Source organism: Paroedura picta, chromosome 1 (genome assembly GCF_049243985.1).
Source record: "Paroedura picta isolate Pp20150507F chromosome 1, Ppicta_v3.0, whole genome shotgun sequence".
In the NCBI taxonomy this organism is placed as follows: domain Eukaryota; kingdom Metazoa; phylum Chordata; class Lepidosauria; order Squamata; family Gekkonidae; genus Paroedura; species Paroedura picta.
Genome location: NC_135369.1, coordinates 171,833,351 through 171,905,439, shown reverse-complemented (window position 1 = coordinate 171,905,439; position 72,089 = coordinate 171,833,351). Strand labels below are relative to the sequence as shown.

The window sequence follows — 72,089 nt, the reverse complement described above, 5'->3', positions numbered from 1 at the left end:
CTGACCAATGGCATGAAGATCCATTGTTCATTATTGTATATAAATTTAAAACATTATATATAAATTGCCAGGTGCCTTCAGAAGGAGCAGCAACAGTACCTCCCCAGCCAAGCTGCTAACCCTGCCGCAACCCCTGTGAAAGGGTCATTCGACCCCCTGGTTGAGAACCACTGTAGCCTCCAATATCCAAAGAAGGAGAACTCACCACCTCCCAAGGAAGCCAATTCCACTGAGGAACTGATCTGTTTGGCCAAAACGTCTTTCGAATCCATTGGACTATTGGTCATGTTAAATTGGTCTTTGGTGGATTTGGGACAAGTTGGGGATGCCAGCCTGCAGTAGCATTACAAGCTTATTTCCAGCCTAAAGAGATCTGGTCTCCTGGAAAAAATGGATATTTTAGAGCAGGGGTAGTCAAACTGCGGCCCTCCAGATGTCCATGAACTACAATTCCCATGAGCCCCCTGCCAGCGAATGCTGGCAGGGGTCTCATGGGAATTGTAATCCATGGACATCTGGGGGGGCCGTAGTTTGACTACCCCTGTTTTAGAGGGTGGACTTGATGTACCCCATTGAGACCTATGTCCCTTCAGGCGCCAACCTCACATTTTTTGGAGGTTCCCAGCCTGGATTTGGTAACTCTACACTCCATTCCCTACTGACAGGCGGGGGGGGGGGGGCAACCTGGAAACCCTATGGCAAATTGAACTTGTGTTAAGAATGCTTTGTTGTACATTCTGATGGTTTCAGGCCGCAGGAAAGTGTGTTCTGGAGGACCTGTTGAAAGAATCCCCCCCAAGCAGTTGGTGATGCTTGACGCTGTCAGATCATTGGTCTATCAAGGTCTGAACTGTCTGGTCTGACTGGCTCCAGCTCTCTAAGATCTGAGGTGTTTTTCCCGTCACATCCTACCTGATTCTTTTACATGTAGAGTCCAGGGATTGGATTTAGGACCTTCTACACACAAAGCAGATATACCACCACTGAACCACAACCACATGAAATAAGAAGAAATGGAAGTAAGAAGAACAGATATTAATGTATGGTATGTGGGACATTCTCCTTGAGAGTGTACTACTTCCATGACCCCAAGGATCCTCACCTGTCCTTGACCAGGGCCAGGTCCTTTTCAGTTCTGGCCCCTACCTGGTGGAATGAGCTCCCGGAAGAGCTGTGGGGCCTCGGAGAGCTTACCGCTTTCCATAGGGCCTGTAAAACGGAGCTCTTCTGCCAGGTTTATGGTCGGGGCCAGTGCTAGAGCGGGTGGTATGGGTCCTCCTTGGCATTGGTGCCTGAACATCTTGGTGCTGAACATCTTGGTTCCCCACCCCCCCCATGCTGCCCTCGCAAGGGCCTTCCAGTTTAAAGGAGGGCCATGGATTTTTTGCCATCTGTCAAGATTTTTGTGTGTTGTAGTAATTGGGGTTTTATTGGATTTTATTGTATGGATTTTCCTTTTGTGTGACCCGCCGCAAGCCGATTTTCGAGAGCAGTGGGCTATAAATCTTATAGACAGACAGACAATAGGAGCTTGGTTCCAGATTACCATTTCTGTGGCTGCATGGACTTCCACCTGCTGAGTGACTTTCATGGCTCGCCTCCTCTTCCCTGTTACTCCCTTAAATGCTTTTGTGTGGGATCAAGGGCCCAATGTGTTTAGCTATGTTAGCCTTTTGCAGCAAAATTAGATACAGATCCAGTGGCCCCTTAAGAACTAATAAAATGTATCCCAGCATGGTCTTGTGAGTCGGATCTCACCACTGAACTGAGTGCTCACTAGAGTTGCCAACCTCCAGGTGGCACCTGGAGAGTTTCCGCTGTTGCTCTCCAGAGGACCAAGGTCAATTCCCCAGAGAAAATGGCTGCATGGGAGAATGGGCATCATGGCATTATACCCTGCTGAGCTTTCCTCCCCTCCACAAAGCCTAACCTCTCTAGATTCCACCCCTAAAATCTCCAGGTATATCCCAACCCAGAGCTGGCAAGTCCTTGCTCTTGTGCAAGAAAACTTTAACTGGGATATATCCTTAAGGAGATTTTGATGTGTTGGTGGTTTCCAAGGCGCAATCCACCTGGCATATACCCAGAGATTGCACAGCCTTGTAGGCCTGTGTCTACATTTGGGTGGAATCTTGAAGTAGGGTTGTGGTCTCTGGGTTGGGAGACTCCTAAAGATCTGGGGATGGAGACTGGAGGTCGTGAGGGTTGGGGAGGGAAGGGAGCTCAGTGGGGATGTGATCTCATGCAGTCCACCCTCCAAAGCTTCTGCTTCCTTCAGATGAAAGGATCTCTGTAGTCTGGAGACCGACTGCAGCCCTAGGGAATCTCTAGGTCTCACCTGGTGGTTGCTGACCCTGCAATTGACAAATCATTGGACTCCCATATTACTTCCATGCTCAAGGGATCTCTAATGGGGATAGGGGAGCCAGCGTGGTGAAGGGGTTAAGAGTGGCAGCTTCTAATCTGGCAAGCCTGGTTTGGTTCCCTGCCCCTCCACATGCAGCCAGCTGGGTGAACTTGGGTTAGTCACAGTCCTGATGGTGCTGTTCTGCATGAACAATCTTGTCAGAGCTCTCTCGGCCTCATGTACCTCATAGGGTTTCTGTAGTGAGGAGAGGAAGGGAAGCAGCTTGGAGATTTCTTGGGGCAGTGAAAAATGTGATATAAAAACCAACTGTTCTATTTTTTTTTTAATGACCAAGAGTGTCTTGTGAAAAAATCCATCCTTCCCCCCCAAATTGCCACAGTTCTGGAGTTTTTCATGTCCCAGTAAAATCTTATTTTCTTAAGGAGAAGCTTTGGAGAATGAAGGGGAAAAGCTGTGTAAATTCATTTAATAAATCCGAGACCTTTTCTCATGGGGTAGAGCGGATGAATGCACAAAACAAATCCGGTGAATATTAAAGAGACGTAAATGCTTGTATGACACAACATTATTACCCACTCTTTTAATAGTGTGCATTTCACAAAAGAAGGCTGTAGGAGACCGCATACTCATCCCCACAGGCTCTCAGCCATTTAGAAGTAGAATAAAACTCCTATGGAGTGTTACAGATTTCTTGTCATAAGTGGCCTTGCAGAGATTTTATGCTATTCATCCACCTACCCAAGTTCTTTAGTTTCAGTTCTAATCTATGTAATCTTGTCAGTATTTATTATCTTGAATCAAAGCTTCTAAAGCGCTCGAAATGTTCCCAATGCTTTATAGTCCTGATCTCACTCATCCTCACCATACTCTTGTCTAGTTGCCACACAAGCTCATTCATTGACACCCCACCTTTCTCCTCAATGGGGATCCAGAGCAACTCACGAGACAAAAATAGAGTAGAGCCATGCAGATAAAGCAAATGAACAGAAGAAGGGAGGGAGGGGAGGGAAAGATTCTAAATACAGAGCAGATCTTCACCCTTCTTTCTCTTTGCCAGGAGATCTTTCTGCCAGCCCTCAGGTTGACAGCTGAAGACAAAAAGCCTTTGGCTCTTGTTATTTGGCTCATGGCAAAAGGTTTCCAGCCCTGGCCACACCCAAGTCTTAGATACCTGCAACAGGAGACAGTGATAAATGGTGGTGGAAAATGCCATCAAGTCACAGCTGACTCTTGGAATCCCCATTGGTGTCTTTGCTTTTACCTGTATTTGTGTAGCAACCCTGGACTTCCTTGTTGGTCTTCCATCCAGCTACTAACCAGAGCTGATTAGTTGCTGAATTTTTATGAGATTAGGTTAGTCTGGGCTGTCCTAGTCAGGCCAGAGACGAAGACTCAGGTCCAAACTATATGGCTTCCCCAGGCTAGCGTTGCCCAGGCTAGCATTGCCAGCTCTGTGTTGAGAAATACCTGGAGATATTGGAGTGGAGCCTTTAGAGGATGGGGTCGGGGAAGGGAACTCAGCATGGTACAAGGCCACAGAATGCAGAACATTAGAGAACAAATACCTATGCGTTGATGGAAATGGTTATGGGAAAAAGAAATTAAGTTCACAGCCAACCAGATGTTGAAAGCAAATTGGTATCAAATGTTTTTTTCAGATGGTATATTACTCCAAGGGCTATTGAGAAAGTAGACTAAAACTGCAAAGGGAAACACTGAAAATGTCAAAATATAGATGAAACCTTTTGCTATAAGTGGTGGACTTGTAAAAATGCAAAAAAGCTATTGGAAGCAAATACACAGGAAAAATGCAGAATATATTAAAATTTAAATTCTCTATGGAAATTAAGAATATTGCAATTAGGAATATTGCCAAACATATTGCCATAAGTTTGTGAAGAAATATTTGAATATATGGAGACAATAATCTACACAGCAAAAATCAGACATCTGTCCAAGTTTAGAAGAATGGAAAAATAATCTTGCTGATTATGCAGTAATGGTGAAATTAACAATTTATTTGAGAAACAGGTTAATTTTTAAATTTGAGAAGAGATGGAGTGCCTATTATATACAGTTTAAAAATGTATATGAATGTATTGCAATACATATAAATGTATTACAATATAGTAGCAACATGAGAACAAGCATTGAATATACATGTATAAGGAAGTGGATTTAAAACAAAATATCTTTTATTGTTAGCTATAGAATAGACTTTCTTGTAAACTTTGGTATATTAAAAGCTGTAGCTTGTATGAAGAAATGTGCAGTAACAATGAAGTTAATAAAATCAATGCAAAATAGATGCTATGAAATTTGAAAGTGAAAATGTTTAAAGATCTATTGTATTCTATAGAAAATATCTTTAATAGTATAATGAAGGGGAGAAAGATTTTCTATTCAATATACCCTATTTGTTATATATAAATATAAATATAAGTGTTTGTGTGTGTGTGTGTGTTTGTGTGTGTTATTTAATCCTTTCCCATATGTATAACTTTCAAATCATTCTTTGGTGCATTATGAATATTCTACTTCTGTTCCCCTTTTTCCTAATTTATTTATGCCAATAAAGGTATTGCAATTGAAAATATATCATTCTAATGTTTTCAAAAATTACACACACACACACACACACACACACACAAATAACATGTTTGGCCCTGAGTCTGGCCTTTACAATCTGGCAGCCATCTTTGTACAATCCCCCCCCCCTTGTGAACATCAGAAGAGATGACCACTGAACTATGTAGCCCTAGGTGTTAGGATTTTTTTTGGGGGGGGGGGTCTGAATTTAGTTTTTTACATGAATTTATTGTACAGCTCCACAACATTTACATGCAGCATTTCTGTCCATTTTAAAAACATCTTTAAAAAAAATTCTGTCCTAAAAATTAACATTTCCCCCTGCATAGCTGGGGTTGGCAGAGACACCCCCTACCTCCCTCCCTTTGCTCCATGCTCTAGTTTGCCCACGGCCTGTTCTCTATAAGATGTTACGGGTACAGGTCCTATCCTTTAAAGAAAGAAACTTCCACCTGGTGCTCAAGTTTAGCAGTTTTGCTGTTAGCCCAAAGGTGTGTTGGGAAAAAAAAGTTGGAGGAAAATTGGTTCAGCTATTTTCTACTTAGCCAAGTGTTTTTCAGCTGTTAAGAAAATTGGTTCAGCTATTTTGCGCTTGACTAGCTCAGTCTTGTTTAAAATGTCAGGCCCGGTGTGTCTGTAGTGCGGCTGCAGCAGCAACCGGTTGTTATGTCCTTGTGGAAACATGAAAGAGCATTACCTATCAAAGAGGAAGCCCATCCCTTTGCTCATTTGCATACGTTTCTGATGGCACATTTAAATTTTGGTCAAACAAAAGGCTGGCTAATATCTCCAGATGGATGGGAGCGGGGGCGAAATCCACTCAAAATACTTGCATTTGGGATGCAGTTGGATGTAGTTCAACTATTGTGAGCTCTGGGTTAGGGATGGAGCCTGGAGAGAGCAGGTTTTGGGGAGGGGAAGCATCTCTGCAGGATATTTTGCCATGGGGTCTACCTTTCCAAAGTAGCTACTTTCTCTAAGTGACCTGGGCTGATTCTGCACTTACTTGGCTTTTTCCAATGTGGATCCTGCTGAATTCAAATCAATTTGAATTTTGGTCTTCCTCTAAGGTAAAGGTAAAGGTACCCCCTGTGCAAGCACCGAGTAATGTCTGACTCTTGGGGTGACGCCCTCTAGCGTTTTCATGGCAGACTCAATATGGGGTGGTTTGCCAGTGCCTTCCCCAGTCATTACCGTTTACCCCCCAGCAAGCTGGGTACTCGTTTTACCGACCTCGGAAGGATGGAAGGTTGAGTCAACCTTGAACCGGCTGCTGGGATCGAACTCCCAGCCTCATGGGCAAAGCCTTCAGATGGCTGCCTTACCACTCTGCGCCACAAGAGGCTCTTGGTCTTCCTCTATCCCCTCCCCCTAATTGAAACAGAAAGTGTTCTGCACTTGATTGTGGAAGCTCAGAGTGGGGAAGGGAGCCAAGCAAAGCAGGAGTCTCTTTGTTTTCTTGAACAAGGGGGGGGGGGGAGGATTGGAGACAGCAGAGTAGGGGAAAATAAATCCAAGAGACAAATCTCTGCTGAGAGAAGCTGGAGCACAGTCACGTTAAGACAAGCCTTGCAACCAGGAACCAGGAAGTCTTTGAACTGACGCCCTGGCCAATCAGGGAAGACTGCTTTACTATGAGGAAATTAATTCACACAAAAAAGCAGAAATCTGCACACATACTGATACTGATTTTTTAAATATCAAGGTTTATATCCACTTCTGGATATTGTGGGGGAAAGGTAGAATCACTCTGGATCAATCCTGCATGTTGCAGAAGGAAAATTTAAAGGGCCCAAAATCAAAATGGAAATTGAATTCAGTGTAGACAGGAGGGATTTATTCGAACTGGGAGTGGGCAAAAAGCCCTGTGCAGACTACACCCTGATCTCTATTGGCCGGAGATCAGTTGTAACCCCAGGACACCTTCAGCCACCACCTAGGGGTTGGAAATCCTAGTTGAAGGCCCCCAGAGGATAGTCCACACTATCATATAGAAAATGTTATTGGAAGTCTGGGTGAAAGAACATTGGAATATATCATTGTTATTTTTTAGATTTCTAGACTGCTCTTCTGAGACATGAATTTTCCAGATATTGGCAATTTCTGGCTTCTTTCCTTTATGTGTCCTTTCATTTTGTAGAATTTTGAACTGGCTAATGTTGACTGCTATTATCAAATGTGAGCATCCATTTCATATCCACTGTTAAATACTGTGAATGACTGCTGCTATTCAGAACCAGGCTTCAGAAGCCATCCAATAGCAATAGCTCCTCCCTTTCAGTTATAAGAAGATACTGACTGTATCATGTCAGAGTAGCGTGTGTGTTTGTGTGTGTATAGTGCTGTGAAGTTGCAGGTGAAAGCTCCAGCAAGGGAAAGTGAGAAGCAGAACTAATTTGCCCAAGTCTATCCCTGTTGAGTTTTCCTTGCAGAGTCCCCTCTCTGAGTACCATGCAGCCTTTCCTCCCGATCACAGTGGGGTAATGATACTGAATTAGAACTAGAGATGTTGTGAATTTCGTGGCCATCATATTTGGCAGTTGAACCTAACTTGCTCGGCAGCCATGGTCACCTGTGATCTCTGTCTGTCATCTACCTTGAATGGCTATCGGAAAGCTTGTAGCTTCGCTGTACCTGTGGTGGTAGAGTTTCATTTCCTTGCTTTCCAGGGGCTTTTTCCATTTCTACTGTACACAAGATTGATTCTACTCAGGGTCATGGATGGTTGAGTGAAGTCATTAAATGGCACAAGGGGAGACTACATTTCCCATGTGGCTAGGCGAATAACATCGAAAAAAGACCTTAACAGCAAATGAAGATTCAGGTAGGGAGCTGTGTCGGTCTACAGCAGTCAAACAAAGTTGGAGTACAGTGGTATACTGAAGACCCACCAAGTTTTATTCTGGGTATAAGCTTTTGTGTTCCAGCATACTTCTTCAGATGCAGTGAAACAGAAGTCATCAACAGAAGTCATATAGGGAGAGGTAAAGGGAGGCAGATTTTAGTGTTAGTTGCATATTTTTGTCAGGAGTTGCACAAATTCACATTTTAGTTCTTTTAGAACTCTTGGATATATGCCAGCTGGGCCTGGTGATTCCTCAGTTGTTAATTTGACCAATAGTCATAGTGCCTCCTCTCTTCTTATATGCTGCTTTTCTCTACCTGAAGGAGCCTCAAAGCGGCCTTCTCCTTCCTCTCCCCACAATAAACACCCTGTGAGGGAGGTGAGACTGAGAGAGCCCTGATATTACTGAAGAAGAGTTGGTTCTTATATGCCGCTTTTCTCTACCCAAAGGAGTCTCAAAGAGGCTTACAATCGCCTTCCCTTTCCTCTCCCCACAACAGACACCCTGTGACAGAGGTAAGGCTGAGAGAGCCCTGATATTACTGAAGAAGAAGAAGAGTTGGTTCTTATATGCCACTTTTCTCTACCCGAAGGAGTCTCAAAGTGGCTTACAGTCGCCTTCCCTTCCCTCTCCCCACAACAGAGAAGAGTTGGTTCTTATATGCCACTTTTCTCTACCCGAAGGAGTCTCAAAGTGGCTTCCAATCGCCTTCCCTTTCCTCTCCCCACAACAAACACCTTGTGAGAGAGATGAGGCTGAGAGAGCCCTGATATTACTGAAGAAGAGTTGGTTCTTATATGCCACTTTTCAGTGCTGTAGCGAGCCCAAGTTCACCCAACTGGTTGCCAGTGGGAGAGTGAGGAATCAAACCCGACTCGCAAGATTAGAAGTCCGCACTCCTAACCACTACGCCAAGCACCTCCCATCTTCCACAGTGAAGACAAAGACAAAAAATGCATTCAACTTCTCTGCCATTTCCTTATAATCCTTTAGTGATCCTTTTATCTCTTGATACTCCTTTTAAAATTAATGTGGTTATGTTGGTCTTTGGGGGCAACTCCCCATTTACCTAAATGCCAAACCTAACAGCATTAGGATCACTGTTCCCAACTGTCCCTATCACATTTACATCTCTCACCAGGTTGGGAGCGAGCCCAGGATTGACTTCCCCCTTGGTTGGTTTCGTAACCATTTGTTCCATGGCACAGTCATTGAGATTCAGTTTGCTCTTCTTCACCAAAAGAAGCCTTCAGTGAGAGCCTGCAGAAACAGAGCTGGAACAGGCCTATGTTGCACCATTGCAGCCCTAGCAGTTAAAATGAGGTTACTTACCTCTCTGGACTCCAGTCGCCACCATATGTGATGAGCCTCATACAGCAAGGATTTGTATGGCTGGGCCCCTCCCCTTCCCACCCTCTCCAGGCCCATCATTGGGGGGCAGGTGGACATAACTAAATATAGTCATAGCACCAATATATTTTTTTAATTTAAAAATATATTTTAAAAATTAATTAACTTTCACCCAGTTGGCGAAACCTTCTGGGGCTGTTGTGAAACCCCAGGGTTGTCCTGAACCCTGGATTCCTGTCCCGTTTGCTACATGTTTGTGCTTATTTTCCCAGTAGTTCCTGGAACTCCCACCTGGCTCTGGCATCTTGGCTGAGCTCAGGAGCTGTATCCCTCCCTTTGCTCCTCACTTGCATTTCAAAGATCCCATCCCACTTCCGCGGCACTTTGCTATCTCCCCTTCAGTTTGGTGAGAGCCAGTTTGGTGTAGTGGTTAGGAGTGCGGAGCTCTAATCTGGCGTGCCGGGTTCAATTCTGCACTCCCCCACATGCAGCCAGCTGGGTGGCATTGGGCTCGCCACAGCACTGATAAAGCTGTTCTGACCGGGCAGTGATATCAGGGCTCCCTCAGCCTCACCCACATCACAGGGTGTCTGTTGTGGGGAGAGGAAAGGGAAGGCAACTGTAAGCCTCTTTGAGACTCCTTTGGGTAGAGAAAAGCGGCATATAAGAACCAACTCCTCCTCCTCCTCCTCCTCCTCCTCCTCCTCCTCCTCTTCTTCTTCTTCTTCTTCTTCTTCTTCAAGGCTGTCTTTCCCGGATATCCAAAACAACAGATGTGTGAACTGTTTTAACACCTAGCTATATCAAAAAGCAGTGTGATCCTAGTTTCCTGTGTGAATGCCCGATTCTCACCTAATGCCAATCTCTGGTCTTGCCCCCTTTCCCACGGCCCAGGTATATAGGTCCTGCCACCCCCCTACCCCGGTGCCTCTGTCAAAGTTTCCTGTTTGTGAGCATATGCAAAGTATGGACTCTGTTTGCTGACTTTTCCAAATAAAGACTTTCTACTTAAAGCTTCACCCTGATGCCCGAGTGTGAGGTCTGTGGAGTGAGTACGCTGGGGTTCAACTGCTTGGTTCCTGACAAGGGTTTCATAAATCCCTAGTTGAGAAATCCTGCTCTAACCTTTGAATTGGTGGCCAATAACAAACTCCCTAAGGCCCATTATGCACGGCCCCCGAAACGGCGATTTCGGGTCACATGGAAAACGCGGAGGGGGAAGACGCGAAGCACACCGGTTATGCACGGGGCGGGGCGCGACGGCGGCAAAACCCAGAGTAACCGATTATGCACGCGGCGATCCGGGCGCCGCTTCTGGTTGCGCCCCGGTTACCCGGAAGCTGCGCTTTCTTCCACGTTTCACTGACGCGGCTTTTTCGGCGGCATGCACCAAAGCTGCAGCCGGTTGCAGCCGGCTCCATGCGTTATCCGTGATTTTAGTCGCCGCCATTCCACCCCGAATGTGCGCTAAAACCCCCGTGCATAATGGGTCAAAGTGATGCTTCTTTTGGTGGGCCACTATTTCCATTCATAGCTTTTCTGTAAATGAAACTCTTTCTCTTAGGTTCACAGTGTCACTGGACTGTATATCCTCTGACATACAGAGCCACTCCACTCTTCCCTCCCTATCCTTCTCATATAATTTATAGCCAGGAATCACTGTATCCCATTGGTTATCCTCATCTCACCAAGGTTCTGAGATATCCTCAATGTCTATGTTCTCCTCTGATACTAAGCATTCAAACTCCCCCATTTTACCTTGGACACTTCTGGTATTTGCATATAAGCCACTTGAATGTGGAGCTGGCTCTCGTTGTTACCGCCTCCCTGCTGCTGTGAGGGACAGAGGTCAAGGGGACATGTGGTAAGCTCTACAGTGGCCAAAGTCCTGTCCATGTCAACTAGGAAGATTGAAACAGTCCAAAATAGGACCTTGAGAAAGCCAAGGGGGGGTCCAGTAACCGAACCGGTTCAAAATCAAAGGATAAGTCATGGCAGGGCAATAAAAATTTATGTGCAAAAACGCTTGCAAAAACCTCACTATTTATATCCAATTGTTTAATTTTGGATGGTTCTGTAACTAAAGACATCAGAGGTTGACTGGTTTTAAATAATTGTGCTGGGTGTGAGCTAGCGGAGGGAATGGAGTCTGCAAAGTATTCCCTCTTTGTGGCCTTCACTGCCATCTTAAGCATTCATAAGCATTTTATAAGATAGTTTTGGAGCTTCGTCATGAGTTTTCTGCCATACTTCTCGCGGTCTCCGTTCCCATTTCTATTCACACAGCTCTGAGGTGTACCATGGAGCCAGCTGAGGGCGGGAGCATAGTGTTATGTTTCTCCTTGACCCTCATGCTTCTAGACAGCATCAGGGCTCAGCATGAGACACATCCAACAAGTCCCCAAGAATGTTATCTGTGTGCCAAATTGACTGTCTCTTCTTCTCCATGTCAGCCACCTTGGCCTTGTGGATACAAATTTATTCTTGAGAACCAGGAGCTCCTTCAACCAAACATACCCATGACTTCTCTCCAGATGGCCCTGTCCACTTTCCTTTCTCAAAGGCAAGATTTTCCTTCTGTTTTCTCTTCCCTTTAATGACTGAACTATCCTAGTAATGTGCTTTCATCTTTTCTGAAGAACTCTGGCTGCCCTATCCTGTCACAGTGTGTTGTTTTGGCTGCTGGCTCACTTGGGGGCGTGGTTTAACTTAAACAACTTAAACGGCTTAGCCATACCTGTGAACTCACTGTCCTTAGCCTCTGGTATTAGTACATTAATAGGTCTAATAAAGTGTAAAAGTAAAATTAGACTGTAAAATAGTCCTGGGACCTCAGTTTTAACCTTTTGTTGGATCCTTGGTTTAACCCTTCCTGTACAGCAGGATAACAGTAGGCCTGTGTAGAGCGAGTAGCAAAAGAACAGCCTAGAGATGACCGTTAGTTGGATCACCATGTCTAGGTGTTCGGGGCCAGGTAGGGCACCATTAGCTTGGCTTGGCGCAGGTGGAATAATGCCAGCTGAGCTACTCTCATTATCTGTTCCTCTATGGAGAGGGAGTTGTCAAAGATCATGCCCAGGTTCCTGGCTGAATGTGCAACTGATAGTTGCCCCCCATCCAAAGAGGCATCTGGGGAGCCATTAACTGCTGATGTAAACATGCTGGTATCTGCACCCACACCTGTATGTTTCCACAGTGGGCAAATAGTGGCACCCTGAGGCCATTTAACATTTAGGAAATTATGCCTGGGGGGGAAGAAGAGTTGCTTTTTTTATACCCCGCTTTTCACTACCCGAAGGCGTCCCAAAGCAGTTTAAAATCGCCTTCCCTTCCTCTCCCCAAAACAGACACTGTGTGAGGTAGGTAGAGCTGAGAGAGGTCCGACAGAACTGCTCTGTGGGAACAGCTCTAACCGGACTGTGACTAGCCCAAGGTCATCCTGCTGGCCGCATGTGTGGACGAGTGGGGAATCAAACCTGGCTCTCCAGATTAAAAGCCACCATTCTTAACCACTACTCAAACTGAATTGGTGGATTAAGGATTAAACTTTCCTTTCCTTATGCTTCAGTTGTAGCCACCGCTCCCCTGACAGTGAGGTTTTTAAAATGTGGTTATGAAGCTCACTTGGTGATATTGGAACCAATCTCTTTCCCTCTTACCAAACCAAGAAGCTTGTAGTAAAGAGAAATGAAAAGCGGGAGAACCCGGTAGAGTGCCCCTCTGTACTCAGTGGAGGAAGGGTAGATGAAAATATGATCAAGGCAAACCAAATACTGATAAGTTTCTTCACGTTAGCTGTTAAGAACTGTCAAATGTTGATTGTTGTATGTCACATACCGGCTGCAACTACATGCCCGTTGTTGAATATTATCAGTGCTGACTCTACGCATCCGATACAATCAAACATGGAGCACGATGCTATGTCAGCTATCAGATAATGCCTGATATTGACTGACATTCCATGCCAGTTGTCAGATATCATCAGTCATTGAACTGTTGTTGCCAAATCTTTGGATGTTAAGTGAGGACGTGGAATATGAAGCACTCAAGTACTTGTACATTCAAAGAAAATATACTGTAGCAGAATTTTGAGGAAAATAATTTTGAGGCTAATTATTTGGGTCTTGTTTGCTCAACTTCCGTTTGCTCTTCAGAAATTTTGTTAGATAGATAGATAGATAGATAGATAGATAGATAGATAGATAGATAGATAGATAGATAGATAGATAGATAGATAGATAGATAGATAGATTTTGTTGCCCACCCTTCCCATTTGGCTCAGGGTGGGTAACAACAAGTTGTAGAGAAGTCATAAACTTACATTGATAGATAGTTATTAAATGTTTTTAAATTGAAATGTTTAATATATATCAATTAAATTGTATTATTAAACTCCCCCCCCCCCCAAACCTTATAAAAGGGAACTCCATTTCTGATGGGCGGTTGGTGTTTCATGCCCAGGTTCATTGATGTTTGCCAGTTTGGTGTAGTGACTAGGAATGTGGATTTCTAATCTGGCATGCCAGGTTCGATTCTGCACTCCCCCACATGCAGCCAGCTGGGTGACCTTGGGCTCGCCACGGCACTGGTAAAGCTGTTCTGACTGAGCAGACCAAAGATAGATCAAAGGACTGAGGCAGGATCAGGTAATTTCATATGTTCTGTGATTTCACCAGAACCACAAACAAGGCAGAGTAGTGCTGTGCTGGTTCAGCTGCTTCAGACGTTGAGGGTGAAATTTGTATTTTTACCACCATCTTGATTCTAATAATTTTAGGGAGTATTGTTATATTTGGATGTTTTAACTTGTATTGATTTTTTTAGGGGTGTTTTATTCTATGTGTATTGTAAACCGCCGCGAGCCAGGTGTGCTGGGAGCAGCAGTATAAAAAATCAAGAATGAATGAATGAATGAATGAATGAATGAATGAATGAATGAATGAATGAATGAATGAATGAATGGTAGTCAAGCGGACTCCAGAAGTATACGAAATACTGTGTACCAAAAGTAGAGACTCTTATTCAAAACATATAGCGGGTATTAACAAATAGCATCACGTTACATTAACAGCCTTCAATAAAAACTGCAGTGTGTGGACTGAGGCTTTTGGGAGTTATTGTTGAAGGCTGATAATGTAACGAGATGCTATTTGTTAATACCTGCTTTATTTTAAAAAAAATAATATTCACTTTTTGTTCACTGTACTTTCAACAGGCAGTACCCATACAGTTTCTTTCTTTTCCGATTAAAAAAATATATATTGAAATCAATTTGAGGGGGAAAACAATTGAGAAAAACAGACACACATCTTGATAAGGGTAAGAAGGTACAAGGAATAAAGGAATACGAGTACTTGCCTATCTTAAATTCACATAACCAGAGAGGGCTTAAACAGCAAGGGCAGCTCTATCATAGGTTTGCTTGTTTATTATATTTATATATACTGCCCTCCCCTGAGCCTCAGGGCGGTTTACATAACATACATTGTATTGTTTATTGGTTACACAATTATAATGTTATATGTTTACAATTATGTTATTATTGCACCGTTACCCAAATGTTTCATAAGACTGTTCCATGTATTGTTCTTGTGTTATTATGTAAACCGCCCTGAGCCCCCGGTGAGGGCGGTATATAAATATAATTAATAAATAAATAAATAAATAAATAAATAAATAAATAAATAAATAGAGAATTAAGCCACCAACTTTAGTAGGGCTTCATCGCAAGCAAGCACGAACAGTATGTGCAATACAGGCAAAGTAGTTTTATCCAAGGTGAATAATTTATTTGCATTATACGGCCATCCCATTCGTATCCACGCTTATTCTGAAGGAAGTTCAATGGTTCTTCCTCCCGATGGGAAGGAACACACTTATTTGGGAAGAATCTTAATCAGAATCTTAATCAAACTTATGTATGCATGTCCCAGATCTGCTGCTGCAAGCTAGTCTGATCTTGCCAGACCCTGGAAGCAAAGCAGAGCTGGCCTTGGTTTAGATGGGAGAGCACCAAGGAATCCCATGGCTGCTATGCAGAGGCAACAAATCACTTCTGAATGTCTCTTGCCTTGAAAACCCTATAGGGTTGCCATAAATTGGCTGTGACTTGACAGCACTTTCCACCACAAGATCTGCTGCACATTAAAAAAAAATGTGTACATTCATTTCTGGGCCTATGAAGAAGAACTAGTTGTTTATACCCTACTTTTCACTACTTGAAAGAGTCCCAATGGCCATTTATGCACTGGAGGTTTCATGCTGGGCTGCAGGCTGGAAGTTTAGTCATGGCAGGTTGCCCCACGTCTTCCTGCACCCACACGGGGGAGTACTTGGCCCGGTGCACCTTGTCCGCACGGGAGCTGGGGCAGTGAAGTTCCCAGGGCATAAACGGTCAATGTGGCTTACAAATACCTTTCCCTTCCTCTTTCCCCAACAGACATCTGATGGAGTAGGTGGGGCTCAGCGAGGCCTGACAGAACTGTTCTGTGAGAACAACTCTTACAGGACTGGGTCTAGCCCAAGGTCACCCAGCTGGCTGCCTACTGAGGCATGGGAATCAAACCTCTAGATTGGAGGCTGCTGTTCTCAACCACTGCACCTTGTCTCTAACAGCCATCCCATTTCAGCCCCCAGCCTCAGGAAAACACTTTGAACTAGAACTTTAAAAGGTTTCATACCCCTTGCCCCCGAGTTTAGCCCCTAGATCAGGCTTTCTCAACCTGGGTTTTATGAAACTCAGGGGTTTCTTGATGACCCTAGAACGGTTTCCTGGAATGAGTGGGAATTTTTAATGTATTTGAAAAAATTGTTAAACATTTGTTGGGTGATATAACCATATATAAAGAGCCTCTTGTGGCGCAGAGTGGTAAGGCAGCAGAAATGCAGCCTGAAAGCTCTGCCCATGAGGGTGGGAGTTCAATCCCAGCAGCCGGCTCAAGATTGACTCAGCCTTCCATCCTCCCGAGGTCGGTAAAATGAGTACCCAGCTTGCTGGGGGGTAAACGGTAATGACTGGGGAAGGCACTGGCAAACCACCCCGTATTGAGTCTGCCATGAAAACGCTGGAGGGCGTCACCCCAAGGGTCAGACATGACTCGGTGCTTGCACAGGGGATACCTTTACCTTTATAACCATATATGGTCATGTTGAGCTGCCCTCCCCCCCATGGCCAATGATGGGCCTGGAGGGGTTGGGAAGGGGAGGAGCCCCGGGTAGGCGTGTTCCCAGCTATGCTTCCCAACCATATTCTGCATGATTGCACCACTTCTGAGGTTTCTCGAAGCCTGAAGAAAGTTTTAGGTGTTTCTTAACTGTAAAAAAAAAAAACATTTGAGAGAGGCTGATCTAGATTATGCATCCCTTCCTTAGGAACTTCCCTGAAACTACTTTGTGGAGTATAGATCACACACTTGCAGGCCTGTTGACAGCTGAGCCAGGTGAGAAACCACTTTCACCTTCCCTGCCACCTGGATTACTTTCTATTGACCCAAACCGTCCAAGAGCGCTTTTGCCTATGGCTGTAGGTTCTGCTGAGGCAGCGGTCTGCACAAATGAGGCAGGGAAGTTGTTGAAGCAAGAAACGTATTTAACAATGCCTGAAATAAAGTGGAACATATTTTTGAGCCCAATTATCTAATCCCGTGTTCCCACTATGATGAGGGCTGCTTTATAACTCCTTTTCGGGGCAAATTGCTCCATTTGAGTCAGGAATTAGCTGGTTGCAAGTTGACACGGGATTGTGTGTGAAAGTTTTTCATGCCAATTAGTATATGGACTGCCTGCCATCCATGTATTACCTCTGGATGGCAGGTTCCTGCTCCTACAACCCCCCCCCAAAAAAAAAACAACCGTTAAATACCAGTAATGCAAATTAGCAGACCCTCCCCTGTTTGTGCTGCACTAAAAAGACCAATTAAATATGAAAATGGCGTTTCACTCTTAGGTGCACAGGTAGCTTGCGCAGCCCTATGCTTGCGTATGGTGATTCTCAGGTACCTTTTGTTTTTTTTGCAGAAGCACACTTGAGATTTCTGCCTTTTCAACACTAGCATTTGCCGTGGCTGATCTAAAACGCTAGCCTTTTTATACCAGACATATTGCTGCAAACTCATTTGCCCAATTTTAACCTAGGTCATCAGCCGGTGTCAAAGCATTAATTCACATGACTGGTTTGCTCTGGTTTTTTTAATTATTATTAGATTAACATCCTGTTGAGGAAAGGACATGACCTTAATCCTGAAATAGTATTTATTATCTGCTTGTTGCCGTGGGTTGACAAATAAGTTTTAGAATATTCCTGAGTCCATTAGCCTTCTGTTTGGTATAACTAGTTAATTCTCCCCCTTCTTCTGACATTTCCCACCCTGACATTTTACTTAGATTAGATCAGGCTTTCTCAACCAGGGTTTGTGAAACCCCAGGGTTTCTTGACGTCCCTAGAAGGGTTTCCTGAATGGGTTAGAGTTAATTAATTTTAATATATTTTTAAAAATTGTTAAACATTTATTGTGATATGACCATATATGGTCATGTTGGTTTACCCATTCACTCCCAAAATGGCCAGTGATGGTCCTGGAGGGGATGGGAAGGGGCAGGGGCCCTGGTGGGCATGTACACAGCTATGCTTCCAAACCGTATTCTGTATGATCACGCCATTTCTGGGGTTTCATGATGCCCAAGGAATGTTTCAGGGCTTTCTCAATGACAAAACGCTGAGAAAGGCTGGACAAGATGATCGGTATTATAGAGACATTTCTCTTTTCACATGACGTGAAAAACATGCCTTGGGCATTTGCCAACTCAGGAATCAATCTTGAAAATTCTGTGGCCCCACTACCTTTTTTAGCCTGTGCGACTTTAAACATTAAAACATTTGCATTATGCTTTCAGGATTGATTCACCATAGAGTTTTGAATCTGTCTGGAAAAATTGTTTGTTTCTATGGTTCTCCTTTCAAAGTACTGCCCTACTATTTCTTTCAGGAAGCTTGGAATGGAAACTCCAGAGCTTGGGGAAAGTCCTTATCTTTTAAACCAGTGGTCCCCAACCTGCGGGCTGCGGCCCGGTGCCGGGCCGCGAAGGCCATGGCGCCGGGCCGCAGCTCCCTCTCCCCACCCCTACCCCCCGCAGTAAAAAACTTCCCAGGCTGCAAACTTGCGGCCCGGGAAGCTTCTTACTGCGGGAGGGCGGGGAGAAGGAATCGGGGCCAATGTGTGGGCACGCACCCCAATGCCCTGCCGGTCCCCAACCTCAGAAAGGTTGGGGACCACTGTTTTAAACTGTGTAATTCAGATTGATGTTTGCAACAGTTGATACACAGGTTAAGTGTTCATGCCAGATAATGCCTCACAACTGGAAACTGAGAAACCTGAGAAGGTGAGGGCAGCCAAAGTAGGACCTCAGAAAATGACCACAGTGGTCAGGTAGGTTCATGAAGGAGTTGATGGTTCTTCGGGTATATTGGTCCCAAACCATATGGAGATTTAAAGGCCACCTTGAATTGTACTCAGAATCATACTGGGAGCCATTGAAGTTAGGCCAAGACCATACTGATATAGTCCCTATGTCCCACTCTAGTCCACACTCTTGCATTCTGCACTAATTAACATTTCTTAAGACTTTCTAAGGGCAGCCCCATATACAACACTTTGCAGTAATCTAATCTAGATGTAACTAAGGCATGGTTCAATTTTTGTTCAAACTCAATGCATGGTTCTTTATATTTATACCATTTTCTGTTATCTTGCACTGAATAATAATTCCATATAAAAATTAAGAACTAAACCCCCATCTGCCTAAAGAATGAAACTCCCTCTGAGACTTAAATTTAATCAGGCAGATGTATGTAAAAAGTGTAGAATTATTTAACTGCTTAAACTAACTTAATTGAATATGAGCTTTTAACCTTATTTATGTCTGTACCAGTTTCCTGGCGGCAGTGTTGGGGGTCAAAAGTTGGACTATAGATAGGGCTTACTTACAGAGGTAGGTCATTTCAAAGCTGTCACTAATATTCACAGTGTCAATCTGGGGAGACAGCTTGGGGGGCTCTGTGAACTAGGACAATGCAGAAATAAAAGCTGCATCTTCCTGGGATTGTTGTAGAGGAAATAATTCCCCTATCTGAATGTTGCCGGGGAGCGTCACGGGAATGTTGAATTGGAAAAATAAAATTGTTTTTGTAGTTATTGTTGTTATTATTATTACAATAGAACGAACCCACAAAACCAACGGCAAAAAGCAGAGAAGTGAAACCAATGACAAAAAATATGAACAGCTATTAAAAAGAAATGTAATAGAGAACATTGTCTCATTCCTAGTCCTGAACAGGATACTTTAGTGATGAGACTTGCCCTCTCACTGTCTCATTTAGTACTCTATTAATATAGTAATAACATATGATTGTTCTAGGCCTGGAAGGCTGTAACCTGGACAGGCCAGACTAACCTAATCTCATAAGAATTCAGAAGCTAAGGAGAGTTGGAACTGGTTCGCATATGGATGGGAGATTTCCAAGGAAAACCAGGGTCATGATGTGGAGGCAGGCAATGACAAAACCACCTCTGAATATCTTATGGCTTGAAAACACTGCAGGGTCACCGTGGATCAGCTGTGAGTTGATGGCATGAAAAGAAAAAAGATCCTAAAGACATCTGAAAGAATTTGAATTGGACTAGTTTCAGAGATCAGGAGGGCTACCATGTTTCTATCATTCCATAGAATTTCTAAATATAGGATTCTCAGGAGTAAGAGGAACTGTATTTTGCTGTAAGAGGAACTGCATTTATTGTACGTATTATGTAGCTTCTATCACGTTATTTTCTAAATATGTAATCCAGTTTTATTGAATTGTGTATTGTATGTCTTATATAATTCAGTGTTTGTGAATTTGGTAACCCACCTTGAATCTCAGTGAAAGTAGAAGAAGCCGATGAAGACCCCAAAACCTGAAGAATTGGTGGAAAAGCTAATATTAGTAAATTAAATGCAACAATTTGAGAAAAGTATTCAGAAAAACATTGAGGATCCGGAGGAACAGTCAAGAATCTGAGGGTGGAACATAGAAGAACATTCAAGAAGCATATTAAGAACTATTGGCCAAACTGTAGTTAATGTGAAACTACAAGTCCAAACACAAGAAATTTTAAGTATTAAAAAGAAGTAAAAAGAAAATGATATTTATCTAGAAAGACAAGATTCCCAAAATGAGAAAGTAGAACAAAGAACTGAAATCTTGGACACCCAATAAAGATCTACTAATATCTGTTTTAGAGGCATACCAAAAATATTTTAGGAGGCTAAACTTTGAAGAGAGATTTCAGGAATTGCTCTATGATTATTTGAAGAAATGAGATTTTTCCAACATTGTCCAGATATTTAGAGTGAATTCAAGATTTGCATTCAAGAATAAGCTACCTTAAGATATACTGATTTATTTCACTCATAAGAAGATATGAGACACAATATTAAAGAAGCAAAGAGAATTCCCTTTTAAAGTAGCAGAAAAAGAAGTGCAGATTTTTCAGGATCTATTAAAAAGTGACTTAGAAAAAGGAAAGATTTTGACTTTTTGAGATATTCTACAATTTTTTTTTTGATTTTTTTTTTAATTCAGTTTTTATTGTTATTTGTTCTTATAAAAAGCATTTACAGAAAAGCAGAAAACAAAAACAGAAAAGCAAAAGACAAAAAAAAAAAAGCGACCAGCTGATAAGTGTCATCAATACACGTATATCATACTTGATGTAGTCTGATATTATCTCAAGAGATATATAGTCAGTTCCCATTACATATTGGTCCTAATCTAACAGTTACTGCTGTCTTTCTTAAGAAAGTCCAAATAATCACTCCACTGTTCATCATATTCTTCCGGAGATCTCTTCTTAACCATGTTGGTGAGTCTTGCCATTTTTGCTAAGTCCGCTAATTTATCAAGCCATGTAGAAATAGTTGGAGTCTCAGTCGCCTTCCAGTGCTTCGCCCACACCAACCGTGCCGCCGTAGTTGCATGGAAGAAGAAGATTCTAGGAGATATTCTACAATTTTATTGTAGTTTTTGTGAATTTGGTTACTTACCTTGAGTCCCAGTATGAATGGCAGACTATAATGTAAATAAATCAATATTACTGTGGCAGTATCTTGTGCATCAGAACATGTAAGAAAAATTTAGCCTACTTTATAGTTTGATATAAATAAATAATAACCAAACTTTATATCCCGGCCTTCTTGTGGAATTCAGGATGTGTAACAATACAATAATACAACAGTAAAAGAATTAAAATGCAGCAGAAGGATTTAAATGCATCACGGAAGTAGTTTCTATGACGACTCCTTCTCCCAAACAACACAAATAGAGTTGTAATGGTAGAAAAATACCAGTGTTTTTGGGATAGACCTCCCATTTAACCTAACAGGTTTTTAATTCTCCACCCCTACCACCAATTTCCAATCTCAGTAGAACTGAGGAGTGGAAGAAAAAAAATGGCCTCCACAGAGGGAGTTTCTATAGACTCTGTCACAAATACAATCGAGATTAGGGCAGGGATCCTACATTGTCACGGGTGACATCACATCTTTCTCAAACTGTATGATTCCCAGGCATCACCACCCAGCATTTGAATACATGATCTCCTCAAAGTCCACACTCCTCAGACCCTTCCTATTGCAGAAGAGCAGTGCCTCAAAAATACTCAAGAATCCTTGTGTTGCAAGGGCCCGTAACGTAACCAACCAACGAACTAGTTAATGTAACCAACCAGTTCTGCATCACTTTACCAAGTTTTATGTGGAGTCTCGGCTCAAAGTATCCATGTTCTCCTTTCTCAATGAGTGTCTCAGCTTTTTGCAATGGACTCCGCCTGAAGATTCGCAATGGACTCCTGCCTGGATTTTAGATAGATTGTACAAGGGTATTTATAAAGGTACCTTGGTAATTCCCATGTGTATCAGGATGAGTTCAGGATGAGATTTCTGGAGTTGTTGATATTTTGGCTCTACTAATTCCAGGAGGCATTTAATTGTTTTGACCTGTTTGTTTTAATCCATTTACTTATTTTTTCAGTTAGTCCTGAGATATCTGCTTATTTTCTGGTTTTACTTGACTGCAATTCTAGTTATTGATTTTTTTTTTACCTTTTTCTGAACTGTGTTTCCATTTTTAGTTCTTGCTGACTTGCTATTTTTACTAACTTTTATTATTTTATCGGTTTTGTTGTCAGTGTAAAGCAAATGTAAAATATGTTTTTGATGACAATACACTATAGGGAGACAACGAAACAGCTGCAAGCGCATATCTGTTTAATAAATGTATGGTCATATGTGATTCTGAACCACCATTCTGGCAATGCTCCTGGAATTGTCTTCCATATATATAGCTCAGGGCAGAAGTTATAATATATTGGACACTTGACAATGCATTCAAAATAAGTGCTAAGGAAGTTTTATACAATTACCTCTCCATATATAATGATGATAGTTCAGACACCCACAGTTTATTAGCTAGATGTGACAGCAGGGCCTAATACAAACTTGTAACATAGTCCCCCTCCTCAGCCCCCATCCCATATACTCTCTTGTGTCAGAAAAGAAATATGTGTATTTTATTTCCTAACATCAATAATAGCAATTGGTACCAATTCACTAGATAGGCAGAGACTCTTCTTATTTGATTCCATAAGCTTCTGTTCTGAAGGTCAAAAGTACAAGGTTGGATTGGAACAACATTTTTTTTATCCATCATTAATGAGCTAATTCATTCTTCTGAATAGGTTTGTCAACTCCTGGCTGGGAAATTCCTGGAGATTTAGAGGCAGGCCTTGGGGAGGGTGGGTTTGGAGAGGAAGAAACTTCAGCAGGGGTCTCAATGCCATAGAGTTCAGCCATTTCTCTTCAAGGGAACTGATCTCAGTGGTCTTGAGATCAGTTGTAATTCTGAGAGGTCTCCAGGCCCCACCTGGAGGGAGAACCCAGATGGATTTTCTTGATATGATGTCCCCCTCCCCAATGTTTGAGCCCTGCTTCACAGTAAAATACAAATCCGTCCTGAGACCCGTTTTAACAGAGGCCATCTCTGTTCACAGCCTGGATTCGATTCCGGCTGGTGTGAATTGGCCCAGCTAGGAACTTGTGGAAGAATTTGTTGGGCAAGAACTGATAGCTAGCAATCAGTTATTATTTCATCTACACTGACCAATGCCTAGAACAGGGGGGGATGGTTATATTAGGTTATTGCCACTTGCCATATATGTGTGAACTGTTTTTAATTGTTTTATCGGGATTTTAATTTGTATGGATGTTTCTATTGAGTCAACTGCTGCGAGCTAGTTATGGGAGTGGTGGCATAAAAATTAATTAAATGAATAAATAATAATAATAAATAAAAATTAAATTAAAATATGGCCAATGTGTGAGTTCAAAGGAAGGAACCGGATTTGGAAAAAATGTCCACAGATATCCCCACAGATATATAAACAGGAATAATGAAACAAAGGCCTACACACAATAGATAATGCACTTTCAATGCACTTTAGAAGTAGATTTTCCTGTTCCGCACAGGAAAATCCAGCTGCCAAAGCACATTGCAAGTGCAGTATCCTATGTGTGCGGAATGGGCTAAACTGTGTATTTATTTTAAAAAGCGTCTTTCCTTTTACACTTGCTGAAGCAAAACTTGCCTAATCCAACTGAAACTTGTGTCGGAATGAAAACTGAATTAGCCACACATTCCTTTCGATCATTTTGAGTCCATCTGTTTAATTTCCCTCCCTGCTTCTACTGTAACGTGCAGGCTTGGTAGGATAGTTGGCTTCAGAGTATACTGCCCTCCCCCGCCCCATTTCCTTCAAATCAATATAAATTACAGCCATAAAGCGGGTTGCTGAAAGCACTCACTCCAGAGCACACAGGTGGGAGCACTCCATTTGTAAGTGGTTTTAGGCCTGTAGCCACGGTGATTATTCATTGGCCTTGCCACAGGAACACAGTGGCATTAATTATTACCATGCTAGAAATCATGCATGACACTTCCAGTGCTCTTGCCAAAAAAGTGTACTTTCTGAGGAGTTTATGGCAACTGCGCATCTTATCTTGTGCTTCCTGTACCAATTAGTAACTGCTGGGTTTACTGCTGGTTCGTCTATTGCAACACATTAGCGACTGCAAGCATTTCATCAGCAGTAAGTGAAAAGTGGCACAGAAATGATCCTGGCTCCCTTTTCAACTGTGGCTGAGAAATGAGGAACCAGCTTTGGAAACTGCGTTCCATTATGAAAATTTTCCTTCCACTTTCTTCTTAAACTGCTTTGGAGTCATAAACCTTGCTGAGGTCACTCCCCTCACCAAACCCTATATTCTCTGGGATCTACTGCCTGAATCCACAAAACTCCACAAAACTTTAGTACCAGTAACCTTATCTGTTAATTTCCAATCTTTCCAATTTCCAATGACAAATCAATGGGAACCCTGAGCTTGTTTCTCTGCAACGAGATAGTCCCATCTGGGAGTGATGGGAGACAGTGACACCCGAAGTGTGTTGTAAAGGGCCGGGGGGGATGAAGTAAAGGGCTGGGGGAGGGGAGAAGGTGTCCTTCGGGGCCCACCTCCAATTAGTCGACGGACCACATGTGGCCCGCTGCCCAAAGGCTGGGGATCGCTAATGTAAAGGAATGTTTGAGAGGTATCAGCAACCACCTCTATACTTGAGACTGTTCATGTTTGGATAATACTGTGGAGACAACATCCCATATTCTGTTACATTGCACGCTGTAGAAGGATGAAAGGAACAAACTAATAATCCCTGTTCTTTCTTGCTTTAAGCCCTTGGAGAGTATCGGAAATATGTGGAGGAGCTTCTTGTAAGGTTTCTACAGGGTGACAGGGTTAAGTCGGTCTCAAACGATGTAGCAAAATATCGCTTTTTGTCCCTAGGAAAAGGAAAGTTCTATCTAAACTATTTAGCTAATTGTATTAGATTGCTGTACCCTATTACATCATCATCACTGTTTGCTTCTTCAGTTGGTGATCAATTGTACACTTTTCGCTGGTCACTGACTTTCATAATAAACTGTTTCTGTACAGAGAACCTTCCCTGTGACAAAATGTTGAAGAATCTGGGGCTTTTCAGTTTAGGAAAGAGATGGCTATGGGAGGACATGATGCAAGTTTATGAAGTTATGCATGGGATAGAGAGAATTAACACAGAGACATTTTTCTCCTTGAGGTCATCTAATGAAACTGATAAGCAGTCGATTCAGGATGGACAAAAGGAAATACTTCTTTACATAGAGTGTGATTAAAATGAAGAATTTGCTATCAGAAGATGAATAAACAGCTTTCAAAGTGGATTAGATAGATTCATGAAGGATAGAGCTATCCATGGCTACTAGTCAAGGTGATTGAGGGGAATCTCCACAGTCAAAGTATCTCAATTTCTGTATCCCAGAGCGCGGAGGCAATACTAGGGGAAGTTTTCAACCTCTTTGTGCTGTTGTTAGCTCTCCAGAAAAAAATGATCAGCCACTGTGTGAGATAGGATGCTGGACTAGATGGACCACTGGTCTGATCCAGCAGGTCTCTTATGTTCTTAGGAGGCTTGTGGTGTACTACTAGATCCAGCTGTTTGAGAAATGAAAGTCCAGAATTACATTATGTGCTTGCTACTCATAATTTCTTGGGGAAAGCCAGTGTTCTTCCTTTTATAGACTTCCACAACTACTCTTCAGAAATGTTCAGATGTAAACTAACCAGATTAATATTCGTTGTTCTCAATTTTTATTTTAAATACAGTGATGAAGACTTATTTCAGGGGATCTTCTTGGCTTTTGAGCTTTTGCAGATTTGTTAGCTGGAACAATTCATTTGTCATCCTTATGTAGTTATTTAATGTTGCTGGATGGTTGAGTTAATTTGTCGCCTGTATGTGGTTATTTAATGGTGTTTGCTGGCACATGCAATATGTTACCTCAATACGAATCTTTAATTATCTAAGGAAATAGAAATTCTATTGTTATGTTTAATTGGCTGATTTGGAAATATAGCATGGTCTTTGATGTACATGCTCACAACTAGGAGTATTACGAACTTTGCCATGAACATGTTCAGTAGGGGAACATGTCAAGTTTGACAGCCACGATCGCCTATGTTCAACTGTCTGCATGTCCACCTCATATGGATATTAATTTGCTTTGAAGCTGTGCAGTAATTGCAGTGGCGGAGTTTATTTTCATGTCAGGAACCTGAAGGTTGAGCAACAAAATAGATTAAAATTAAAATACAATTTTTTGATATAAAGTATACATTAAGATGATAAAAACAACATTAAAAGTGAAGAATGACTTTGCAATATTGCACATAAAGTCTCAATGGTTGCAAATGGTATGACTATAGACCAAATGCATTTCAACCCAGAGAGTCTTCATCAGGGGTCAAATATATGGCACACATCTAATGACAGAATCTGAATCATAAATTAAACTGGTTAGGGGTGGTGGGAGGAGTTGCACTCATTGTGCGCCTGATTGGCCTTCCATCCAACGAATGGGCAATCAGGTGGCCATTCTCCTCCAACTAATTCCACATGGAAGAAGTGCCAGCCCGCTGTACTGTGCCAATGCCCAGAGGTGAGCCAGCTGGTGAGCCAGCTGGGAGGGAGGGCTGGGGTCCTGGGCCTATGGTGTAGGGGGGAGTTGGACAGGTAGTGGCTGTGGCCCGCTAGGGAGAGGAACCTGGCCCTGGCCTCTACCACATGGAAGGGCTGATGTAACTGAGAGCTATGGAGAAGAAAGGAGGTGAGTTGTGATGTGAGCCCGTGCTGCTGCATGCTGAGCTGTCAGTCAGCCCACCTCTGAGCTACCTGCTCGGTCTTCTACGCTGTATTGGTGGCTGCTGGCATCCACTAAGGAGGCCGTCCAGCTTGCAGGAGGGTTGGGGAGGGAAGGTCCCCCATCATCGGCCCTGTGTTCTGGGCTGGCTTCTGTGGGGAGGCGGGGGGCCTGTGTTGGCTTTACGGCCCTGCCTGACCACCTGCATGAGGCCCCAGGCAACCTCCGAGCCACGTGCTTGCTGGCCACCTCCCCCAGCCAGGTGCTGGACACCCTTAAGGAGGGCTGGCATCTGGGGACTGAGCAGGAGGCGGGCACCAGCCTTCCCTATGCAAAGAAGCCCTGGTACTATGAGGAGGTGGAGTGGGGGGGCTGGGGCAGCCCACCCACAACACCAGTCCACCTCCAAGCCATAAACTCCTTCCCCGGCATGGAATGGGTGGATGCAGGCCTCCTGCAAAGAGGCCAGCCAGTTGGTGGGCTGGGCTGGGGGGCGGAGGCAATACCTACCATTGAGAGCCAAGTTGGGGGGGGGGGGGCTGAAGCCTCGGTGAGCCTTTTCAGGATAGTGTGGGGAGGCGCTGAGTTCCAGCTTGAGCTTTCTGCTGCCACCCCAGAAATGGCCACTCAGGCCTGTGGAGGCTTCAGCAAGCCCTTTCGTGGCAGCAGAAGGAGGCACAGAGTTCCAGCCCGTGCTTCCTGCCACCCCCCTCTCCCCGAAGACACTTAGCATGGCCTGCGAGGGCTTCAGCGAGCCTTTGGGGGCACAGCAGGGAAAGGCACAGAGTCCTCACCGGCACTTCCTCCCCCTGCCTCGAAAATGCCCTCTGAGGTCTCTCCAAGGCCTCAGCTGTCCTGCTCAGGGAGGGCGGTCCATTGCCCATTGTATTTTGCAATACAACAGCTTTTTATCTAGTATTCAATAAGACTTGTTTGGTGGCTTCAGAATCGTAGGATGTGAAGCTCCTAAAATATATATTATAATAATTCCAGGTGTGGACTGCACAATTTTTTTAAAAGTCTCTTTTAGATTACACGTGAACATTTGAACCTTGACCCCGGATAGAGTGGTGATTCTTGACTCCTTCACACCCTACAAAAAGACATGTCACAACTTTCACATGTAGTTCTCACATGCCAGCTTTTCTTCCAGTTTTCTCTATAACAAATTGGATCCATTTCGCTTTCCTAGTCAGTTTGTTGTGATTGATTGCAGCAGCTGGATCGAAAAGAGTATCTGTCCAGATGTCATATTGTGGTCTATGGTATTATCTTGACTTTCCGCATTTCAAACAATTATCCCCGTGATCAGTGCTTCCACGCGCCAATCCTCTGTACTATTGAAAGGGTAAATGAGGCCTAGAAGATAAGTGAAACAGATATTGAAGCATGACAATAGTTGCGTTTGCTTGGCTCCTTATCACATGGCTGCTTGGTATTTGGAACCGAATGTTTTAATTGACTTCATTGAAAAAGGTGGCGTTTGAGGCAGATTAAGACTGACCTGGAAGTTCTGTCAGATCAAATGACTGATTACCATAAATACATGGGAAAGGGGCAGGTTATTACTGGGTTCATAATTTGAGATTGATAGTGCTGTTTTTTGGTACTTGCTTCTGTTGTTATTTTGTCATATTTGTTCATGTAAGCTACCCTAAACATAATTTGCAAATATAGTATTTAAAAAAAAATCTCTTAAATACATAATTTCATATCTGCTTTAAAGAAAATCCTTCTCAGTAAACCATGAACAAGAAAAGTTGTTTTTTATACTTTGCTTTTCATGACTCAAAGAAAGGAGTCTTAAAGGGGCTTACAATCGCCTTCCTCTCCCCACAACAGACACCCTGTGAGGGGGGTGGGGCTGAGAGAGCTCTAAGAGGACAGTGACTGACCCAAGGTCACCCAGCTGGCTTCATGCGGAGGAGAGCCAGCTTGGTGTAGTGGTTAAGAGTGTGGTCTTCTAATCTGGCGATCCGGGTTTGATCCCCCGCTCCCCCACATGCAGCTAGCTGGGTGACCTTGGGCTGCCCACAGCACTGATAAAGCTGTTCTGACCAAGCAGTAATCTCAGGGCTCTCTCAGCCTCACCTCCCTCACAGGGTGTCTGTTGTGGGGAGAGGAAAAGGAAGGCGATTGTAAGCCACTTTGAGACTCCTTTGGGTAGAGAAAAGTGGCATATAAGAACCAATTCCTTCTTCTTCTTCTTCTTCTTCTTCTTCTTCTTCTTCTTCTTCTTCTTCTTCTTCTTCTTCTTCTTGGGGAATCTAACCCAGTTATCCAGATTAGATTCTGCCACTCTTAACCCCTATCCCACGCTGGACTTCGAGTTAACGAGAGATGGTTATAAAGCAGATATATTTCCTCAGAGCCAGTTCAAATCATTATAAAGCACATTCTGTCAGAGGCTGACATGCAAAGGCAAAGAAAGTATGGCTCAATCTATTTAAGATCATCCAGTGACTTTTGAATGTTATCTCCCTGTCCCTTGAATATAGTCCAAGAGTTCATTCACTCAGAGGGTCACCTCTGGAAAAGTAAAGCAAGATAGCCCTCTCTGACATAACTTTCCCCCACGTACGTCTTCACAAGACGACTTTCAAAATTAATTTCCTCACCATGAAACATTACATCAGAATGCACCCCAAAGAACCAGTCGTTAAATATATATATATAATGTATCAAAAGCACATTATCTGAGCAATAACCATTCATCTGTCAAAAATGCAGAACAGATGGCAGGTTCACTTAAACGATCTAAAGCGATTGCCAGGTAGGTCAAATAACAGTGTTGGATGGCTAGTTTGCTTCCTCAGCACCAGACAGAAACTCACTAAACGTTCCCCTCCGTTTCATAGGCAGATCCCTTCCCTGCAATGGATGTGAAATTTAATTTTCATTGCAGACTTGGGCTATAACGAGTGGCAGGGATCTGGAGTTGATGGTTTTAAAAGAGGCGCATGAAGACCTTCCTGATTCTTTAACGTGGCAATGCGCGGGCAGGCTCGGCAAACCTCGCACGCGGCCTCAAGCGGCAGAAGCGTGTAGAAATTCTCTCGTATACATCTTGGCATCTGTATTGATTTCTTTATGCATTGTACATATGCTCAGTTCGCAGCGATGACCCATTGCACGGAGCAGGGAATTACATTTAAACCACCCTTTGCTTTTTCCATCGTAGTTGCTGTCATTCTGTTATTACAGCATAATACTAAAGGTCTCCTGCTTCCCGCTGAACTCTCCTGATTCTCAGGAAGTACTGAAAGTGGATTATTGAGATTTCAGACATGCTCCTGTGAGACATTTTCATAGTGTTATCAGCTTCTTCTTTTCCTGATGCATTCCTGGCTGACTAAGGGAGGGGGGGAAGTGTCATAAATACAACCCCAAAGAAAAACAAGCTTAAGATTGAAACTCCCAAGGGGGTACTGTAAACATTAGGGACATGGTAGATCTCCAAGCTTGAAAGAGCCTCTTGTGGCGCAGAGTGGTAAGGCAGCAGACATGCAGTCTGAAAGCTCTGCCCATGAGGCTGGGAGTTCAATCCCAGCAGCTGGCTCAATGTTGACTCAGCCTTCCATCCTTCCGAAATCGGTAAAATGAGCACCCAGCTTGCTTGCTGGGGGGTAAACAGTAATGACTGGGGAAGGGAATGGCAAAATCACCCTGTATTGAGTCTGCCATGAAAACGCTAGAGGGCGTCCCCCCAAGGGTCAGACATGGCAGGGGATACCTTTACCTTTAACTTTTAGACCTCCAAGCCAGCATATCAAGAAATTCCTCAGAGATTACTTCTCTTTCTTCTTATTTTAGCCTAATAGTTTTTCATCTGAGATAGTGATACACCACACCAGGCAAAAGGAGAAGGGAAAGCTGTACAATAAAAATGGCACAGGGGATGACTGGAAGACACTTCCATGCAGCCACCTGAATGAAAGGAAACAAGGCTGAATCTGAGCAAAAAGGAGACTTTCTCAGAAGCCCATGAACCATGCCTTGAGTTGCATGATGGAAGAAATACTGGATATATACTTCTAAAAACAGTTTAAGAAAGCATTTGTGTTGGGAATTCTGGACTTCGCTTGGTCCTGAGTCCTTCCAGGGAAATAGAGTTGCTGAGTAACAGCATTTGCAAGTATGCAGTTTGTGGATGAGGCACAGATCCAGACTCACAGCACTTTAAAGTTTACTGGGAAAGATTATTTATTAATTTGATCATATTCACCTGCTTTAGTCTACTTACTGAAACAGAGTACAAAAGCTTAAAGAGTATTTACAAAAGCAGCACATTGCAAGCCTCTGTGGCTAAGCTGCAGGCAGACTACATCAGCAGTAGGTGAGAGCTGGCTGATTCCGCATGATGGCAGCTGTGCCGCTGGCTCTACGTTGCTGTAGAGCTGTATGCTCCATAGCAGTCTGTGTCCACACAGGGGGTACATTTCAGTGGGGCATCAGGTGTCCCGCTGAAATTTGTGCTCCCAGAAAACAAAACAGCGGCAAATTAGTTCTGCCACATGGGGGGATCTTTATTTTGCAATCCCACCTTCCTGCCAAATGAAAATAAATGTCCTGGTCTAGCCCCATGAAGCTGACTAGGGCATAGTTTGCTCCCTCTGGGCCACCCAAGGACAGGGAGGAGCCTGGTGATTAGAATCATAGAATCATAGAGTTGGAAGGGGCCATACAGGCCATCTAGTCCAACCCCCTGCTCAACGCAGGATTGTAAACCACTTTGACCGTTTACACACTGGAAGTTTTGTGCCGGGCTGCAGGCTGGAGTTTTAATCGTGGCAGGTTGCCTCACCTGTTCCTGCAGCCACATGGGGGAACATTTGGCTGGGTTCACCTCATCCGCCCCTGATTTGTGCTCATGCACAGGAACTGGGGCAGTGAAGTTCCCAGTGCGTAAACGGTCTTTGAGACTCTTTTGGGTAAAGAAAAGTGGCATATAAGAACCAACTCTTCTTCTTCTGCAGCCATTTTTGCATTGTGCGCACCACCATCTCTCACAATTCCAAATATCCCTGGGGGCTCAAAAAATTATGCAACACAAACCCGGACAACGATGTTGTGAAACATTATCTCACAGCAGGAATAGAGTTGTGTTAAAGATAGATTACAAAATCAGGGAGCTTTGAGGTATTTTTGTGAAAAGTGCAATCGAAGCAATGAAGTTTAGAATCTGCTTAATGTTCGCCAACGAGAAATATTTAGAAATGTCACTTTGTTACATCAAAGGGAGCTAAAAAAAGGGGGTCATTCCACCCACAATAGTAGGATGTAAAAATTCCTATGCATGAATCATTCCAAGTTTACGAATTAGTTCAGAAAGATAATAATATCATAAATGAGTCAGATGAAAATGTGAGGGCGTAGAGAAAGAATTTCTAATTGTGTGGGGTGCTTCACAAGGAACACAGACCGAATGTGAGTTCTGTGACAAAGATGGACATAAGCCTCAGTGATCTATATTTCACTGTTAGACTTGAGTACCTCTAGGTCAGTGGTTCTCAACCTGGGGGTCGGGACCCCTTTGAGGGTCAAACAGCCTTTTCACAAGGGTTGCAACAGGGCGAGCAGCTTGGCCGGCGGGGGGCACCGTCACTGTTGCCACGAGATCGGCATGGTGGAACAAGAAGCAGAGCTAAACTGAGAAACCCTGGGAAAAAAAAACAATTTATGATCCATGAACAATGGATCTTCAGGTCAGTTTTGGTTTAATTTCTGTGAAAGAACACTTGCGTAGTTTTATGGTTGGGGGTCACCAGAACATGAGGAACTGTATTAAAGGGTCTGAAGATTAGGAAGATTGAGAACCACTGATCTAGGTGGTAGCTGAAGATGTCCTGAGATTAAAATTGATCTCCAGGTGACAGCCACCAGTTTCCCTAGAAAATAGCTGCTTTGAAAGGTGGACTGTATAGCATTATGCCCTGATAAAGTTCCTGCCCTCCCCAGACTCAGTCTCCTAAGTCTCCAGAAATTTCCCAATCTTTACTTGTTGGGGAGGAACTGTGGCCTAAGTTCCTTTGCCCAACATTCAAAATTGGGAAGTTAAATAAGACGGACATGCAAGACTATCCTTATCCATGGTACCCTTATATATTTCTGAAACAGCCCTGTGGGTGGAGCGTGTCCAGCCCCACGAAAACGGTCTGGACTCGATTCCGGCGAAGCTGGCCGCACCCTGATTGGGCAGGCCCCTAAAGCGCACGCCCTCCTTGGTATTTTCGGCCCTGGCCTCTGCTTGGTGGAATGAGCTTCCAGAGGACAACAGGGCCTGTAAGATGGAGCTCTTCCGCCAGGCATATGGTTGAAGCCAGTACGCCTGGAAAAACTAGAATGTCATGGGCCTTCTCTCTTCCTCAATATTGTCTGGTCTTGTTGTCTTAAGCTGAATGAAGTTTCACTGAGTCAGTCAACTTGCTTTTGAACAACTTGTCCTTTTATACTTATCCTAGAGCTTTTGGCCCCTAGTGAGTGGGTTCAGTGGATTCATCTGTCGTTCCTGTTTGAATTGCCTTGACTGTTCCTGCCCTGTTGTGTTGAATGGACTTGTACCTTGCCCTGTCCCAGCATGCATGGCTGGATGACTTCAGCCCTGTGCTTGACCAGGAGAACTCACTGGCAGTCTTCAAGCAAAGGTTGGATACCCACTTTTCTTGGATGCTTTAGGATGCTTAGGGCTGATCCTGCATTGAGCAGGGGGTTGGACTAGATGGCCTGTGTGGCCCCTTCCAACTCTATGATTCTATGATTCTATGATTCTGTGCACTACCCCAGGGGCCTGATATCTCATGAGTCTCAGATACCTTTGCTGCCATTTTTATAGCCATACCCAGGATCTGTCTGTTAAACCCATTGCCAGAGTAGGACGAAGTGCACGGATAAACCACAGAGGCAGTCCGGGTCAGCAATGACCATACTTTCACAGATTGTTACCTACAATTTGTCATTGCCGTCTCTTCCCAAGGGCCTTACTGGCATACTTTTAAATTGGCTGATGGAAAAGAAAAGAAGCCACATTTCAGTACATTTCCTCTTGTGCATTTGTCTAGCTCAAGACAACTTCCAGTGATGCAAGATGCTATTGTATTGATACAAGCATGTCTTGCTTCATCAAAAAGCACTTTGAACTGGAATAACAAGTAAGGCTGCCAACCTTCAGGTGGGGCCTGGAGATTTCCCATAATTACAACTAATCTCCAGATGACAAAAATCACGTCCCCTGGAGGAAGCAGCTGCTTTGGAGGGTATTCTTAATGACATCATACCCTGCCTTCCCCAATCTCCATGCCCAAGTCTTCAGCATTTCTCAACCTTTGTAGAAAAAATGGGCAATTAGCAGAGCAAAACCACAGAAATGCAGCACATGGTTCCCCATAGATAATCCTTTCTCAGCCCTACTGCCAATCCCCTCCCTATTGTATGACAAGGGGGGAGACCTGCCACATATAGAAGCAGTGCTGGGGAGGGAATAGGCAGGAGCACCTGTGGTCACCCTCTCTTCCAAAACTAAAAGCATGTGTTAGAAGTAATGGGTGACTTGATCCTCTTAGACCTGAGTAATCCTTTGAAATGGATCTTGTCTCCTATTATAGAATCATAGAGTTGGAAGGGGCGATGTAGTCCAACCCCTTGCTCAATGCAGCATTAGCATAAAGCATCCAGGATAAGTACCTGTTTTGCTTGGGTCAATGAAGAGCTGAAATGAACTCCCAGTCGTGTCCTGTTCTCTGAGTCCACGCATGTAACACTCACCACCTTAGGCAGGCAATTCCACTGCTGAACTACTTTGACTGTGAATCCCCCCCCCATCGCCCCGATATTTAGCCAGTATTGTTCTACATGGAGTTTAAAGCCTGTAGCCATTACTACAGGTCTTATCTTCTACTGTCAACAGGAACTGCTCCCTGCCCACTTTCAAGTGACAACCTTCTAAATACTTAGAGAGCCATCATGTTCCCTCTCAGCCCCCTTTTCTCCAGACTGAACATTCCCAAGTCCCTCAGCCTTTCCTCATAGTATTAATGAATACTGAAATTTGTGTGCCTTTTGCTTCCGCAGATTCAGGGTACTGAACTTGGCAAACACAGAATAATCATTGAAAGTCAATCACGCTTAACCATGTAGACCAGGCTTTCTCAGAAGGGGTTTTGTGAATCCCTGGGGGGTTTTGATGGCCCCAAAAGGGTTTTCCAATTGGGTGGAAGCTAATAAATTTGTAATGTTTTTAAATAAATTGTTAAACATGTATAGGGTGATATGACCATATGTGGTTATGTTGACTCACCTGCCACTCCCCAAATGGCCAATGATAGGCCTGGAGGAAATAGAAAGGACCCTGGTCATAAAAATCTTTGCTGATCGAGGCTCATCACACATGGTAACAACTGGAGTCCAGAGCGGTAAATGCTCTCATTTTAACTGCGTTGGAGGAGTGGAGGGTGACTGAGTATGATTTCATAGCCAGTGGGGAGTGTCTGGGTGACAACACTTCTGCTGTCATGTGACTTCCGGGAGTGTGGCAGAGAGGCGTGGCCTGCTGACATCACTTCCAGGGTTACTCAAAGCCTGGATAATAGTTTCAGGGGTTTCTCAGTGGTAAAAAGGTTAAGAAAGGCTAATGTAGACATTTACCATGACATTGCATGGTGGATATGTTATACAGGATAGACATTCTGAAGCCCTGTTGCCTTCAGCACTCAATATGGAATAAGGTTAAACTTTGTAGGGTTAGTTCCAAGATCCGTGTTTATATATTTACTTGTGACAGGTACATGGGTTTTGCCTCAGCCATGTCACAATGGCCATTGCCACATGAGGAATATGTTACTGGACAGCCTTGGCATGTTGGCGGCAGATATAGCCCCCTCCACATGACATCACCAACATCCGGTAGCCAGGTCACGATTTGGCCATTTTTAAATCGCGATTTCGGGAATCCAGAAAACTGGATTTACCACCCTAAATCGCGCAAACCAACAGTGAGCAACCAGGGATAAGAACATAAAAAGGTAAAGGTAAAGGTATCCCCTGTGCAAGCACCGGGTCATGTCTGACCCTTGGGGTGACGCCCTCTAGCGTTTTCATGGCAGACTCAATATGGGGTGGTTTGCCAGTGCCTTCCCCAGTCATGACCGTTTACCCCTCAGCAAGCTGGGTACTCATTTTACCGACCTCGGAAGGATGGAAGGCTGAGTCAACCTTGAGCCGGCTGCTGGGATTGAACTCCCAGCCTCATGGGCAGACAGCTTCAGACAGCATGTCGCTGCCTTACCACTCTGCACCACAAGAGGCTCTAATAAGAACATATGGAGGGGAAAACATGTTATAGTCTCAGCACCTTTGTTCCACCCTTGTACCCACCCTTCCCCCTCCATTTCCTGCTTTGAGTAATTTCCCCCCCCAAAATGGCGCAGTCCGTGTTACAGCGGGACCGCCAGCCTACATTATCCAAGGTGAAATAACATCTTCTTTAAAGTGTGCATCATCTTCTTGAGACCAGGCAGGCAAAACACAGCCCCGTTTCTGTTTTCTGGCGGTGAGGAATGAGCTGGGAAGCGGGTGGTGCGGGTGATCAAGCAGCTTTCTCCCAATCATTCAGCCATGTGTGTGCTTTGTTTTTAAGCCTACCATTAGCAAAAAAAAATAAATGTATTTTTGGGCATCAGTTATCTATCCAGCTTTCTTAAAACTGGGCAGGTAAAAACAGTCCTGTTTGCATCTTCTAGAAGTGGGAAATGAGCTTGGAAGGCGGGGGGGGAGTTATCTGGCTGCCTTCTCCCGATCGTATAGGAATCTGAGAAGCTTGTTTTAAAGCCAACCATGAGCACATAATATCTTCTTGGGCTCCAGAGACAACGTGCAGCGTCTCAGAAATCCACCCAGACAGAAATAAAGTGCAAACAAAAAACAAAAAAAGGGGGGTGCGGAATATTGTTCTGGTGTTTCTCCATAGCAACAGGGCAGTGTTGATTTTATGAAAGATGCATCTCTGTTGTGTCATTACTGCATAACAATGTTCATGTACCTTTAAAAGTATATATATATATATATTAATTTTGGGGATGGGGGGGAGTTTCAGTCCATGAGAGAACTGCTGTGTTGTGATTGGTGGCTTGCTGTTATTGACAAGCCAAGGAAGAGAGGGAGAAGTTCGTTTTGCTTTCCCTTGCAGTCTCATCAGGGGGCAAAAAGCCCTGATGGGGCAGAGGGAAAATGTGGGAGGGGTATCCCCTTTGAGGAGGGCTGCAAGCGTGAGATTTACTGCCCCATGTTTGCCAGCAGGAAGCCACTCGCGTTTTACCCCTCCATGCGGAAATGGCCAATGTCTTTCTTCTGAGAGGTTTTCTATGGGTTCCCTCCTCTCAAGAGAGAAAGACCATGATATTGTGATGCAGATTGTCTCTAAAGCCCTTCCCTGCAGGGATTTCACTTTGCAAGCTTCTATCCTCCTGTCTGTAGAGTGCTCACATTCAATATAGAAGGATTTATCATTTAGTTTTTGGAATAGAAGAACCAGCAGAGTTGTATAGCCTCAAAAAGGCCACCTGGTGAAGCAATTCAGATTTTTTTTTTCTTTTTAAGTCTCGACAAGAATGAACAAGGTGGGGAAGAGAGAAGATGGAAGATGAATGTGTCTCCATGTGTATACCCATGATGTTTTATGTAAACCACCATGAGCCTTATGGGAGGGCAGTATAGAAATTCAATCAATCAATCAGTCAATTCTTGTTCTGTGATCAGTGTAAACTACAAAAATATGGTCTGCAGAAAGCAGTTGATGTACCTTACAATAAAGGTTAAAAAAGGTAAAGGTATCCCCTGTGCAAGCACCAAGATGTCTGACCCGTGGGGTGATGCCCGCTAGCGTTTTCTTGGCAGACTCAATACAGGGTGGTTTGCCATTCCCTTCCCAGTCATTACTGTTTTACCCCCACGCAAGCTGGGTACTCATTTTACCGACCTCGGAAGGATGGAAGGCTGAGTCAACCTGGAGCCAGCTGCTGGGATTGAACTCCCAGCTTCATGGTCAGAGCTTCAGACAGCATGTCGGCTGCCTTACCACCCTGTGCCACAAGAGGCTCTTCCCTCATAATAACACATACCATATTTCTACATACATTCTATGCAGACATACATACATTCTACATACGTTCCAGCAGGGGCCATAACCCACCATAGTTCTAGTACATGGAACTGAGATAAGAATCACAGAAAGAAGGATGAAACTGGTGATACCATCATATGATCTAGCGATCCCCAACCTGTGGGCTGCGGACCACATGTGGTCCTTCGACTAATTGGAGGTGGGCCCCGAAGGACACCTTCTCCCCCCCCCGGCCCTTTACATCATCCCCCCCAGCCCTTTACAACACACTTCATTGTTGTGGCATGTCTGTATCTTATTTTGAAGGGATGTTTAAACATTACCATAGTGATCAGAGAGCACTAGGGCAGTAGTTGAGAGTAGAGGAGTAAACTACCCCCCCCCCCACCGGGCCTCAGTAAAAGGCGGTGAGTGGTCGCCGGTGAGTGGTCCCCTGCGTTGAGTGGTCCCCGGTGATAAAAAGGTTGGGGACCACTGATATAATCTACCACACTGCAGCCTCGAAAGATGAAACTAATTGGTCATTTCCTATTTCACATCCCTTTCGCATCCATTTTCATCACAGAATCTACTGGAGAACAACTACCATCCTTCCAACCCACCAATAAACAGGATGCTGACTACCACATACCAACAAAACAACAATACAGGAAAAGAGACTCCACATGAACCCCTTCAGATTGTTGCAATGCCGCACTGGATCTCCACACAGAATGCTTCCCCCACAAGATCCAAACAGATGTGGCCAACAAACATCACACACAGCAGACTATCAGCCTTGTGGAAAGGAAGGTCATAGGCCGCCTCAGGAACAATCCGAATACGCTAATTAAAGAGGCAGACAAGGGGAAGCTGCTGTAGTCATGAACATATCAGACTACATCCAGGAGGCTTAAGGACGACTCTCGAATACCACCTTTTACAAATAACTGGACTCAAACACCACACAGGACTAAAAAAGAACTGCCCAAGATCATAAAGGAATTACCTCTGCATGTTCAGGAAGAAATCCTTTCAGACACACCAGGTACCTTTTATCTTCTACTTCAAATCCACAAACATGGCAACTGAGGGCGTCCCATTGTCTCCGGCATCAACACTATCACCAGGAGGGGTATCTGGATATATGGACTCCGCTCTAAGATTCTGTGCCATTAAGTTATGTCCCTGATACCATAGACTTTCTAAGGAAAATGCAATCTTTGAACAACCTTTCAGAGAATACTATTTTATCCACTTTGGATATGGAATCCCTGTATACCAACATCCCACACAAATGTGGGCTACGGTCTAAAAGGAATACGATTTCTAACAACACCACTTCTGACGTAGCCATTTTGCGCCATTTTGTTTTTACACATAACCACTTCAGATTGGGTGACAACTTGTTCCTCCAGACAGCCAGTTTGGTGCAGTGGTTAGGAGTGTGGACTTCTAATCTGGCATGCCGGGTTCGATTCTCTGCTCCCCCACATGCAACCAGCTGGGTGACCTTGGGCTCGCCATGGCACTGATAAAACTGTTCTGACCGGGCAGTGATATCAGGGCTCTCTCAGCCTCACCCACCCCACAGGGTGTCTGTTGTGGGGAGAGGAAAGGGAAGGCGACTGTAAGCCGCTTTGAGCCTCCTTCGGGTAGGGAAAAGAGGCATATAAGAACCAACTCTTCTTCTTCTTCAGATCAATGGTATAGCCACGGGCACATGAATGCCCCCTCAGTATGCCAGCATCTTCATGGCAGACTTGGAGCAATGCTTCCTAAACTACCCACTCACACCTCTCTTATACTCGTGATTCTGCGGGTGAAAACCTGCTGGTCGTTCCCGGCCCTAGGGAAGCACGCCTGGCCTCGACCAGGGCCAGGGCCTTTTCGGTCCTGGCCCCGACCTGGTGGAATGAGCTCCCGGGAGAGCTGCGGGCCCTGCGGGATCTTTCAACATTCCGCAGGGCCTGCAAGACGGAGCTCTTCCGCCAGGTTTATGGTTGAGTCCGGGGCTGATAATAGATCTATGCCTCCCCCGGGGACTCGGGTTCTGGACCCGAAGCAAAACATCATCAGGACCTCCTCTCCACCCGCTAGTAGTGGGAGGGGGGGGGAGTTGAGCTGCCGTTCTTGCCATGCCGGCAATATTGGCAATGTTATTATTGTTTTATGGGGTTTTAATGGGGAATTGCGATATTGTTACCCGCCACGAGCCGCAAGGGAGTGGCGGGCTATAAATCTAATAATAATAATAATAATAATAATAATAATAATAATAATAATAATAATAATAATATATGATATTTTTATCATCTGGACACATGGTAAAGAAGCCCTGGACACTTTTCACCAAGCATACAATGTCTTTCACCCCACCATCGATCTGACAATGACGCTATCCCATGCAAGAAATGCATTTTCTGGACACTACTGTAAAAACAAACAATGGATGCCTAGAGACCACCTTATACCAGAAATCCCCTGACCAACAAACATACCTCCGAATCGGCCGTCTCAGGCCGACAGAGCCAGCGTCGCCCTGCGGGGGGGGGGGGGGAGGCTCAGGCGCCGGTGCATCAGTCGGCGCACACATGCAGGTCTAAAATAATGTTGAAATGATCTACAGCTTGATCCTAATTCTCTGTATGACAGTCTTAACCCTTGTGTGCAATAAGTCCAGCACCCATGAGGGCAACAGGAAAGAAACAGCAATTTTTGTTCGCTCCTAGGGGGAACATATGTAACACAGTGTTTCTGGGGCCATACAGTTATAAGTTTGCAATGGATAATTTAGGTGTGTAGATTTAGCGTCCAAGTTTTTCTCAGAAATAGATGCTACTGTTTTAGCAAAATAATTATTTCACCCCCCTCCTCTGAAGACACATTTTTTCCCACATTTCTGTTATTTTCACCCATTTTCACTCAAAAGGAAGACCCTGAAATCTTTAAAGTCTCCTGAGGTGGGACCTCTCAAAACTTGTGCTGGGAGACACAAGCCGTATTTAATTGAAACGGAGACTTTTTCTTCTCTGCCCTTCTCCCCTCTCATCAGGCTTCTCCAGCCCTTCCAGCCTGATTGGCTGCTAGCTGCTCTGCTCATACACCAAACAGGACTAAAGGAGGTTGATGTTTTTCAGAAGGGGACAGGACATTTGCCCATCTATCATAGTGACCTTAGATCCAGTCATAGAATCATAGAATCATAGAGTTGGAAGGGGCCATACAGGCCATCTAGTCCAACCCCCTGCTCAACGCAGGATCAGCCCTAAGCTGATCTCATCTTAACCTACAGTTTTTAAAAGGGTGCCATGTGGAGGATGGAGCAGAATTGTTCTCTCTTGCCTCAGAGGGACAGACCAGAACCAATGGGATGAAATTAATTCAAAAGAAATTCCGTCTAAACATCCGGAAGAAGTTCCTGACAGTTAGAGCGGTTTCTCAGTGGAACAGGCTTCCTCGGGAGGTGGTAGGTTCTCCATCTATGGAAATTTTTAAACAGAGGCTGGATTGTCATCTGATGGAGAGGCTGATTCTGAGAAGGCAAAGGCATGGCAGGTTACAGTAGATGAGCGATTGGGATTTGAGTGTCCTGCATAGTGCAGGGGGTTGGACTAGATGACCAATGAGGTCCCTTCCAACTCTATTTTTTATGATTCTATGATTCACAGGATTGTTGCTATAGGGGTAAATCCGGAGGAGGGGAGAGCAATGCTAGTTCCCCGGCAGGGAGAAAACCAGAGTACAAATCAATAATATTAGGACAGTATAAGAAAAGGAGATGCTGTAACACGTTTTACACATGATCTACATAACAAAAAGATATAAACAGAAGTGGTCCTTTGATAATCCCCGTGATTCGCTCTGTGTTCCAGTCACTGAAGAGATTAGTTAACACTCAAGGTAGTTTAATTATCTTGTTCTTATAATCAGGGTGGCGAAAACTGGTAAAATGTTTGATTTCCGTCACCTTTTAAATACATTCCCAGTACAGTACCGAGAGGACTTCTTATCTGAGTTTGTGATTACAAATAGAAGGGTGTTAATTATTTCCCCGAGGCGATCGCTTCAGCAAAGCTAACAGTTCCCTTCTGGTGGCAGGACATCTTGTGCCTTTCATGTAAGTGCTATAGAACACAGAATAAGAACTTATGGAGACTAAATATTAAGCCACAGTAGCCGAGGGAATCTGGTACCTAGATGGCTTTCTTTTAGAATACAAAGAACAAGGACTTTCAAGCTGTCTGTTATTGCAGACTGAACAAACAAGAAAAGAAAAATGGAAGTAAAGATCCTTTGTGTACAACTTCTTTGGACTGTCATCACATCACTGCAAGTAAGTAGCCGCTCTGTACTTGTCCATGCAGACAATAGACTCTTCAGAGTTTTTAAAAGTGCAGCTTGCAGAGGAAAAACAACATTATATCAATAAAATTCACAATAACCAGAAGCACTCAATTATCTACTGTCTGCACAGTTTTCCCTGAGATTCAGGTACATATCTCTGCAGTTCCAATATTCCTAGATTAGAAAAAAAATAGATTATATATGATGCCATCCTTTTTTGATGTGAAAATGTCTTGTGGTGCACTCTGGGGGCAGGAAGCAATGGGCAGGCACTTTAAACCTTCCCCCCTCAGCCTTCTGTGCCTGCAGAGAGCTTTCTCTCTGTAGCTACAGCAGGCTGAGGGGGGAGGAGTTTAAAGAGCTTTCTCTCTGCAGCCACAGAAGGCTGAGGGGGGGAAGGTTTAAAGAGCTTTCTCTCTGCAGCTACAGAAGGCTGAAGGGGAAGGTTTAAAGAGCTTTCTCTCTGCAGCTACAGAAGGCTGAAGGGGAAGGTTTAAAGAGCTTTCTCTCTGCAGCTACAGAAGGCTGAGGGGGGGGGAGGTTTAAAGGGCTTTCTCTCTGCAGCTACAGAAGGCTGAGGGGGGGGGGAGTTAAAGAGCTTTCACTCTGCAGCCACAGAAGGCTGATGGGGAAAGGTTTAAAGAGCTTTCTTTCTGCAGCCTCACAGGGCTGTGCAGAGAGGGAAGAGCCGACAGAGCGGCTAACCAATAGAAGAGTGGCTGGGTGGGCTATTAAACTTTTCTCCACACAGCCCATTTAGGCAATGAGACACTGCTTTCTCCTCTGGTGGGAGGGTCCAGGAGTACCTTAAAGACTAACCAAATTGACGGCAGGGCGTGTTTTCACATACATCCTTGATGTTTTCATATAAATCCTATGCGAGAATCAGATCCTCGCCACTTTTTCTGTGTAACTAATGATTAGGATCGGTGCACAAGGAACTCCTTCCCATGATCTCTTCTCTGCTGCCCAATACAAATCCTGGTGACACTGTTTGCATTGTAGGAGAGCAAAATTCTAGTTCCATGGCACCTTCAAGACCAGGGGTAGTTAAACTGCGGCCCTCCAGATGTCCATGGACTACAATTCCCAGGAGCCCCTGCCAGCGAATGCTGGCAGGGGCTCCTGGGAATTGTAGTCCATGGACATCTGGAGGGCCGCAGTTTGACTACCCCTGTTCAAGACCAACAGGATTTCTGGAGTACATACTTTTTCAAGTCCAAACTCCAGTCAAAACTTATACATTGGATATCTTGCTGGCTTTTAAGGGGTTATTGGACTTGAGTCTTTTTCTTCTACAGCAGCCCAGCACCTCCAACCACCTGAAACTGTTTACCTCAAGGCTAGATGCTGTGACAGCAGATTCGATGATCTCACACACACGCCTTCCTAATAAGATATATCATGTGCATAGTTCAACAGCATATATGAAGAATATTCTACAGGGGTGTGTGAGAGGAGATGTGAAGTTAGCATATTTAGACTGGGACTTCAGTCTAAATATTTTCAAATATTCTCCTCCTGATTGGCTGAATTGTAGACTTTCCGCTCCTTTGAGTCTACTTCATCCCTGTTTGCCTTTGGATGAAGAAGAACAGTTAAGCAGTTAGACTGCTAGGACTCTCTCTCTCTTTCCGAAGCTATTTTATTTCTCTATAAAGTTATTTATTCTTTAATCAGTCAGTGCTTTATTCCTTTGCATATTTAGGCTGCCAACAATATGAAGGTGGGGTTCTTTTAAGAAACGCTGAATGTTGTTCAAAATGTAGAGTTGAAAGTGCATCCCTGGGAAATATTTTAAAGCGATTTCTTATTGGCTAAATGAGCCAAACTTGGGAAATGCTGCTCATAAATCAGAGCGAGGTTTCTGAAGAAACCATCCATTTTGAAGGTAATGGTGGTTAGGGATAATCCATGCTCCCTTTTACGGGTTTCCCCCTTGAGATTTATATACTCTGTGGGGGGTTACGGTTTGCTGAGAGCATGATGGGAAAGCTTTTTAGCTACTTAACCTCTCCCCCAATGGTTTCATGGGAGATTATGATAATCTTTCTGCTGTCAACAGTGATAAGCTATTTTCTGAAAGCTCTGTACCTAGCCTGAATTGTTTCTGGGTGATTTGTGGCTAAAGCAACAGAAGTCATCGCAAGTGGCATAAGATCCCTTTGATCTGGAAGACGTAGTTTTGCCGCAAAATGAACTTCAATAACAAAGTTATATTTCTTCCAGTCAGGCCTAATAACTGAAAGAACTAGACAGGCCAAGCTGAAACTGAATCCAGGGAAGAGAGAGTTTGGGATGGTGGCTGAGAAGGGTGATGTTTTAGAGAAACTGGATCCAATTATTCTCAAGGGCTAGCCAATGGAAACGCATCTTAACTGGGAACAAAACCTTTATCACCTGCTTTGATCCTCTTCTTTAGGCCTGGGAACTTAATGGGAAGCTGACTCTTGGAAGGAAGAGCCTGCAAAAACACTGCTGCCCTTAGGGCAGAGCTTTTACCATCTGTCTGGGTCCCTTTCCCTCTCCTGTGTAGTAGTTTGTTGCTGCCTGGTAGATTTATTATATTTATGGCCTATTGTAAGCTGCCGTGACCTGGATAGTGCAGGCAAATCTTGTCCCATTAGATCTTGAAAGCTAAGCAGGGCTGACCCCAGTTTCTATTTAGATGGGATCCCTTTGGGGATTTTGGTAGCAATTCTTCCAAAGAACACTAGGGGTCATGACATGGAGGATGGAAATGGCAAACCACCCCTGAACGTGCCTTACCTGGAGCATGGGGTTGTATAATTCTAACCAAATGTAAGGGTGATGTATATTCAGAATGTACGGTAATTCTTTTAAATAATAATTCTGGCTTGTTGTTAGTTGCGAAGTCGTGTCCGACCCATCAGACCCCATGGACAATGATCCTCCAGGCCTTTCTGTCCTCTACCATTCCGCGGAGTCCATTTAAGTTTGCACCTACTGCTTCAGTGACTCCATCCAGCCACCCCATTCTCTGTTGTCCCCTTCTTCTTTTGCCCTCGATCGCTCCCAGCATTAGGCTCTTCTCCAGGGAGTCCTTCCTTCTCATGAGGTGGCCAAAGTATTTGAGTTTCATCTTCAGGATCTGGCCTTCTAAGGAGCAGTCAGGGCTGATCTCCTCTAGGACTGACTGGTTTGTTCGCCTTGCAATCCAAGGGACTCGCAAGAGTCTTCTCCAGCACCAGAGTTCAAAAGCCTCAATTCTTTGATGCTCGGCCTTCCTTCTGGTCCAACTTTCACAGCCATACATTGCAACTGGGAAGACCATAGCCTTGACGAGATGCACTTTCGTTGGAAGGGTGATGTCTCTGCTTTTTAGGATGCTGTCCAGCATCTTTTAATTTGTTTGCTCTAGTCCCCATCTGCAGTGATCTTGGAGCCCAGGAAAATAAAATCTGTCACTATCTCCATTTCTTCCCCATCTATTTGCCAGGGATTCTGACTAGTCATCCTCAATTTTGGTTTCTACACACACGCACCTTTAGGCACCTGCTCATGCAGAGGGGAGGAAAAAAATTATCTGATCAGCTTTTCTCTGATCATTTCACGGCTCCAGGAGACAAATCCCATCTGTGTGACTGACAGGAAGAAAAACAGAGCGGAGGCACAGACCTTTGTGGCTTCGCTGTTTATAGAAAGGACTATGCTAATCGGTTGCAGCAATACTAAAAAGGAACCTTTAGTCACCTTAAAGCCTAATAGATGCATTGGAGGAAAAGCTTTTGTGGGCCACATCAGATGTACCGTGAAAGCTTCTGCTGTATTAAATCTGTCGGCCTTTCAGCAGCCAACAGGCACCTTTTGGATTTACCTGGAGATGAGGAAGATGAAAACCAAGTCTTCTGTGGTCTAGGAAATGTGCCCTATCAGGCTATCATTTTCTTTTCTAAAAAGATCTAGGAGCTTTCCTACATGCATCGATTCAATGAAAAGGAAAAAAGGGGGAAAAACTCCATGTGAGGATCTGCATTCTCTTAATTATATTTTAACACATGCAAGTCAGGCTGAATATTCTGACCTCTCCTTCTCAAAGGACAGCATTTCTATTCTGCCTGTATTCATTCTGGGCCCTGGCACACATTCCAATAAAGTTGTCTTTATTTCTGCAGGACAGCTCCGCGCTTAATCATTCGGCAGAACTGGAATTGCAATTGGCACGCTGAAAATTCATTGAAATGACCTGGGACTTCCATATAAATTGAGCTCCCTTCTTCCCGCTCTCACGTTATAGGAAGAAGCAGCTCATAATCTGTCCTTTAGCATATTACACTTGCTGTATTTATTTTAGCACGTGAAATGCAAACTGGAGATAATATCTTTAAAAGACACACAATTGAAACTCAATGGGAAGTCTAGATAATGGGCTCAGGGAAAGAAAGCACATTATGGAAGGCATTTTATACACATTTTTAAAAATACATATACATATACATATACATATACATATGCACACACATGTATATTTACACACATGTATATATATAAACATACATATATACACGCACACATAAATTTATCACAAAAAATAAATATCAGTCCACGATGCACCTTGTCTGCCCCTGATTTGTATTCCCGCATGGGAGCCAGGGCAGCAAAGTTCCCAGTGCAGAAACAGTCAACATCCCCACATGCAATAATAGGATAAATAATATGACCAGGACTGTTGTAAGGATTCCTCTGATCATGAATACAAAATGCTTTCATCGGTCTCCTGCACTGTATAAATTGCAAACATTATTCAGTTTCTAAAAGAAAAAAAAAGACACCCATTTTGTTTAATGTTATGGTGGATTGCAGATAATAACTTTGATTTGTATGTATACACGCCAGTATTAACTACCCCAATTTTCTCCATTTTTACAGACACAACCTAACAGCACTGTAAGGGAGGTTTGGCTAAGAGGGAGGGAGAGATTGGTACCAGGTCACTCAGCAACATTCCATGCGCAATGATCTGAATATGGATCTCCTAGATCAGGAGTCTGTGAGTCTCCAGATGTCTCCAAACTGTGAGTCTTCAGATGTCCACGGTCTACAACAGGGGCAGTCAAACTGCGGCCCTCCAGATGTCCATGGACTACAGTTCCCATGAGCCCCTGCCAGCATTTGCTGGCAGGGTCTCATCGGAATTGTAGTCCATGAACATCTGGAGAGCTGCAGTTTGACTACCCCTGGTCTACAATTACCATGAGCGGCCATCAGACAGAGGCTCATGGTAATTGTAGTCCATAGACACCTTGAGTGCCGCAGTTTGGCCACTCCTGTCCTAGATCCTAGTCTGACACACTAATGACAACACCTGCTGGTGCTTCACACATCATGTCTCTATAACAAGTATCTAGGAGCCCACCAAGCTTAACATTTGCCTGTTGGAGATGACCCACCAGCACACTTATTAAAAATTGCGATTGGGCAATGGTGCTATGTCACTTCTGGGATAAACCTGGAAATGATGTCACCCCTCTCTAGAAATCATTGAAAACTATATGGTAAAATTCTTCATAGGTAGCAACCAGGGGACCATCATTGGGATAACCACAAGACCTGGTGGAACACTCTGCCAAATGAGATCAGGGCCTTGCAGGGTCTTAAACTGTTGTGCAAGGCCTGCAACAGAGAGTTGTTCCACCAAGTCTATCCTTGAGGCCATTGGGGGAGTGGGTGGACTATATAGTTGCTGGCTTTCCTGTCTACAACCCATCTAGGTGAAGTCCACCTGGATGAACAACTTACTCTTCCCTCTTTTTTACTAGGGGAAAGAGGCAGTTGGAACCTGGTCTAGTTGTGATTATTATTTAACATTTTTAAATCTGGAAGGGATGTCAGAACCCTGTAGGAATCCCCAGAAATTCTAGAGGGGTGTGAATGGCAGTGGGAAATGAGAGGCGATGGGGTCCCCCATCCCCACCAGAGAACGGGCCACCCTGTTATGCAGAAATAGCAAAAGAGAAGTCAAACAAACAACTTGAGAAGCAAGCCAGGAACCTAGAAGGTTAAGCAGCTAAAGAATAAATATCTATTTATTACAAAGTGCACAGTAGATATAGATTAAAAACAAATTTAAAAGCTATAAGGCAGAGGTAGTCAAACTGCAGCCCTCCAGATGTCCATGGCAGGGGCTCATGAGAATTGTAGTCCATGGACATCTGGAGGGCCGCAGTTTGACTACCTCTGCTATAAGTACTGTGATTCAGTTTTTGGACTCAGATTAGATTGCACAGTTTAGAACCACATATTGCTCATTGGTTGCCTGGGGGAAGAGGCGGAGTCCCTATTTTACAGCGTACCTCACAGTTAATCCGTCATGAATTCTTTAAAGAAAGGGCAGAACATAATTCCACATCAGCTTTTCCTTGCATAAAAATATCTCCAGGGTACAACAGGAAGGCCTTCTATTAAGAAATTAAATGGCAAATTGCTGTGAACTAACCAACGTGGGTCAGGATTGTGTCTTCAGACAGCTTTTAAATTAAAGTCAATCATGCAGCCCAGACATCAAGTTATTTTCCCCCGACTGTGTGCTTCCTGCTGACAGTTGTACAATTACAATGCACCGAGATTAACTCCTTTAAAAAAACAACAACTTCGCAAACAATTCTTAAAAGCCCTGGGAAACGATACAGCGGGGCTCCAATACCTGAACTGACGGCTGGAGACAGGGGGGTGGAAATACTTTATAATAAACCACACTGCTTAGACGTAAAGGGGGGGGGAGGAAATAAAACCCTACTCATTAGCATTAATAAAAGGATTTGATTATAAAAACTAGTCCTCAATGACTGTCCTGAAAGAATGGAGGCATTGGAGATTGGGTCGGGAACTGGGTTATCAATATGGTACAGAAAGCAATAAGAGGAGCTCATGGAAAATGCATACATGACCTTCGGAAGAGATTAGCGGCCGCTGTAATACATTAGAAAAACGCAGAGCATTGTTCTCCGGCACATAAGATATTTTGCTATTATAATGACAACGGCACAAATGTAATACAAATTCTCACTCTTAACGGCCTTATCAGGCGGCTCCATGTTGTATGGGTAGCTTGGTGTCTTGCTTAATGCTCCAGGATACATAATGACATGGGGGGGGGGTTAATATCTCCTGGTTTTTTTTCTTCCTATGCTGCTTCCAATCATTCTTGTCCCATTGCTTCTGGAGTGCTTTTCCTCACATAGGGATGGATTAACATCCTCCTGTCCAATTTGTAATTAATCCTGGGGAAAAGATGGATTAATTAGCCAGATGTTTGCTGGACATCTGGTAATTAATCCACACGTCTCCCGGTTCAGTGATGAATTGGACTTTTGGCTCGAAGACCTTTAGATCCCAGGACGTGGTGGATGATGCCGTGACATACACACTGCGGGTCTAGGGGTTTCAAAGCCTGCCGGTTGCAAATCCCACTACCGTTTTCTCTGCAAACCATCTCAACCCCTTTCTATTATGGAAGGAAAACATACTAGTCGTTTTAGGCAACAGAGAGGCTGCAGTTGATGGGCAGTGTAAATACTTTGCATCTGGGAAGGTCCCAGGCTCCATCCCTGACACCCACTGCAATCCTCAGAACATTTTCCTGGGAGTAAGTCCCAATGGATGGGAATAGATCTGTTCCCTTCACCACCTAAAGGCTCTTAAGCAGTAAATGTTGGTAATTCACCCCCCCCCCTGTGATCTTCATGAGTTATTGTCTGTAAGAACAGGCAATGTTGAGCTAAAAAGGACCCACTGTAATGGGTTTAAACTACGTGTAGAACTGTACTGGCTAGATATCAGTAAAAAAATCACAAGAGTAATTCAGCAGTGGACCAGGCTGTTTAAGCATGAGCTCAAATAGACAAGGAGGTGCTTGTTATAGTCACTGGAATTAAGACGTTCCATGACTACCTCTGCAGTTGTCACTTCATGGACCACAAGCTTCTGCTGGGACTCTTCACAACGGATTGACAGACTCCGTTGTCCCCCTGCATTCTGCGCTGGCCCATTTTCTGCCATGGCTATGACTTCTGGCTCGATACATAGCCCAGGCAAATCTATCAGCCACACCGATTCCCTCGGCCACCTGCTGCTGCCCCAGGTCTTCCCCCCATAATGCCATGCAGGGTCAAACACTGAAGTTACCTTGTGGTCTTCTGTTGCAAAAATGCATCTGGATGAACTTCAGACAAGTTTTAGGCAGGTTTTGGTCACAAAAGCTTTCTCTTCTAGGGTTGCCCTCTCTGAGTTAGAAATACCTGGAGCCTGAAGAAGGAAGGGTTTGGAGAGGCGAGGGACTTCAGTGGTTGTATAATACCATAGAACCTACCTTCCAAAGTGGCCATTTTCTCCAGATTATCTCTGTTGACTGGAGATCAGTTCTAAACCCAGGAGATCCCACCTGCAGGTTGGCAATCCCATTTGTTTCAGTATTAAGAGGTGTGATCAGCTATTTGCAGTGAGCTTTTCCTCATGGAATGCACAACCGTCACTTGGTGATATATCATTGCCACCCTCAGGGTCAGCAATCCATTTTGTTCAAAGGTGGAAGCTGTAACAAGGCCTATTCAGGCTAGATATCAGGGGGGGGGGGGAAATTTCACAGTCAGAGTAGTTCAGCAGTGGAATAGGCTGCCTAAGGAGGTGGTGAGCTCCCCCTCACTGGCGGTCTTCAAGCAAAGGTTGGATACACACTTTTCTTGGATGCTTTAGGATGCTTAGGGCTGATCCTGCGTTGAGCAGGGGGTTGGACTAGATGGCCTGTATGGCCCCTTCCAACTCTATGATTCTATGATTCTATCCCAAAGATACCAGAGTAACATAAATTGGAGCCTCCTGGATCTTAGTCTGATACTCTAACCACTTTGCCGCACTCTCCCCTTTAAAATGAAGTAGGGGAAGATGAAGCCTTTGTGAAGTTTGCTGCTTACATACATCTTGCGCAACAGATGAGGCCTGATATGCACAAGCTGTTTTTAAGGTTGGAGTTTGTGTGCTTTAGATAAGTGGTCCCCAACCTTTTTATCACCGGGGACAGGTCAATGCTTGACAATTTTACTGAGGCCGGGGGGGGGCGTTGTCTTTTGTTGAGGGACATCATCGCCGCCTGAGCCCCTGCTACGCTTGCTTTCCCACCAGCGCCCCTGACTCCCCACCGCCCACTGGGAGTCGCTGCCAGCAGCAGCTGTGCAGTGCCATGCCGAGGAGGAGCCCCAGCCATGGCGGCCACTGGAGAGCACCAAAAGTGAGCTGGCAGCAGAGTGGCAGGCAGCCCCTAAGGCAGCAGACGGGGAGGAGGACGAGGAGGAGCCACGGCCTGGTACTGACTGATCTATGGACCAGTACTGGTCTGGTTCCGGGGGTTGGGGACAGCTGCTTTAGATCACAATCTTAAAAATACTTGGATGTGCGTAAGCTCCATGGGGGGACCGTCTCTCTGAATATGTCCCCTGGAGAGCTATTCGCTCAGTGAACACCAACTTGCTGACGATCGCCAGCCCCAGAGAGGTACGCTTGGCTTCAACTAGAGCCAGGGCCTTTTCAGCTGTGTCTCCAGCCTGGTGGAATGAGTTGCCATCAGAAGTGCAAGCACTCATGGAGCTTTTTGAGGTCTGGATGTCAGACTTCTAGACTTGAAGGCAAGCAAACGTCTGTATTAGCAAGTTTCTTTATTCTCAAGCGAAGACATCCAGCAGGAAGCATAGGCAGAACTAAAGGTACATACAAGGATTCACATATATAAACATAGGCACATCCCCTTCCCTCCCTCCCATGGGAAGGTGATGACTCGGATTTCAAAGGAAGACCAAATATTCCTATAATCTGGGTGCTAGGCACAGCAAAGCGAGGGAGTCTAAGGGGGATGGTATCGCACAGCTTTGTTATGGGAAGCTCCAGTCATAAAACACAAGCTAGAGAATTTGGCCTTGAAGTGCCAACCGAGACAGGAGCTGGGAAACATCACAGGCCAGGCAGCTTCAGACGTCAATCACAAAAATCAATTACCAACCATATGGTAGAATAACTGGGGTTCAGACACTGGAAGGCTTGCAAGACAGCACCAGGCATTTGGTTCAGGCCAAGGATCACCATCACCATCAAACCGGGCCCTGCCGGACCCCCCCCCCTTCCATACCCCGTTTTGTGCCTGGTTGACAATCTGCAACCCTCTCTTCCAGGCTCATAGGAAGAGCAGGAGCAATGCTTTACCAATAGATTTAATGCATTCCGAAAGTTACATTCCATTGTACTGGGTTTTTAACTCACTTTGTAAACTGCCCTAAGACTGCGGGGAGAGGCGGCGGCCTATGAATTGAAATATAAATAAATATAATTGAATTAAATAAAATCGGACCTTCCTCTCAGCAGGCCTATTTAGGATTGTTCCCTCACTCCCACAAATTATTTTACATCAATTGAAAAGACATAGCAAGGGAGGGAAACTTATTTGCCGTCCAGGTAGACAGAAGCAAAGGACAGAGTGGCTGTATCTTCAGCGAGGTAGTGGAACTCCTTACTTCCCTTCCTCTTCAATCTTGGAGATTTTGTACACAGTCTACTGGTTCAAATGTAATTTGCCCACCCCATTTACTGCAGACAGAAGTGCAGATCAGACCATCTGGCTGCTACTGTAGCACACTTGATTGGGACTAAGTGTCATTAAGCTCGTGTTAGACCAGGATGTCATTCTGAAAAAGCATTGACTCTTGCCCTTTTCTAGAGAAATATATTGCTATACAGGGGTGTTGAATAATAGTTTACCTAATGAGGATCATTCAGCCTTTTCCCACTCGATTAACGCATTCATAATTTTTTTTTTTCGGGTTACATTTTTAGGTTTGGAAACATGACCCTAATTTGCATTTGCCCTCGGGGTCCGTTTACATAATGAGCCAAAGCTTTCAGCCCGTGTACTTGCGGTATGCAGGGTTCAGGACCCGCGGGTGGAACTCTAGCTGCTTGGCCTTGAACTTCTACAGTCACTAAAACTTCCTTCTGCTTTTTGGAATGAGTCTCTTCCTAAATCATTTGTCTAGGGGAAAAGGGCTCCACACTCCTTACCTCTCTGTGCATACCCAGTAACAGGAGCAACAGGACAGTAAGGCCAAGCAATTCAGTAGGTTTCTATTTCTGGTCCTCACCTCTTTTGGTCTGCTGCCCAGGGCTTTGTGCTTGGCACCAATGAGATCATAACTCTGGCACCGCCCCTTCCTGTTACACAGCTATGATGCCATGTGACTTCCAATCATAAGGACAGCTCTGCGGGTCTCATGCTATTGTCTGGCCGTTGAAGATGTGTCTCATTGCCCTGTACTATTGGGTCAGCTACAGAAACGGCATTCATCACAGGTGGATTTTGACCTTTATTTCCTACATTTCTTAAAATAGAGATAGTGCGTTGCCAATAACTGAATACCAAGTTATTCTGTTGGGGGTTGCCATCTATCCACTCTCAGCAAATGTTTGCAAGCTGATGAATTCACTTTCCTACTAATGCGCATCATTGAAGCAGGAGAAGGGGGTAGGGGTTGTGTCCAAATTCAGAACTGATGGGTGATGTTCTAGGAATCCACTCAAATCTCCATGGTTTTTACCATAGAGATGGGGGTCCTAGAAGCAATGTGACTTCTGGGGTCAGACAGAATTCCATCCCCACTTTCTCCCACTGTGACAACTAGCCTGCAACTTTACACAGTGGGATCACTTCACACTTTCTTGCTTTGGACATTATAATGATCTGACAGCCAATAATAAAACAATTAGTATTTAAATATACATTATGTTTTAGATAGCACACACTGGAGATGTTTCAAACAAGTATAAGTACAATGGTCATGAGTCCATTTTTTGACGCTAAAATGCTCTGGCACTGTTTGTTTTAAATGAACTAACTCACTGAACTGATAATGTTGTCCTTTTAAGGTACACCCAAAAAATTATCTTGTTTTCTGTTTGTGACTCCCTCATGCAGGTAACAAGAAACTCAGGGGGGGGGGACCCTCACAGAAACAAGTACCACCGTTTGTTTATTGTTGAGGAAACTATTTTGTCTGCTCTGTGCCAGTTTTGAGGCCATTTATATTCTAGTTTAAAATCTGCTCTTATAGTTTGATATGGATGAAGTGCTTAATGGCATATTCTATTGACTGAGGCTGCACAATGGCTGGTGCCCTTTGTGGCATAACTTCATTTCAATGCAGCCTCATTTTCGTTGAGGATTTCCACCGAAGGGTGTCAAAGTCAAGCACTGCGTTATTAGGACTGCAAGCTTGTTTGTCACCAGACTCTGGTGTGCAAGGATTAAGGCTGGGGGGGCAGGGAGGTGAACAGACGCTGAACTTACAGCAGAATTATTAACAGAAGCATAACCTAACCAATTTCGTGTACCTAGGAGCAAGAAAGCACAGTGAAAGGAAGATTATCCTGGCAACAGATAGAATATCTGCTTGAATCATAGAATCATAGAGTTGGAAGGGGCCACACAGGCCATCTAGTCCAACCCCCTGCTCAACCCAGGATCAGCCCTAAGCATCCTAAAGCATCCAAGAAAAGTGTGTATCCGACCTTTGCTTGAAGACTGCCAGTGAGGGGGAGCTCACCACCTCCTTAGGCAGCCTATTCCACTGCTGAACTATTCTGACTGTGAAATTTTTTCCCCTGATATCTAGCCTATATCGTTGTACTTGTAGTTTGAACCCATTACTGCGTGTCCTTTCCTCTGCAGCCAATGGGAACATCATCCTGCCCTCTTGCTCTTTATCCAATGCAGAATTGAGTACAAAGGGAAACTCCACCCCCCTCACAGCACATCTGTTGAATGACCCAATGAGAGAGTTGAATGTTTGTGTGAGGGCATGGGACAGAGGTGCAAGTATGGTTGCCAGCCTTCAGGTGGTCCAGAACCGAAAATCTGTTATGCCTAGCAGGAGGGCATACAGGAGGCCTACAAAGGGGATTCGCACTCAGATCTCTTTGGGCATGCATTAGTCCACAGCTCTATTCACCTCCAGCAGAAGTGTCAGAACAGCATGGGCGGATCGGCCGTCTTGCGTTCATCTGGTCGCAAGGAAGCCCCTCATCCCAGTGATGCGAACTGTGGATTGCCCACAGCATGACTCCCCCAGCCAGGTGGGATCCCCGAGGGGTGGCCTGCAGTGGGGCACAAGCCTCTACTTGGTTCACCCCTGCCACCCGGAAATGTGAGCCAACCGGGCCTTCCCAGCAGGGGTGACTCTGTGGCTCAGCACCCACACAGCCCCTTATGGAGGCCCCCATGATGGTGAGTCTGGTGTGCAGACTCAGACTGCCCCAAAACACATCTGCCCCATGCCCAAAACTGCCATCAAAGTAACGAAGTAATGACATGACAAAAACAAGACCAATAATGAAATGAAAAACATAACAGCCAACATTGTTGCTAACCCCCCCTTAGACCCATTATGCACGGGGGTTTTAGCGCACATTCGGGGTGGAATGGCAGCGACTAAAATTACCGATGACGCATGGTGCCGGCTGCAACCGGCCGCAGATTTGGTGCATGCCGCTGAAAAAGCCTGGTTTTTGGGTTTTGCCGCCATCGCGCCCCGCCCCGTGCATAACCGGTGTGCGTCGCGTCTTCCCCTCCGCGTTTTCCATGTGACCCAAAATCGCTGTTTCGGCGGCCATGCATAATGGGCCTAAGGGCGTACATCAACCCATAAAGCCTAAAAAACGTGTGAGTGAGCTTCCTACTGGGCAGCTGAAGGAAAAGCAGCCGGGTACCGAAACACAGTCCCTTTATGGGCATGCTGCCCTCGACTCTCCCAGCCCCACCCTGCCCTGCATCACTGACTGCATCAGGTGTGCTGTGCCCACAGCTGGTTCTGCCCCAGGCCTCCTGTTGTTGCCTCTCCCCTGCCACCCTTTGTGGCCTGCTTCTTCCACAGCTGCAATCTGGTGGCCAATGGTGAGAGAAGGTGGCACTTCTATAAACTCTCAGAGTAATTTATCTTCCTTTCCTGCCTTGAAGTGGCATTCCACTGGTCTCACCATTCCATGCCTTCCAGAGCATATTTAGTTCTCATTAAGCCATTAAAAACAACTCCTGTCGCCTTTTGGTTAAAATTCCAAATCATCTCTTTTCTAAATGTTCCAAATATGTAGGTGCCCTCATATTTTTGTTGGTAGTATCCTGGTTTTGTGGTTTTCATCGTCTAAGCCAGGGGTAGTCAAACTGTGGTCCTCCAGATGTCCATGGACTACAATTCGCTGGCAGGGTCTCATGGGAATTGTAGTCCATGGACATCTGGAGGGCCGCAGTTTGACTACCCCTGGTCTAAGCACATGCTTGCTCGTTTGCCATTAGACATAGTGACCAAACAAGTTGTAAACAGGGGAGCATTTGGCCTGATGCACCTTGTCTGTCCCAAATTTGTACTCCCACATGGGAGCCAGGGCAGTGACGTTCCCAGTGCAGAAACAGTCAACATCCCCACATGCAATAATAGGATAAATAATATGACCAGGACTGTTGTAAGGATTCCTCTGATCATGAATACAAAATGCTTTCGTTCGTCTCCCGCGCTGTATAAATTGCAAACATTATTCAGTTTCTAAAAGAAAAAAAAAAGACACCCATTTTGTTTAACGTTATGGTGGATTGCAGATAATAACTTTGATTTGTATGTATACACGCCAGTATTAACTATCCCAATTGCGTTATTTTCACAGCTTTGTATGAAGACATTCCACACACACTCCCCTAAATAGAGCTATTTAGAATGACAGGGGTCAACTGTATAAACCCATCTAAACAGATAATAATATGCACACAAACATCTCACTTTCTCTTTGTATCTCAGATGGCTGTGTAACATGACAACCATAATAAACTATCTGGTTGTGTGGACACACAGCTGTAGGTTAGTTTCAACTGAAAGATAGCCAATCCACGAGACCTGCGCTGCGTCATGAGTTGTTAGTGTGTCAATTGCATGCTGACTGATACAATGGTCTTACCACTGGCTTGGACCTACTGGGAAATTTCGGCTAACAAATCGGGAAGATGATTTCCACCAGTTCCCGCATTCCATTGCAGACCTCTGATTTACCCTCAGGGTGTTGCCCGAACTCAGGATTAATATTTCAGTGCATATTAAAGGCTGTGGTAGACCAGGGGAGAAATCCCTTTCCGTAGGAATTATCACTGGATTCAACCCAATGCCTGGATTAGCTGTAAAGCTAATAAGCAAAACTACTATAACATGGCTCTTCCCAAGTTCTGCATTATTTTATGTTAAAAATTTGGCTTGAGAGAGTTGAGATGCATCTTTGCAGGGTAGAATGGATGGGCTATTTGAAAAGAAGATCTAAGATCTAGGAAGAATTAAGGGTGGCATCACCAACAGTGATGCTAACTAGTTTGTAGCTTTGTTATGAAACAATTGATATGGATCCCTTCAGGATCATGGAGTATTATGCCTCTGTAAATCAGTTGCTGGGAGTATAGGCAGGATGATGTTGTTGCAGATTTTTCGTTTGTAGGCTTACTAGAGGTAGAGTTAGCCATTGTGTGAACAGAATATTGGACTAGCCAGACCTTTGGTCTAACCCAACACGTCTCTTCTTTTGTCCACAGTTGCTGAGAAACGGAGATGTACAGGAGAACTTTTTTTTATGACCTGCTTTTCTCTACCATAAGGAGTGGGTCCAGTTTCCAATCACCTTTCCTTCTTCCCCCTACAACAGACTGTTGGACTTTTGGACTTGGCTTGGTACTGAGTCCCCCCACAAAAACAGAACTGCAGAGTAACAGAGCATTTGAAAGTATGCAGTTCTTTATGGGTGAAGCGGAGATCCAGACTCACAGCATTTTGAGGCTTAAAAGAGCGAGATCTTTATTGGAAAGATTATTTACAAACATATATTCATCTGCTTCTGTCTCCTTATTGAAGCAGATGACAAAAGCTTAAAGAGTAGTTACAAAAACAATACATTGCAAGCCTCTATGGCAGGACTACATGCCACACATCAGCAGATGGAGAGAGCTGAACCTAAGGGTGGCTTCAGCAAAACATATGGAGCTTCTCTTCCTGAAGAAGCAGGAAGTGAGCCCACCTTAAACAAAGTAATCCCCAGAAAATGTGTTTGGGGTTTTTTTATACTGCAACCTCACCAGTGACCACTAGATGCCACTAGTGAGCATATAGGCACAGTTTAGCACAGCCTTTTTTGACATTTTTACTGTTGAGAACCCCCTGAACATTTTTTCAGGCTTCAAGAGACCCTAGAAGTGGCAGAGCTGTGCAGGATATTGTTGGAAAGCATAGTTGTATTTATGCCCTCCTGGGGCCCCTCCTCTTCCCACCACTATAGGCCCATCCTCCATTTTGGGGGGGGCAGGTTGACCTGACTATATATGGTCTTATCACCCGATAAATGTTTAACAAATTTTAAAAATATATTAAAACTAATTAATTCCCATCCATTTGGGAAACCCTTCCAGTGCTGTCAAGGAACCCCAGGGTTTCAAGAATCCATGATTGAGAGCTAAAAAATAGCACTTCAAGGCTGACTTCAACAAATTACTTGCTGATTGCAATTCCAACACAGACACCCTGTGAAGTAGGTGGGGCGGAGAGAATTCTGAGAGAATTGTGGCTAGCCCAAGGTCTCTCAACAGGCCTCATGTGGAGGAGTGAGGAATCAAACCTGGTTCTCCAGTTTTTAGTCTGCTGTTCTTAACTACGGCACCAAGCTGGCTCTCCAAGTAGACTCCTAAGCCTACTTAACAAAGAAGGAAGTCCCGCTGACTTCAATGGGGCTTACTTTCTGGCCAAAAATATAAGGACCTGAATCATTTTCACACTTGACCTTTCCTATAAGAAAGTAAATCTGTAGTTAAGGCCTGCTGAGATTAGGTCACCCTAAATGCTACTTTGGGAATTATGGCAGTTCAAAATGTTTTTTTAAGTCAGACTGGACCTATTGGAGAAAGTTGCTAAGAGCACTTCTCCCCCCACCTAATAAAAATGGCACCTAATAACTTTTAACTTTATGAAGGATAATGGGAAGTATCCACTGTCGACAGCTTTTCTCCACTTTCTACAGTCTCCATCACTCCGTCTTCTCTTTTTAATCTTGGAACCAGTTCCTTGATTTCTGTCTCTTAAAGGTACAATCTGCAATCAAGTAGCTTGTTAAGTAGTTTAACAAGGTGAAAAATATTCAATTACTTCCCATGTGTTTATCCTGCTGTTGCAATGCTGGAAAGCAAAAACATGGTGTCTGTCATCATTGCTTCTGCTGATCAGATTTAATATCGTTTAGTCGAGGCAAATTTGGCTAATAGAATAGATATTTCCATGGCTCTGGGTTCCATTTTTCAGCCCACGGATATTTTTTTTCTTAAGTGGATGAACTATTTATTTTCACAATACATTTCTTTCTGCCTTCATTTCTCCACCTGTTTTGCTTTTTTCTTTCTTTTTTTACTCAGGGAAAACACCAAAGCAGCTGTTTTAATTTTTCTTCTGCTTCTCTAAAAATATTGTCATTATTAGGAATTTCAAAAAATGAGATGTTACAAATTGAATCAATTCTTTTCTTTGGGAACCAGCTTGGTGTAGTGGTTAGGAGCGTGGACTTCTAATCTGGCGAGCCGAGTTTAATTCCACGCTCCCCCACTTGCAACCAGCTGGCTGACTTTGGACTTGCCACAGCACTGATGTTCTGACCAAGCAGTAATATCAAGGCTCTCTCAGCCTCACTCACCTCACAGGGTGTCTGTTGTGGGGAGACGAAAGGGAAGGTGATTGTAAACCGCTTTGAGACTCCTTCGGGTAGAGAAAAGCAGCATATAAGAACCAACTCTTCTTCTTTATTATAATCACAAACTCTTGTTTGGATATAATTTATTTTAAAGCAAGCAGTGGGTTCAGGGCCTGAGACAGTTGCCTGTAAAAAGCTCACCCTTGCCGGGTTTTTAGTCTAAGGCTGCCACCTCCTCCTCTGTTGGGCGCCGAGCAGGTATTTGCTCGCCCGCAGATACTTATGGATCCGTCTGGATTCCTGAATGTTCTGTGGGACCCAATGCCTCCTGGTACTTCTGTAAATGGTTTGGTTAGTGACTGGCACAACAGAATGCTGACTGCCATGGATGAGATAGTTCCCTGATGTCCTCTCCACCCCTGTCTAAAGTGGGCTGCTTGGTACACTGAGGAGCTTTGTGATAAAAAACGGGAATTGAGCAAGTTTGGTGGTAGACTTGTGACAAAGTTTCAAGAACATCTTATAGAATCCAGTTGAGAGGTTATGAGATGGTGGTGAAATCAGTAAAATGCAGCTTTTGCTCGACTACCATCATGTCTACTAACTCACGCCCAGCACAATTATTTAAGATAGTTTGATCTCTCACCGCTCTGGAAGAAGGGCGCCAAAACACTCGTCAATTTCTCTACCCCAATCACCTGGTTGTGTCGGTGCTACCCAGGAAGGCAGCGCACACCCAGTGTCTTTGAACCACATGACCATATAAGGCTCTTCAATGGTACCACGGCTTGGGTGTTTTCAAAATGGCGTCTGGAGAGATCCCTCACGTGCCATTTCTGGAGCCAGGTGAAGAGGATTAAAAAAAAGATTTTTAAAATTAAAAAAATTCTACCCTTATTATTGTAGGAGACTGAACTCATTGGGATGATAAAATCAGAGCCCAGTAGCCCCTTTAAGACCAAGAAAGATTTATTCAGTCTCCTCAGTCCTTACCTAGAAGAAGGAGATGGGAGACTGAGTAAATATTTGTTGGTCTTAAAGGGGCCACTGGACTCTGATTTTGTTGTGCTACTTCAGACCAACACGGTGACCCATTTGAATCTATCATTGGAATGAGGATGGGATGACAGTGTGAGAGATGAGGGTTGTCCTTCCTTTGGATGCTAAACAGCACAGGAAGGAAAAGGGATGTATCACGCTTTTCCAAGACTAGCACCAGGTGAATGCACAAACAGTATAAAAGTTTCTCTTGTCACTCATGAAGGACTGTAGCTGAAATTCAGCTTCAGCTCTTCAACTTGTTGCAGGGAGACAAAGCATTTAGCAAGAGGTATCTTAGAATCATAGAATCATAGAGTTGGAAGGGACCATACGGGCCATCTAGTCCAACCCCCTGCTCAACACTGGATCAGCCCAAAGCATCCTAAAGCATCCAAGAAAACATCTTCTTCTCAGTCTTGTTAAAAACCAAACCAGCCCCAATTTAAATCCACCTCCTCTCCTTTAAATGTCTTCTTTTGAAACGTTCTATCTCCAAGCTTCCGCTATGAGTCCCCTTCAAACATTGTCTCCAAATGTTGCCTGTCTACACTTATCGAACAGCTGTTCTCCACTGTTCTATTCCCCCAACTGCAATAAATAAGATAAAATAAAATGACGGGACTCAAAAGAAAATCATCCAGGGATCTGACTAACCGAAAATGATGCTCTTGGTAGGGAGGCTATTAAAGGAAAACCTGATTTTTGTCTTTATATATACAGGGTTCATTAACTTTCTTTCTGGGGCAGCTAATGATCTGAGCAAAAATTGTGGTTCATTAAGGCACCCTCTGTCTGCGGCTCTGATGGTCAATTGAGTTGGGTGGGGGGAGAGAGCTAGGTTATATTAAGACTTGAAAGTAGGACTAGGGCAAAGTACTTGCTCAATTATACTTGCTTCCTTCACAGACGGAAGAGGGGAAAAGGCAGAGGTGAGAGTTGACAGGATAGCTCTTTTATTTAATTTTCTCAGCTCCTCTCGGCAGCAGGGGCAGATATACAGTTAAAGAAATCCAGAATGAAGCTTGGCAGAGAGACATTTAAGCTATTAAGCCTTGTCTACCTGAAAATCTCTTATATTGGCAACTGGGGGAATGCCACTTGTAGGAGCGATGGCACAACACGAGACCTTTTCCATTATGTACACAACTGTCACAAAGCCACAATGAACCGAGTGTCCTTGGCATGTATGCCCCATGTGGATTCACAGTGGGAAAGGTAGACAAGGTTGTCACATGTGAGAGCCAGCGTGGTGTAGTGGTCAAGAGTGACAACTTCTAATCTGGCAAGCCGGATTTGATTCTTCATTCCCCCACTTGCAGCCAGCTAGGTGACCTTGGGCTCGACACAGCACTGATAAAGCTGTTCTGACCGAGCAGTGATATCAGGGCTCTCTCAGCCTCACTTCCCTCACAGGGTGTCTGTTGTGGGGAGAGGAAAGGGAAGGTGACTGTAAGCCGCCTTGAACCTCCTTCAGGGAGAGAAAAGAGGCATATAAGAACCAGCTCTTCTTCTTCTTCTACCTCATAGGGTGTCTGTGGTGGGGAGAGGAAAGGGAAGGCGACTGTAAGCCATTTTGAGACTCCTTCTGGTAGAGAAAAGCGGCATATAAAAACCAACTCTTCTTCCTCTTTAGTAATATCAGGGCTCTCTCAGCCTCACTTCCCTCACATGGTGTCTGTTGTGGGGAGAGGAAAGGGGAAGCGACTGTAAGCCATTTTGAAACTACTTTGGGTAGAGAAAAGTGTCATATAAGATCCAACTCTTCTTCAGGTGGGTTTATTTTTCATTGCTGAAGAGAATGGGTTTAAACTATGTGTAGAATGGTACCTGATAGATATTGGGGGGGGGGGCGGATTTCATAGAGTAGTCCAGCAGTGGAATTAACTATCTAAGGAGGTGATGAGCTCTCCTTCACTGTCAATCTTTGAGCCGCGGCTGGACAAATACTTATCCTGGATGCTTGAGGTTGATCCTGCGTTGAGCAGGGGGTTGGACTAGATGCCCTGTATGGACCCTTCCAACTCTATGATTCTTCTCTAATTCTAATGTTGCCAACTCATAATCAGAATTCTCTGAACGTTACTGGTTTTGTTTGCTTTGTTTTCATCCTGGTACCAAGGAGGCATTTGAGGACAGTAAATACAGAGCACCCCAACCCCTTAAGAAGATTGGGGGGGGCAGATGGATTCCTGAGGCAATCACACAGGGAAGGTGGGCTTCCACTGGAAACCCTGTCCAGCCCTTTACACAAAGTTAACTATCTTGACCGCTTGCTTTGTGTTGCAGGTCCGGCTGCAAGGGTTCCCCTTTCCCCTTCGGCTCTGGGCCAGTATTAGATGGGTCTGACTTGAGAAATCCCCAGTGACAACATCCCAATCTCCATTGGCCATCTTTGATCCGCCCACTGGGTTTGTGTGGGATGTAAATTAAATTTTATTTTGCCATTGCTTGGGTTTTTAGAATGTTTTTAATGGGTTTAATGGGGTTTTTATTTTATTATATGGATTGTATACTAAAATTATAAACCACCGTGAGCCAGCTTTGGTAGTGGCAGTCATACAAATCTAATAATAGATAGATAGATAGATAGATAGATAGATAGATAGATAGATAGATAGATAGATAGATAGATAGATAGATAGATAGATAGATAGATAGATAGATAGATAGATAGATAGATAATTTCATCTGAGGAAAGCCCATTGAGTTCTGCTGTAACCTGCTAGGCCCCACAAAACTTTGCTCCTGTTGCTCAGGCCAATTTAAGCTGCTGTCCCCCAGAAAATAGTTAGGGCAGACACAGGCTGGAAGGAAGTGCAGCAAGACCAACAAATTTATCCAGAGAGGAATGGTATGTAAGTCTATATTGGAGATGATGAGTGGCAGAGCAAAGAATAACTTTTGTTCTAGAAGTTTATGGCCTTCACTGGAGTTCCTCTGTCCCAGATAATTTCTAATTATCCTTGAATAGATGCTCTGCGTTTCCCCCTTCTTTTTTTCTTTTAAAAAAAGCAATGCTGGCCACGTTTTGTTTGCGATAACAAAGAATGCTATGGCTTCTTCCTATGGCGCATTAAGGAACAAAGCATGCAACAAGTCAAGAAAACCTGTTCCTCTTCAAGTTCCCATTGTCAGAACACAACAGAAGCTCTGCGGAAAAAAAAAATAGCGACTTTGTTGTGCAACATTAAGTTACATACCGAAAGAATAACCCCCAACTGCTTGGATTTTCAAAGCCATTTATTAGTTTAACTGCTTGGTTGTAGCTGATTTACAATTCCATAATGAAGTGGAAAGGCCCCTTCCGTCTTTAGTCTCCAGTATTTCCTCTTAAAAGGCAAATATGCCATTTGCTGAGCGTTTGAAACGAACGTTATCAAGCAGAGTATATGAATTAGAGGCAGCTAGCCAGTGAATTGCTAGTCACGGAAGTTCATTCTTGCTTGTTCTTTCCTTCTTCTTTTTTGTAGGGTGGTGGCAGCGACACCTTCCCAATATTGTTTAAATACTTTCAAAGAAATGGCTCTAATAGAAAATCAAACAGAAATGAAAAATGCCTGAAAATAAAATGGTATTTGCAGATGGCTGACTATTGAAATGTCAAAACCTGCATATACAAGTTTTGCATCTGGAACTAATGTCCATAAACCTCCTAGTGAACAAAGGAATGTCAGAATGTTAAGGCAGGCACAAACCAATATAAACACATAAAAGCTTCTCAGATTTCTTCTGCTGCCATGGCATATAAAATTCCGAGAAGAAAACATGGAGAAAGATTCTTTGGCTGAGACCGAAATCCCAGGCTAATGTTGTGGTGTACAGCTTACACTCCGGAGAATGAAGGAGACTATGGGAATTGTTTTAGGTTTGTTTATTTTTCAGACTAGAGGATCCTAGATAGGTGCATAGGGTTTTCTAAATCTTCATTGTGGTGGCTGTTTTGACAGTGGGAGATGCCACACTCTGCACTGTAATACCACAACAGCACATAGAGCAGGGGTGGCCAAACTGTGACTTGCATGCTGGGAATTGTAGTCCATGGATATCTGGAGAGTCACAGTTTGGCCATTCCTGATTAGAGGCAGCAACAGCTGTAGAAGGCCCAGGAAGAAAAGGCATATAAGAGGGCTCCAGACCAGGACTGTATGAGAATAGGCTGTCCTGCCCTTGTAAGGACAGAAAATAGTTTTCAGTGGCCTACCTTCATAGATGTATCAACCAAATGTTTTCCACAAAGCTCTGAAGGATTCTAAGAGCTCTGCTGATGACTAGTGATGACTTGGAACATCAGGGCCAATAGATGAATCCCTTGTGCTTTCTTTTACTCTGTAGGAGAGCACCATCTCTGTGTCTTACCAGGGAACAGGAGAATTAAAAAGGGTTAGGAGACAGCTTGCAGAGGATTCATGCATTATCCGACAAATGCCTTTCTAGAGATCATCTCCATCACCATTGCATTACCAGAATCTTTTCCTGTGCCATTACTTAAAGGAGTTCATGGGTGAATGTCGAACATCAAACCTTCTGGAGAACTGGATTTGGAAAGCACCAGTGAGGATGTTGCTAGCCTCCTCACTCATAATGTCTCTCTCATCTGGTCTAACTTGAAAGCCGGTTTAGTGGTAGATCCTGTGCCAGAGACACCAGAAGCACGTACTTGTTAAAATTCTGTTAATAGTTTTGGATTGATCTCTCTGAACACAAAGATGGGATTCTTGACACTTATGGTCATCACCTTCAAATCACACTTTTCCTCTAAGTCCCTCTAATACACACACATACACACACACACACACACACACACACACACACACACACACACACACGACAAAGCCTGTTTCATTCAGGAATAAAATGAGTGTTAGATTGCGGTGGTGGGGCCTCACACAGCTCTCATGCAGCAGGGATACCCCTGCCCGTGAGTTCCCTTCCTGGGGGCCTCCAGCCTGCAGCCAGGTCCTGGAGGGAGGGAGAGGCCATCTGCAGAGTTCTTTCACTACCACCCCCAATCTAGCACCCGTTGTATTCCTGAATGCAACGGGTTTTGTCCCTAGCAATATGTATTTTGGAACACTGAATGAGTTTATCTGGAATTTAGGGGCTGGTTGTAATCAATACATGGATGACATCTATTTCTGAAGATTTTCACATTACCATTCTGAACTGGATGTTATTTGTTGTTGGCCCAGTTTTGAGTAAGGTGATACAGGGATGGGGGTTTCATAGAGTGAAGTTCCTCACATTAATTATCTTTCTCTGAAGCACTGTGATCATTTCAAGCAGTGCCATTCCCTCCCTCCCTCCCCTTTTCACCCCACGATTTTCCTTAAAATCTTTTTTGGAACATTCTAATTTGAGTGCTATAGCGCTGAACCAACCTAGCCCTTCAAAGCTACAGTGGCCATTGAGCACAATTAAGGGGTACAAAACTGAAGAAGTCAGTTAACCTCTAAAGCAGCCCAACCACATTTTTTCTAAGCCAATACAAACGTATTTGCATGAACAAGTACATAAAGTCTGCTAACAGCTGGTTACTACAATGGGTCTGTTTGAAATGACAGGAAAAAAATCCATTCACACTCAGTTACTAAAAGAGAACACAAAGGCAGTTTGAAAATGCCCTCTGTGTTTTATTTACTCTTCTGGAAGGTAAAGCTGTGGCCAAGTGACTAAGAGAGGACAAGCTGAAATTAAACCCAGATGGTATAAAGGTGATGTTAGTTAGGAAGGCTGTATTAAATCAATCCGTCTGAGGGTGAGTTTGGGAGTGCTTAGACACAGATAGATAGATAGATAGATAGATAGATAGATAGATAGATAGATAGATAGATAGATAGATAGATAGATAGATAGATAGATAGATAGATAGATAGATAGATAGACAGACAGACAGACAGACAGACAGACAGACAGACAGACAGACTTGGTATGATATGATATGATATGATATATGATTTGATTTGATTTGATTGACTGGTTGATATAAGTATTTATATACCACCCCTCTCAGAATACCGTCTCAGCGCGGTTTACATGATTTAAAAAACAGTAAAAAACAATACATTACAGTACAAACAAGCTAAAAATTATAAAATTAACTAACTGCAGTTGGTCGCTATTCATCACCTCACTGGCCTACCTGATGTTAAAAATATGGAGGAATCAAGGGGGAAACAGAGGGCAGTGGGTGCAGGAGGGAGGCCTGAGATTGTTGTTGTTAAAGAAACAGGAGGGCAGTGTTGCCCCATCAAATTACTACCAACTAACATCAACTCCACCATTTTCCAAGGCAAGGGTCATCCTGAAGTGGTTTGTTATTGCCTTGGCTTCCTTGCTGGGTCTCCTATCCAAGTGCTAATCAGAGTCGAGTGTGCTTTGCTTCTGAGATAGGACAAGATTGGGCAAGCTTGGATCATCCAGGTCAGGCTTTTTAAAGTTACACCTCACTAACCAACTCTTCTCACCTTGCCAGACTGATACAAGCTACTGTAACCTCTAAGTTAGACTACTGTATCGCGCTCTCCATGGGTTCCCATCTTGGAAGCTTCAATTAGTTTTAAATGGAGCAACCCAACTTTTCTTAAGAACAAGGATACCTATTTGCCGCAGAGCTCCATTTAAGTAATTGGTTCCTACCTGATACCCAGATATCTGAAAAACCACATTTTCCCCTTATAAATCGGGATGCTATTAGTGCTCATCTGACCTATGTTTCTCCATTTTTATTTGTATTTTTGGTCCAGGGAATATTAACTCAACAGCTCAACCCTGTGGAATAGATTTCCAGAGAAAGTCCAGAGGGTGCCTATTCCCAGGGAAGCATGTAAAGCATTGCTTTTTCAGAGGCTCTTTTAGTTGAGGTGGTTCTGTAAATTTGTCAAGGATATTTCTGAAGCTGATAACTCATCTATTTGGGCAATTTGTCTTTGTAATATTTTGATGGTTGCGCTTCTATATTGTGTGATTTTTTATCACATTGTCAGTGTTAGCCGTCTTGAATCTCTGGAGAAACGCAGACTATGAATAAATATTTTATAAACAAATATTGTATACATTAGGTCTGCAAGCCCAAATAATGAATACTCATATAACACATTTAAATAGTTTAGACTCAACTCATGAATACAAAAATTCACTGTCCCCGGTGTGCTTCCCCTTGTAACATGGCTTCATTTGATCAGCTGGTAACTGAATTCTTTTCCTTTCTTTTCTTCTTTAAAACTTGCATACGTTTTTACAGGCACGTGTAGGCTAAATAATCTCCCTACTGATCATCTTTATTTTACTTTATTCTACGAGCTCATAAAGATATCTGCTCCATTCTTTGTGCTAATACAAGAAGGTCCCCTAAAGTTTTGTCCAGTTTTGCTATGTGATTTCAGAGTTAGCGGAGCATTTCTAATTCCTGTTGGGAAAACTGTGCAGCACGCTAATAGCTTTCACTATGGAAAAGAGCTTACTGATATTTAACATGCATTTTCCTTTGCCTTCTTTTATTAGAGTTATAGTTCTAAAATAGCATGTGCTCAAACATTCCTGAAATTAGGACTCCAGGACAGAACCAAGCTGAGTATTACCTGGTTTGAATCGTTATAAACACACACACACACACACACACACACACAGATACATACATACATCTGAACATATAAATAAAATGGGAAGGAGGTGCTGGGAGGAGTTGAGACTCATTGTCAGCCTGATAGGTAGGCTGTTGTGGCTGTTTCATCCCTGATTGGCCGTCTGTCCAACGAATGGCCAATCAGGAGTGATGTCCCACCCCTAGCTGCATCCCCCTCTAACTTCTTCCATATAGAAGAAGTGCCAGCTCGATAAGAAGGAACTGGGAGAGAGGGCGGAGAGCCTGGGACTGCGGGCCTGATGGAGATGGGGAAAGGAGGGAGGGAGCCCCCACTAGTGCTTGCCCCCACCCGTAGCAGCCTTGACCATGGCCTTGCCAGGTCTTGGTTGCACTGCTGGAGGAGAGAGGGTAAGCCAGTCTCCACCAGCGCTCTCACCACCCTGAGCAGCTCCGGTCTCCGTAGGGCTGCCCAGGGTGGTGGGGGGAGGAATGGAATCCCTTCCAGCGCTTCCCCCCCCCAAAAGGCTTGCAGGCCTTGGTGGGCCTTTTTGGGGGTGGGGGGAGGAGCAGAGTTCCCCCAGTGTATCCCCCCACCCTGGGCAGGCTTGCCAAGGCCTGGAGGGGCCTTGGTGGGCCTTTTTGGTGTGGCGTGGGGAGGACCAGAGTCCCCACCATTGCTTTCCTCCTCCCCCTCCAGGCAGGCCTGTGAAGGCCCGGAGAGCCCTCGGCAGGCCTTTTCGGGGCAGTGGCAGGGAGGTGCAGAGTACCTGCCAGTGCTTCCCCCCTTCCCCGAAAAGGCCTGCGAAAGTCTCTCCAGGCTTCAGCCGGCCTTCCCAGGGTGGGGGGAGGGGACCTTAGCACCCTTTGTATTTTAGGTACAATGGTGCTTTTTAAATGTTCATTATCGTATTGTGGCCTAAGTAAGATTGTGATGTTTTTACAGCGATACTTTTATCTTTTATGCTTAGTTTTTCTGTATACTTTTTATGGTTTCAGTTTCAACAATAATAGATTTATTCATTCATACATTCTAAGATATAGTTACTGTCTGACATGAAGAGAAGAGTCGAGAAGGAGCAGCGGACCATCCTGAAAGCTGGGTTTTGTGCAAGGAAGCCCAAACTTTTTATAGCAAAATTTGTACCTTGGGGCTAGGGGCAGGGCATGGAAGCCTTGAAACAAAGTCTTGAGGTGATAAATTGTGCAATACTAAAGAAATGGGCCTCTTGTGCCCATTTGAGCCTCTTGTGGCGCAGAATGGTAAGGCAGCAGACATGCAGTCTGAAGCTCTACCCATGAGGCTGGGAGTTCGATCCCAGCAGCCGGCTCAAGGTCGACTCAGCCTTCCATCCTTCCGAGGTTGGTAAAATGAGTAGCCAGCTTGCTGGGGGGTAAACGGTGATGACTGGGGAAGGCACTGGCAAACCACCCCGTATTGAGTCTGCCATGAAAACGCTAGAGGGCATCACCCCAAGGGTCAGACATGACTCGGTGCTTGCACAGGGGATACCTTTACCTTTACCTTTAAAGAAATGGAGACTTTGCTAATAGGTTTTGATAAAGAAATCTTAATGGGTTTATTGGAGAACCTCCAGAGCTGAAATAAGGCCCTGGGTAGGTCCTAGGTGTTGACCTCATCTGCATTTTGAGCCAGAAGGGATTCTAGGAATCATTGGAGGATCGATAGAGTGAACTGATAACACTTTTTGTTTTTTTCCCCCAGAAATGAGATCACATTGTCACTCAGCAGCACATTATTTTTCTCCCATGAGTTACAGGAATGATAGTGGGAAGAAAACAAACTATAAGAAGAAAACAAACTATAACTTCAAGACTAGTTGTTTCCAGGGGGAAAAATCACCTAATCTTAAGTGTGCATGTGTGAATTTCAGGAGTGCTGTTCAGTGCTATGAGAGATGATGATGATGATGATGATGATGATGATGATGATGATTTCGATTTATTCCGCACCACTTCCGAATCGGCTTGTGGCGGGTTAAAAATTCTTATAAAACCCCCATTAAAAGCACCATTAAAAGACAGAAAAAAAATCCAACATGGCGGACCCCCCCCCCATCCCTTACTACAGGAGGGGTGAGGAAGGAGGTCGACGATGTACTACTCATAAAAATACACCAGTGTTTTGTCAAAAAGTCATTGTCACAGTTAATAAGTCAGTTTAAAAAGAAATTTTAAAAAATTAAAAAGGAAAAGAAATTGCACTAATTGTCCCCTAAAACAGTGATCCCCAACCTTTTTATCACTGGGGACCGGTCAACACTTGACAATTTTACTGAGGCCCGGGGGGGGGTAGTCTTTTGCCGAGGGACATCGCCGCTGCCTGATCCCCTGCTCCACTTGCTTTCCTGCCGGCAACCCTGACTTCCCCCTGCCCACTGGGGGCAGCAGCTGCCGAGGGGGATCCCCAGCCATGGTAGCCACTGGAGAGCACCAAAGGTGAGCCAGCGGCAGAGTAGCAGGGCAGCCCCTAAGGCAGCAGCTGGTTAGGAGGACGAGGAGGAGCCGCGGCCTGGTACTGACTGATCCATGGACTGGTACCGGTCTCCGGACCGGGGGTTGGGGACCACTACCCTAAAAAAAGAAATGGTACCAATTGCCATAAATTAAAGCATTTTCGTAATGTTTGCATATATATATATATATATATATTTTAATGAGAACCTCCGTGTAAGTCTTAATGAAAATAACGGGATGCTCACATTATCCGTAGCTGCGCCTTTCCTTTCCTCTGTGGTTCTTCATAAGCTCTTAAACTTGTACAGATTTTATCTCCATGGCAATACTTATCTCCTGAATGACAAGATACTATATATTGAAAAGCAAATAGATCTTGTTCTCTATGCCCTGTTTGTTGACCCTTCAGGGCAACTGTTTTGACTGCTGTGTGAAACAGGATGCTGCTGGAGTAGACAGATCACCGATCTGATCATGCAGAGCTACGTTCAGTTTTTACGCACTTGAAGCTGGCCTAAGGGTAAGGTTACCAGCTGAGCACGAGGCTTGGGTGATCAGGGGAAGTGACATCACTTAAAGTGCAACCCTGGAAATGATGCTATCACATTGTGACAATCTAGGATTCCACTGAATGCCTCTGGTTTGTCTATACAGTTTCAAGGCAATTCTAGAGGTCCACACCATGCTGGAAGATGCATCATACTATTGGAAGGACTGATTTTGGGGGATTTTTTGTGACTGACAGTCGGAGGTGACCCACTATTGTGGGAGAGTGGGAGATATGAAATGTAAGGATTAAAATGTCAAGCTGTTGCATTGTACTATAAAGCAG

At 44.2% G+C, this 72,089-nt stretch overlaps 1 long non-coding RNA gene across 1 annotated transcript; it reads right to left on the bottom strand.

Moving 5' to 3' along the window:
* Positions 1 to 26,284: 26,284 nt before the first annotated feature.
* LOC143820815 (uncharacterized) lies at positions 26,285 to 53,599 on the bottom strand. The gene is made up of 3 exons (XR_013225548.1): positions 53,553 to 53,599; positions 28,107 to 28,331; positions 26,285 to 26,387 (listed from the first exon to the last, which is right to left on the bottom strand). It is a non-coding gene; the product is annotated as an uncharacterized LOC143820815 (long non-coding RNA).
* Between the last annotated feature and the right edge of the window lie 18,490 nt (positions 53,600 to 72,089).